Source organism: Muscardinus avellanarius (genome assembly GCF_963383645.1).
Source record: "Muscardinus avellanarius genome assembly, chromosome: 3".
Lineage (NCBI taxonomy): Eukaryota > Metazoa > Chordata > Mammalia > Rodentia > Gliridae > Muscardinus > Muscardinus avellanarius.
Genome location: NC_137788.1, coordinates 18,461,154 through 18,516,574, shown reverse-complemented (window position 1 = coordinate 18,516,574; position 55,421 = coordinate 18,461,154). Strand labels below are relative to the sequence as shown.

General features: G+C 53.4%; 1 protein-coding gene across 1 annotated transcript; it reads left to right on the top strand.

Moving 5' to 3' along the window:
• Positions 1–2,889: 2,889 nt before the first annotated feature.
• ASAP3 (ArfGAP with SH3 domain, ankyrin repeat and PH domain 3) lies at positions 2,890–51,008 on the top strand (the record flags this gene model as incomplete). The annotated part of the gene is made up of 25 exons (XM_080691345.1): positions 2,890–3,018; positions 29,959–30,031; positions 30,108–30,253; positions 32,150–32,224; positions 33,169–33,218; positions 38,136–38,247; positions 38,451–38,536; positions 38,930–39,005; positions 39,158–39,244; positions 39,393–39,496; positions 41,712–41,781; positions 42,499–42,586; positions 43,701–43,749; positions 43,837–44,027; positions 44,104–44,237; positions 44,425–44,519; positions 44,739–44,916; positions 46,211–46,296; positions 46,438–46,553; positions 47,899–47,966; positions 48,109–48,216; positions 48,332–48,527; positions 49,897–50,122; positions 50,666–50,790; positions 50,875–51,008. The coding sequence occupies 25 exons, from the start codon at positions 2,890–2,892 to the stop codon at positions 51,006–51,008; spliced, it is 2,802 nt and encodes a 933-aa protein (XP_080547471.1).
• Positions 51,009–55,421: the final 4,413 nt, after the last annotated feature.

Here is a 55,421-nt window from a genome sequence, read left to right as displayed (position 1 = left end):
CCTCTCCCTCTACGTTGATCACTATAAACATGATCTTGGGCATGACATAACACCTACAGAGTTCTTAAAAACTAGTGAAACCGTTTATCCACCTGCGCACAGCTGGGCATCAACAGAACCAAGGCTGGAATTTACGTCTATCCGTCCATCTGTAGCCGATGCTGGGCGCGGCAGATGCCTGGAATCCCACCACTGGGGAAGCTGAGAGAGGAAGATCACAGGTTCGCACTGACCGCAGCTACTTAGTGAGGCTCTCGAAACTTAGTAAGACCCTGATTCCAAATAAAGAATAAAAATAGGAGTAGGGGTGTAGCTCAGTGGTAGAAGGCTCCTGGATTCTACCCCTAGTGTCTCTCTCCTCTCTCTCTCTCTCTCTCTCTCTCTCTCTCTCTCTCACACACACACACACACACACACACACACACACACACACACACGATAGGACTGGAGGTGTGTCTTGGAGGTAGAATGCCCCTGAGTTCAGTTCCCAGTGACCCCCCTCCACGCACACACATATCCAAGCTTCCCTGGCTTTTTCCAGGAACCTCAGGCTCCAGAACTAAGCCTAAACGATTTTGGTACTGGAGCTAGAACCCAGGGGCATATTACCTCTGAGCTACACCCCCAGCCTGATTTTCTTCTTTATTTTCAAACAGGGTCTTATTAAGTTGCGGAGGGCCTCATTGAGTAGCTGAGGCTGGTCGCAAACCTGGATTCTACTGTCTCAGCCTCCCAAGTATTAGAGTTACAAGTGTGCACCACCACATCTGGTCCATTGTTTATTCTTTCTTTCTTTTCTTTTCTTTCTTTTTTTTTTTGCGGTACTGGGGATGAAATCCAGGGGCATTCTACCTCAAAGTTTACACCCTTAGCCCTATTTTTTTATTCTTTATTTTGAAATAGGGTTTCACCGAGTTGCAGAGGGCCTCACTAAGTAGGAGCTGAGGCTGGCCGTGAACCAGATCCTCCTGTCTCAGCCTCCCAAATGGTGGGATTACAAGCGTGTGCCACAACACCCGGCTATTATTTATTCTTTATTTTGAAATAGGGTCTCACTGGATTGCAAAGGGCCTCACCAAGTAGCTGAGGCTTTCTGAGAACCTGTGATACTCCTGTCTCAGTCTCCTAAATGCTGGGATTACAAGTGTGGGCTACATTGCCCAGTTTAAATGTGTTTTAATATTTATTTATTTTTGGTACTGGGGATTGAACCCAGAGGCTTTCTACTTTTTTTTTTTTTTTTTTTTGCGGGTCTGGGGATGGAACCCAGGGGCATTCCACCTCTGAGCTACATCCCCTGCCCTATTTTTTATTCTTTATTTTGAACCCTGGTCTCACTGAGTTGCAAAGGGCCTCACTAAGTAGCTGAGGCTGTCTGCAAACCGCCATCCTCCTGTCTCAGCCTCCAGAACGCTGGGATTACAAGCGTGCGCCACCACGCCCGGTTTCTTTCTACTTCTGAGTTACACTCCCCAACCCCTATTTGTTTCGAAACAGAGTCTCACTAAATTGATGAGGCTGGCCTTTAACCTTCAATCCTCCTGTCTCAGTCTCCCAAAAACTGGGGCTACAGGTGTGTGTCATCACGCCCCTGCTGGGTTTTTATCTTAAATCTCATTTCTCATTCATATTTAAGGGAGGGGTAAAAGGCACCAGAGTCCAGGAAGAACGAAGGCAAGTGAGGGCTGGGTGGAGTAAGGAGGAGCCGGCTACTAAGCACCTGTGGGGTATGCTCATGTGTATTGTGGCATTGGGGATCGAACCCAGGAGTGGTCTACCTTTAAGCTTTGTCAGCAACCCTATTTTATTTTTATTTGGAAACAGGGCCTCACTAGCTTGATGAGCGTCTCAACCACTTGCTGACACTGTCCTCGAACCTGCCATCCTCCTGCCTCAGACTCCCAAATACTGGAATTACAAGCGTGCGCCACCCGTCCAGCTTAGGCTCTTCATTTGAAACACCACAACCACTTTGGGCATCAAGCTTCCCATTTTACAGAAGTCGGTTCCTGCTAAAAGAAGTAATTTTTCCTGCAGTGCCCGGCCACGGTCTCTCGAGGCGGCCTAGGGGAGCTTGTGCAGCTCTGAGAGCGGACCCACGCGCGGATCCTGGGAGGGGGCGCCCGCGGGCGGCGGCGGGGGGCGAGGCCGAGGGGCGAGCCAGCCCCAGCCGCGGGCAGGCGGAGAGCCGAGCCAGGGGCGGGGCCCAGGAAGCGACCCCGGAGTCGGGCGAGGGGCTGGGGCGGAGCGCTGGGGGCTGCGGGCCCTTGGGCGGGGCCTAGTGGGACGGGGCGGGGTTAGTTAGTTAGGCGGAAGACTGGGGCGGGGCTGGGGAGCTGGGCGAGGGGTCGGGGGCGGAGCTCTCGGGGGCTGGGCGCCCTTGGGGCGGGGCCTACTACAATGAGGCGGGGCTAATTGGCTAGGCCACGGGCTGGGGTGGGGCCGGGGGCGGAGCTCTAGGGGGCCTGGCGCTCTGGGGCGGGTCTGCCGGGCTGGGGGCGGGGCTAACCTTTAGGCGCTAGGCCGGGGGCGGAGCTTTTCGGGGCTAGGCGCCCTAGGGGCGGGGCCTAGCGCCATGGGGCGGGGCTCGTTGGCTAGGCCACGGGTTGGGGCGGGGCTTGGGAGCGGGGAGGAGCGCTCGGGGGCCCGGCAGCCTTCGGACTCAGCCAGGGGCGGGCCGGGCGCGGGCGGGGCCGTCCGGGCTGAGGTGCGGAGCGGGCTGCGGGCCCCCGGGCGGGTGCGGGGGGCGGCGATCGGGGCGGGGCGCCGGGCCGGGGGCGGGGACGTGGAGGCGGACGGGCCCTCGGCAGGCGGTGAGGCCGGCCCGGCTGCGCGGCGAGCGCCCCCCGCGTCCCGTCCGCAGCCCCTGCGCCCCCGCCCGCGCCCGCCATGCCCGAGCAGCTCAGCGTCGCGGAGTTCCTGGCGGTCACCGCCGAAGACCTCAGCTCCCCGGCCGGGGCCGCCGCCTTCGCCGCCAAGATGCCCCGGTGCCGGGGGGCGGCGCTGGCGCGGGAGGAGGTGAGGGGCCGCGGGCGGGAGGGGGCCCCGACCTCCTCGGGCTTGGCCGGAGTGGCGATGCCCCCTGGCTGCGCCCTGGAGCCCGACTCTTGCCAGATCGGTGGGAACCGAGCGCGGCGCAGACGTCCGCGTCCCCGCGGGCGAGGCGGGCGAGCCCGGGGACTCGGCGGGGCTCGAGGTCACCTCCGCGGTGGACTCCGCATGTCGGGGCACATCCCCCACACGTGCCCCGTCGCCTGTTTGCTCAGCGCCGCATAGTTCTGTTTGCGTTTGCTCAGCGCCGTGTAGCTGTTTGTTTTCATCTTGTGAGCACCCCAAGTGTGTCCCCCCGAGTCACACCCCTTCTGAGAAGCAGGCGCCCCTCCTCGGTCCTGAACTTCTGGGCTGCAGGGAGCCCCCCCTTCTTTGCCGCTGGATCAGAGACTTGGCCCGCCTTGTGGAATGAATGCGCATGGTAGGCGCCAGGAGCCGGGGTTCACCTTGGCCGGGCTGCTGGCAAGTTTAAAGCTCCTCTCCCCTCCCCTCTCCTCTTTGTCTTTCCCCGGCAAAGCGTCCCAGGCCTTTTCTTTCGCCCTTGCGGGCTGCCCCACCCCGTTCTCATGCTCTCTGGAGTTCATTCCTCTTCTCTGAACTTGCTGCAGCTTTCCCTGGCTCCTTGGCAGGAACAGTCTGGAGCAGACACCCTGTGGCTTTGGGCCAGTGGAGGATAATGGGATTGTGCAGCTCCCTCCTGCGGGGCGGCTTCGTGGGTCTCAGCGGCGGCTCTAGCCTCCCATCCTCACCATAAGTGTGCCGGGCGTCCCCTCTGTGGGGGGTACAAAGCTCCATAGTTACAGTACTCTGAGCCAGTGTCTTGGGAAATGGCTCCTCCACCGACCTCCACCTCCCAGTCTGTCTGTCTTCCTTCGTCAGGATGAGAGAGGGCTGTACAAAGAGCATCGACTCTGGGGGAGGCAGACCAAGACTGGTGTTCAGAGTCTGGCTCTGCAGTTGGCCATCTGGGTCACCTTGGCCATGTGACCTGATCTGTCATCTGTAAAATGTGGATAATAATGTTTACCTCTCAGAACCACATGAAGCAATGTGTGTTAAACATACATCTTGATGGTGGAATGAATATGTCCAGGTTAACTGACAGACTTCTCTGACAATGATTGGGTCCGTATTTCTCTCTCACATAGCAGGAGGCTCTGTTTTAATGAGAACAGGAAACAGTCAGTGAGGTTGGGAACTCTTCCTTGGAGTCTGCTGCCCGGGCAGTGTGGGTATTTTCCTGGGAGGCTCAAAGGGAAGGTGCCAGCCGGGTGTGGTGGCACACACTTGTAATGTCAGCCTTGGGAGGCCGAGACAGGAGGATCGCACAGGTTCAAAGCCAGCCTCAGCTACTGAGTGAGGCTCTCAGCAACTTAGTGAGACCCTGTTTCCAAATAAAGTATAAAATAGGGCTGGGGGTGTAGCCTGGATGTAGAAAAGCCCCTGGGTTCCACCCCCGGTACCACAAAAAAAAAAAAAAAAAAAAGAAGAAGAAGAAGAAGGTGCCACACACACAGCCTTTACCCCGAGGAGCACTCCCCTGAGGTGTGCGACCCGGAAGAAGAGCTCAACGCCATTGGAGTCCTTGGGGCCATCACAATCATCCTCTCTCACTCGTTCATTAAAATGTTAGAGAAGAGAAGGGGCTGTACTGTGAACCCTTCCCTGGGAGAGAAATATCCATTTGTGCCCATGCATCTGGCCTTGCCTGGCGTCCTGTGTGTGAGCACTTTGTGTTGGGGGGGGGGGTCTTAGAATGGGTCTGGAAGGCCCAGAGGTCCCTTCAGTTCAGGCTGGACAAAACCCAGCCTTATTTGCCTTTAGATTTTTGGTTGGTACACGCAAGGATTCCTCTCTGCAACAGAAAGGCGTGGGTCAAAAAACAGCCTTTTTCTTCAGTCTCTCAGTTCCCCAGAAGTGAAGAGTCTGACCTTTGAATTAGATCTTCCTGAAGTTTCCTGTTTGGTTTTGCATTTACGTTTACGTGTTGTTATTGCTTACATGTCTTCTGATGCTGCAGCCCCACTGCCCACCCCTTAGGTGTGGGTGTGACTGACCCACTCCCCACGCTTGAAGTTCCATGTGGCGGAATCAAAGTGCAGCTGATTCTTAACTAAGTCTTCTGGTCCCTGCTGGTTTCCTGGAATTATCTCTGGACCCTATCCTAGGACTTCTAGCCCTTTTGGGAATCCCTTTACAGGTGTCATCCCATTGGCATTTGCAATATCATGGATTAGAACGGGCCAGGGAGATTAGAGCCATTAGTTGTCCTGTGTCTCACAGTGGGTCTGTCTGCTGCTCTCTGGTTTTCTATGCCATCTCCGTCCTAGACACCCAAGAGAAGCATAAAGATGCTGCTTTGCTTTGCTGATTGGCTGGGAACATGCAGTCAGGATTCTGTCCTGAGTGTCCCCCCAAAAAAGGTATAATCAGTAAGAGGCTAGTAAAGCCTGGCACAGTGGCGCACACTTGTGATCCCAGTACTTGAGAGGCGGAGACAGGAGGATCATAACTTTGAGGCCAGCCTCAGCAAGTAGTGAGATTCTCATCAACCTAGCAAGACCCGGTGTCCAATAAGAAATAAAATTGGGAGCCAGGCGTGGTGGCACACGCTCGTAATCCCAGTACTTGGGAGGCTAAGACTGGAGAATCACAGGTTTGTGACCAGCCTCAGCTACTTAGTGAGACCCTGTTTCAAAATACAAAATAAAAACGAGGGCTAGGAGCCAGGCGTGGTAGCGCACGCTTGTAATCCCAGCATTTGGGAGACTGAGATGGGAGGATCAGGGTTTGAGAACAACCTCAGCTACTTAGGCCCTTTGCAATTCAGTGAGACTCTGTTTCAAAATAAAGAATAAAAAAATAGGGATAGGCCGGGCGTGGTGGCGCACGCTTGTAATCCCAGCATTTGGGAGGCTGAGACAGGAGGATCGCGCAGGTTCGAAGCCAGCCTCAGCTACTTAGTGAGGCCCTTTGCAACTCGGTGAGACCCTGTTTCAAAAAATAAAGAATAAAAAATAGGGCTGGGGGTGTCGCTAGGAGGTAGAATGCCCCTGGGTTCCATCCCCAGTACCACACACATACAAAAACAAACAAACAAACAAACAAAAAACTAGGGCTAGGGGTGTAGCTCAGAGGTAGAATGCCTCTGGGTTCAATCCTCAATTTATTATAATACCTCAATTTATTATAATAAATAAACAAATAAATAAATAGGGCTAGGGGTGTAATTTGGTGGTAAAATGCCCTTAGGTTCAATCCCCAGTACCAAAAAAGGAAGAAAGAAGGAAATATAAACTCCCTCAGGCTTGTTTCAGCAGAGACAAGAGTTCTTTTAGAGAGTCAGGTGCCTCTGCAGGGCCTGGCGCTCCAGAGGACGTGTTGGAGCCAGGCCCCTGCTCCGGCACTCCTGCGCCCTTGCCTCTGCTCCTCTCTGCTCGTCTGATCAATACTTTGGCTCCGCTGTTATCACAGGCCCCCATGCTCACGTGACCTCTCTGGTCCAGTGTCTAAAGGTAACCAAGCCAGTCTCTTGTCCCACTTCCACTTCCTGGCAGAGGTTGACAGCCTGGCCCAGCTTTTGGATTTGTTCTAGAATCTGGGTCTCCACCCCTGGTTTCGTCGGCAGAGGCCACGGAGGGATAGACTCGAGGAGGGTAAACAGGCCACAGAGACCCGGCATGTGGGAGCAGAGCACTTCTCAGAGAAGAAGGGCGGGGCCTGGAGAGTCCCCCAGTGTCCACGGTGGCTCCTCTCCGTGTGGCGTACGCTCAGCTTCAGGGAGAGGCACCGTGCCCATCCCGTTTTGTACCTCCCTGGTTTAGAGCATTTACACATGTGCCAGGTGGAGATAAACTCCAGTTTGGAAAGCTCAGGTGTAGGATAATTAAAAAGATGGATTGATTGTGCCAGGTGTGGTAGCCCATGGCTGTAATCCCAGTACTTGAGAGGCTGAGACAGGATCCTAGGCCCGAGGCCAGCCTTGGCAATTTAGCCAGACCCTCAGCAACTTAGCTAGGAAAAAAAAAAAAAAAAGACCAGGCATGATGGCATATGCTTGTAATCCCAGTACTGGGAGAGCTGAGACAGGAGGATTGCAGAATTGAGGCCAGTCTCAGCAATTTAGCAAGACCCTCAGCAACTTAATGAGGCCCTATTTCAAAATAAAAAGTAAAGTAAAATAGGGCTGGGGGTGTAGCTCAGAGGTAGAATGCTCCTGGGTTCACAAAATAAAATAAATAGTAAATAAAATAGATTGCAGTGTATAGCAGGGACTCGGAGGGCCTTGAATGCCAGTGTTCAGTACCACAAAATGAAATAAGGAAATAAGATGGACTTTGGTATGTAGCAGAGACTTGGGGGGCCTTGAATGCCAATTCAGCATTTGGACTTCTTGCTTGGCAGTGGGGACCAACACATTCAGTCATGTGAACCACAGAACAGTGAGGCTGGTCCTGGGCAGACACGCTGCTCAGTAAGAGAGATGCAGTCCCTGCCTTCGGAGCTTCCAGTCTTCTCGGGGAGACAGATGGGGAGCAAGTGGCTAGGTCAGGAGCTGCACTTGTGCTGAGGGGCAGGAAGGCTAGCCCGAGGTGTGCGCCTGGGTCCTCATCTCTGGCCTGCCAGCCTCCTCCAGGCTGTCCGGTCTGCACCCCTAGCTGCAGGCACCGCCACTAGCTTCCGTCACTGGACTCGCACCTTGTACCTCTTGCCCTCCAGACTCTCCTTGCAGAGGCTTGACTTGATTTCACTTAGACCACACTCCCAACTCCACCTAGGAGTCTCCAGCATCCCCTTCCCAGCGGTGGTACCTCCCTCTCTTCTTTTATTTTTCTTTTCTTTTCTTTTCTTTCTTTCTTTCTTTCTTTCTTGCGGTACTGGTGGTGGAACCCAGGGGCATTCTACCTCCAAGCTACCACCCAGCCCTATTTTTTTATTATTTATTTTGAAACAGGGTCTCACTGAGTTGCAAAGGGCCTCACTAAGTATTAGCTGAGGCTGTCTGCGAACCGCGATCCTCTTGTCTCAGCCTCCCAAATGCTGGGATTACAAGTGTGCACCACCACGCCCGGCTAGGTATCCCCCTCTCTTCTGAGAACTACCACCAAAGGCCAGCAGCTTCACCATCTCTGCGACCTGCACGATTCTCCGCATACCTTCCCTTCCCTGGCCCACGGCCCTCACCTCTCCCCTGGAGCGGTGTCCTCCCTGCTGTCTGCTTTTACTCCAGCTCAGTCCCCCTGATAGCGTTGTACCTCTCTCCTTTGCAGCACACGTCATACATTTTATGTTTATTTGTATAATTATTGTGTTAAATATCATCTCTCAAAGCCAGGTGTGGTGGCCCACGCTTGTAATCCTTGTGCTTGGGAGGCTGAGACAGGAGGATCACACAGGTTCGAAGGCAGCCTCAGCTACTGAGTGAGGTTCTCAGCAACTTAGTGAGACCCTGTTTCCAATTAAAGTATAAAATAGGTCTGGGAGTGTAGCCCGGAGGTAGAAAAGCCCCTGGGTTCCACCCCCAGTACCGTACAATAAATAAATAAAGAAATCTCTCAGTAAACTTTTACTTCCCTGAGACTAGAATCTATTCTTACAGTGTATTTCTAATATTTATTTATTTATTTATTTATTTATTTATTTTCTTACTTATATTTGTTGCACTGGAAATTGAACCCAGAGGCATTCTATCTCCAAGCCACACTCCCAGCCCTATTTATTTTCTATTTTTTATTTTTTATTTATTTATTTATTTTTTTGCGATACTGGGAATGGAACCTTGGGGCATTCTACCTCTGAGCTACACCTCTGGCCCTATTTTTGATTCTTTATTTTGAAGCAGTGTCTCACTGAGTTGCAAAGAGCCTCAGTAAGTAGTTGAGGCTGTCCTTGAACCACGAGCCTCCTGTCCCAGCTTCCCAAATTGCTGGGATTACAAACTACACCAGGCTCCAGCCCTATTTATTTATTTATTTATTTAGGGTTTTATTGAGTTGCAGAGAACCTCACTAAATAGCTGAGGCTGGCCACGGACTTCTGATCCTCCCGTCTCAGCCTCCCAGGTATTGGGATTACAGGCCTGAGCCACCACGCCTGGCTTCTGATACTTATCTCTTCACACATGCTAAGCACGTGCTCTACCACTGAGCTGGACCTCTTGTGTTTACCATAATACCATAGTATAAGAGTTTAGAGAGTATTGGTTGAGTAATAAGTAAGAGAAAAGAGACAAAAAGGAGCATTCCTCGAGGTTAATGGTGTAGGGGTGCTCTAGGTGGAGGGAACCACTTAGCCAAAGGCCCTGAAGCAGTGTAGAACAGGAAATATGTCTGGCACCGAAAGGACACCTAAATAGGTAAATAAATAATTCTGTAGTGGTAACATGAAGTAGTCAAAGATGCTTCCCCAATATTTTTCTTTCCATGCTGGGGATCCAGCCCAGGGTCTTGCGCATGGTAACAAGCGCTTGACCAGAGCTACATTCCCATCCTGTTTCCCATTTTTTTTTTTTTTTTTTTGGTGGTACTGGGGTTCCTGGAAGCCCTTCTACCTCTGGGCTACACTCCCAGACCTATTTTTACATTTTTTTTTTGGAAACAGGGTCTCCTAAGCCAGCATGCGCGGCTGGCTTTGAACCTGCGCGATCCTCCTGTCTCTGCCTCCCAAGCGCGAGGATTCCAAGCATGCGCCACCACACCAGGCTTCTGTTTCCCATATTTCTGATGGAAAGGTGCCATGTACCACGAAGGGGAGATCTGGGAGGGGAAAAGGCTTGGGAGAAAAGTCTAGGATTCTACTTGTGCCTCTTCTGGATCTTGAGGCCACCAGCAGAGTGTCAAGAAGTCAGTGGCCATGAGTCTGGAGCCCCACGGAGTGGGCTGGAGTTACGTACCCGAGAGTGGTCAACGTGGGAACTCATCCGGCACCTTTCTGGGGAGTGTGATCCAGTAGGTGTGTCTGAGGTGTCTGCTGCCAGCCACGGAAACCAACCCCAGCTGACCAGGAGACCGCCCTGGGAGGGAATATTCAGAGCTCTCAGTTCTGGAGAACTGGGCAAGGGGGGCTGAGCAGCGGGGAGGATCTCTGCCAAAACCATGCCGCCGAGCTAGTCCGGCAGCAGGCTGCCGCCACTGCTCCAGTGCCACCGTCCCCGGACACTGGGCACCATCACTGCCGTTGCCACCCGTGTTGAAACGCCTCTTCTGTCTCTGCTTCCCATCCGGATCTGCAGTGAGGCCTCGGGACCCTGAGCCCAGGCACGCGGAGGGGAGGCTGGGAAAGCCAGACGTGGTCCTTTGGGTGTTCTAGGACTTGTACAGCAAGGGATTCCTCAGGCATGGGAAGGAAGCTTAGATGACCGGCTGGCAAAAATGGCAGTTTTTTTTTTTTCTTTTTGCAGTACAGGGCATTGAACCGAGGCGTGCTCTACTACAGAGCTAGACCCCAGCTTCCCCCCTTTTTTTGGTAAGAACTGGAGATTGAGCCTAGGGGCATTCTACTGAGCTATACCCCAGCCCTATTTTATATTTTGATTTTGAAATATGGTCTCACTAAGTTGCTAAGGCTGGCCTTGAACCTGCAATCCTCCTGCCTCGGCCTCCCACGTACTGGGATGACAGGTGTGACCTGGGATGACACGACTCAGCCTTTTTTATCTTATTTTGAGACCGGGTCTCACTATGTTGCCCAAGCTGGCCTCCAACTTGTGATCTTCTTGCCTCAGCCTCCCAAGTGTCTGGGGTGACAGGTGTGTGCCGCTGTGCCCAGTACAAATGTCGTTATGTCTGTGACAGGTTTGCCACCTTGTGGGATATCTGGAAATCTGCATTGAAAGCAGCATGACAGGAGGTTTCCAGACAGAGGCGCCACAAGCCACACTTGTACTTTGTGTTAACTGTATTTAGCTGTGGAAATGGGCAAGATGCCCTAGGGAGAAGAATGGGGAGGGCCGGGCCCAAGCTCTGGGAGCCCCAGCATGGAGAGATGGCAGGAAGACAAGTTAATGTCAGAGACCAAGAGCCAGGCGTGGTGGCTCACACCTGTCATCAAAGTTCTCCAGAAGTGAGACAGGAGGATTACAGGTTTGAGGCCACCTCAGCAACTGAGCAAGACCCTGTTTCAAGTAAAATAGGGCTAGGGCTGGGTGTGTAGCTCGGAGGTAGAATGCCCCTGGTTCAATCTCCAGGACTGCCAAAGATAAAAGTAACTTTAAAAAGCAGCAGCCCAGGCAGGTCTAAAACCAGGTGAGGTGGTGAACCCTCAGCGGCATTCCCAGCTGGGCCTCCAAAGGCCAAGTCAGCCGCATCCCCAGGGTCCGCCCTCGCGTCTCAGGAGACGCCAGGTGCCTCATGTGACTTGGCCCTAGCGCCAGCCCAGGCCAGGACCTGCCTAAGAACCAGACCAAATGGCCTTTGGGGAAGCATCTTCCTTCTGCTCTGACCCAAAGTTCCAGTTTCTGTCCCCAGCCCTGCCTGAAACAGGTTAACCTCAGGTAAGGGAGTGAACGCAGAATGCCAGGAGGTGGAGTGAAGGCCGCTTTGGGGCTCAGGGCCCCAAATACTACCAGTGGAAGTATTTCCTTCATCAACTCATTAGCCCCCTCCCCACTCCCACCAATCAACCTCTCCATCGCCCCCCTGTGCGCGTGTGTGTGCGCACGTGTGTCAGATTCTAGGGCTTGAACCCAGGGGCATTCTATCTCTGAGCTATACTCTTAGCCCAATTTTTTTTTTTTTTTTTTTTTTGGTGGTACTGGGGTTCCTGGAAACCCTTCTACCTCTGGGCTACACTCCCAGACCTATTTTTTAAAACTATTTTATTTGGAAACAGGGTCTCTTAAGCTGGTGCGGCTGGCTGGCTTCGAACCTGCGCGATTCTCCTGTCTCTGCCTCCCAAGCGCGGGGATTACAAGCGTGCGCCACCACGCCCAGCTTCAACTTTTTTCTTTTAGACAGGGTCTCACTACGTTGATGAGAGTCTCACTACTTTCTGAGGCTGTCCTTGAACCTGTGATTTTCCTGTGTCAGCTTACCAAATACTGTGATTACAAATGTATACCACAACATCCAGCTCCTCTGAGCTTTTTTTTTTTTAAACAGTCTCACCACATTGTTGAAGCTGGCCTTGAACCAGTGATCCTCCTGTCTCAACCTCCCAAATACTGGGATTATAGGCCTGTGCCACCATGCCCGACTTGACTCAGCTCTTAAGCACCTCAGATATCTCAGGCTTCATTCATCCTGCCAGTACCGAGGCAGAATCTCCTAAGGGTGCCCAGCATGGTGGTACATGCCTGTAATCCTACTACTTGGAAGGCTAAGACAGGATCACAGGTTCAAGGCCAGTCTCAGCAACATAGCAAGACTCTCAACAACCTAGTGAGACCCTGTTTCCAAACAAAAAGAGGGCCGGGGATATATCTCAGAGGGCAAGTGCCCCTGGGTTCAGTCCTCAGGACCATGGTGGTGGTGGGTCTCCCAGGGATGAGGCCTGAGCAAGTGAGTTGCTCAGAACCCCCCCCCCCCCCAGGTGAGCCGTCAGGGTGAAGGCCACGCGGAGACCTGTGCATGCCCACCGAGGTTAGTAACCCATTAAACTCCATTTACGGAACACTTGCTGGGGACCAGAGTGGCTTCAGAAGGCAGGGAGATCACCAGACAAGCTCCCCACCTGGCAGAAGGACTCTGCCAGTGACAAGATAACTCCAGCCCAGGTCAGTAGACGGACGCAGGGCTGAGCCGGGGTGAGGGGTCAGTAACTAAAATCAGGCAGGCCTGGTTTTGAATTTCTGTTGGCTGTGTGCCCTCAAGCAAATAACTTAACCTTTCTGAATCTGTTTCCCCATTGGTGAATTAGAGATGATGATAACTCTTTTATGGGTTTGTTTGAGGGTGTTACATATAAAAGAATCTATCATATATACCTGGAACTTAACAGGTGGTTGATAATTTCTAAAAAGTTCCTTTTATTAAATCATAAGGAAGCCAGGCGTGGTGGCACACGCTTGTAATCCCAGCATTCGGGAGGCGGAGACCAGAGGATCACGGTTAGCAGACAGACTCAGTTACTCAGTGAGGCCCTTTGCAACTTAGTGAGACCCTGTTTCAAAATAAAGACTAAAAAATAGGGCAGGGGGGGTGAAGCTCGGAGGTAGAACGCCGCTAGGTTTCATTCCCAGATCCGCAAAAAAAAAAAAAAAATCCTAAGTAAACCTGCGCAGAGGGTAAAGAGGTCAGAAACCACGCAGAGAAAAGGGAAGGTACTGTAACCCAGATGTGGCGGTAACTGTGAGTGAGCACTGAGATTGTCTGTGCAGTCCTGAGCACTGAGATTGTCTGTGCAGTCCTGGCACCAGCACCGCAAGAGAAATCTGTGCGCTTTGGAGGTGGGAGGTCAGGAATGCAGAGCTGAGCCTGGTTTTGAATGAAGCAGGATCTGCCCCCAGCGCTGCCCTTTGATGTCCATTTAGAGGGTAAACTGCTGGAGTGTACCTGGAGGCTCTCACACCTGGCTGCAGGTTTCAGCCCTCTGGGTTGCTTTTAGGAGCGTTTTTTGTTTTTCTGTTTTGTTTTTTTCCTGTTATAGGAGATTGAACCCAGGGACTTGTCCATGCTAAACAGGCTCTCTTCTACTGTACCACGGAGCTACCTCCTCAGCCTGTGTGTGTGTGTGTGTGTGTGTGTGTGTGTGTGTGTGTGTGTGTGTGTAGCTGGGAGTTGAACCCAGGGGCATTCTCCCTCTGAGCTACTTCCCCAGCCCTATTTTATTATATTTATTTATTTATTTATTTATTTATTTTGCAGTACTGGAGATGGAACCCAGGGACATTCTACCTCTGAGCTACCCCCAGCCCTATTTTTTATTCTTTATTTTGAAACAGGGTCTCACTGAATTGCAAAGGGCCTCACTATGTAGCTGAGGCTGTCCGCGAACCGTGATCCTCCAGTCTCAGCCTCCCAAATGCTGGGATGACAAGCGTGCGCCACCACGCCCGGCTTAGTCTTTATATTTTTTGAAACAGGGTCTCACTGAGTGGCGAGGGGCCTCGCTAAGTAGCTGAGGCTGTCTGCAAACCGCGATCCTTCTCCAGTCTCCGCCTCCTGAATGCTGGGATTGCAAGTGTGCGCCACTACACCCAGCACCACAAAATATTTTTTTAAATTTTTAATTAAGATAAGATTCACTGTCTTAACCATTTTAAAACATACAATGCAGTGTTATTACATTCCAAGTGTTGTACAAACACACTAATTCTAGAACACTTTCATCCCCAGTAAGGAACCATGGGACTGATAAGCGGTCACCCTCACCCCCCTCCCCCAGCCCTGACAACTCAATCTCTGGATTTGCCTGTGCTGGACATTTCCTATCAGTGGATTCCAATGGTACGTGGCCCTCTGGGTCTGGTTTCTTCCAGTGAAGCTTAATGCCTTCAAAGTTCATCCACGTTGTCTGGGCTGTTTAAAAGTAACAAAAATGGGTGTGGCAAACACACTGGGCAGTCCCCGAGTTTCCACACCTCAAGTCATGTGACCCACAGAAGGAAGCTTTTAAAACATCTAGAGGTGAAGTAACCCAGTACGCAGAGCTGCCAGATAGCGCAGAGTTTCCAGGCAGTATCTGGGACATGCTTACCTAAAAAGTTAATCACTGATTATCTGGGGGGAAAAATTATTTTGGTACTGGAGATTGAATCCACAGAAATTCTACCTCTGAGATACGCCCTTCCCCATGCCCTGTTTTATTTTTTATTTTGAAACAGGCTCTTGCTAAGTTGCTGAGGTTGGCCTCAAACTGATGATCCTCCTGTCTCAGCCTCCCAAATACTGGGATTACAAGTGTGTGCCACCGTTCCCAGCTCGATGATCAGAAATTCAAATACAACCTCATCTCCTACATTTATTTTTGCTGAGTCTGGCAACTCTACCAGAGTGAGTGGCCGTGCCAGGCTTTGGACTTGGGCGGCTGGCCTCAGAGCTGAGTTTCCCCACCACTCTGCCGGCGATGCCTGGCTCTGCGCCCTCCCCAGGCCTGTGACTTAGCAGATCCCCGTGAGGCCCTGGCAGCCTTCTTTTTTTTCCCGGCACTTGGGGTGATTCTTCTGGGTAGCCTGGGGATAGAGGTGTCTGCTGGGCAGGAATAGTTCCCATGGGGTCCTACGATAATTTAAGTACTACAATAGTGCTTAAATGCCAGGCCCAGCTCAGTCCTGAGATGGGTGCTGTTACTATCCTGTTCGACAGAGAGGGAGACAGAGGCCCAGGGTCACCAACTCACTCGCCTCAGGCCATACAGCTGGGAGTATTGGAAGCAGAATTTGGGCCTCAGAGCAGTGTGACATGAAGCTCTTGCTCTGTCCAGCTGACGGTCTCTGTCCCCATGGTTTTGCTAGTGTTCCTCCAGCCAGCCACTTGTCCACCCCCAAATGTTTGTGGACACCCTTGTGTTGAGCTGCGGAGACCAAGGCAGGTGAGCCTTCACTCCCCTTCTAGAGTTTTCAGCCCCATCGGGGTCAAATGTGTGGTAAATAGAGCTCCGAGTGTTCTGATAAAAGCCTGTGTGGCTGGTTGTGTGTGTGTGTGCTGGTACCCCAGTACTTGGTGGTTGAGATAGGAGGATCACAAGTTTGAGGCCAGCCTCAGCAACTTAGTGAGACCCTGTTTAAAAAAAATAAAAAAGAGCCGGGCGTGGTGGTGCACGCTTGTAATCCCAGTCCTTGGGAGGCTGAGCGAGGAGGATCGCGGGTTCACAGCCAGCCTCAGCAACTTGGTGGGACCCTCCGCAACTTAGCAAGACCCTGTTTTTTTGTTTTGTTTTGTTTTGTTTTTTGCAGGTCTGGAGATGGAACCCAGGGGCATTCAGCCTCTGAGCTACACCCCCTGCCCTATTTTTTATTCTTTATTTTAAAACAGGGTCTCACTAAGATACGGAAGGCCTCACTAAGTAGCTGAGGCTGTCCGCGAACCGCGATCCTCCAGTCTCAGCCTCCCAAATGCTGGTGAAACGGGGATTTCTTCTGAGCCCCCCAAGATAAAAAGGGGGGTTACCTGAGAAGAAACCTGGAGTTTCATCATAGATGAAACGGAGTTTCTTGAGAAGAAACTCAGCATCTCCGTACAGGGTTCTCGTCTACGGTGAGCGAAGAATGACACCCGCAGACCTCAGGAAGGGGAGTAAAAGGTTTATTGGAAGCAGCAGGGAATGGGGAAAGGTGGCTGAACACCCCCAAAGGGGCTGGAACTCGGGTCCAGCAGCTGCCTTCAGGACAATACTTGAGAGTAGCCCAAGCCTAATGCCTTCAATTGCAGGCTGCTTTCTTCCAGAGTCCACACGATCTGCCAGAAGGGAATAGGAAAAGAGGCAGAACACCACTCGGGCTGTCGGGTCTTCTGGTGTCCAGTAGTTGCCTTTAGGTCACTACCCAAGTGTCGCCCGAGCCAAGTGCCCATCAGTTGCAAACTACTTTCTCCCAGAGTCCACGCGATCTGCCAGAAAAGAGGTGCAGGTCACCCCTAGGGGCCCTGGTCAGCCTTGATGCCCAGCAGAGGCCTTCAGGTCACTACCTGAGAGCATCCCGGGCCACGTGCCATCAGTTGCACTCTGCCTTCTCTCAGGGCTAACATGACCTGCGAGAGAGAGAACAGCTCCCTAAAAGGGGAGGGGGTCCCGAGAGGGAAAAAAACCCAATTTACCGTCCGACTAAGGCAAAGGCCTGACCGTTTGCCACCTCTTATGGTTAGAGTGACTTTGGGAATTCTGGGAAGCAGCTCTCAGGATTTGCATAGGGTATTTGCAAGTCCTTGAAGAATCTCCTTTCAGCAAAAGTGAGAGACTTGCTCTTGGGTTTGGGCTCCTGGGTTTGTTGATTAGTAAACCGATGGCTTTGTGAAGCTCTGGTCCTTCTTATCTCTGAGCCTTTGAAATTTCAGGTATTCGTCGCCCCTCAGGAAACTCAGGAAATTAACTTTTTTTTACCGAGGCCTTTTCCCTGCCTATTTCCTTTCTATCTCCTCACTGGGATGACAAGCGTGTGCCACCATGCCCGGCCAAGGCCCTGTTTTAAAATAAAAAGAATAAAATAGAGCTGGACATGGTAGCTCACACTTGTCATCCCAGCATTTGGGAGGCTGAAACTGGAGGATCGTGGCTCATAGACAGCCTCAGCTACTTAGTGAGGCCCTTCACAACTCACTGAACCCCTGTTTCAAAAATAAGACTTAGCCGGGCCCTCCGCAACTTAGTGAGACCCTGTTTCAAATTAAAGAATAAAAAAAAAGAGAGAGCAGGGTGCATAGCTTGGAGGTCAAATGCCCCTGGGTTCTAACCCCAGACCCATAAAAAAAAAAAAAAAAAAAAAAAAAAAAAAAGCAGGGCGTGGTGGCGGACACTTGTAATCCCAGTGCTTGGGAGGCTGAGACAGGAGGATCGCACAGGTTCAGAGCCAGCCTCAGCTACTTAGTGAGGCTCTCAGCAACTTAGTGAGACCCTATTTCCAAATAAAGTATAAAATAGGTCTGGGAGTATAGCCTGGAGGTAGGAAAGCCTCTGGGTTCCACCCCCAGTACCACCAAAATAAAAATAAATAAATAAAATAGGGCCAGGGGCGTAGCTCAAAGGTAGAATGCCCCTGAGTTCCATCCTCAGTAACATAAAAAAATAAAAAATAACACAGGGCCAGGGGTGTCACTCAGAGGTATTCAATTTCCTGAACAACAACAACAACAACAAAAGCCTGTAGTAGGTTCAGGGTGACCGGCGACATAATCCGGGTGGGTGGGATCTGTTGTAGGGGAGGGGACACCTCAAAACTGAGTCAATAAAGATGAAGCTTCTGCTAGACGGAGGGAACAGGGCTCTCCAGGCCAAGGGAGCCGCGGGAGCAAAGGTCTGGTGAGTGGACACAGTCAGAAAGTTGCCAAGAGTCCCTGAGGCTGCTGTTGAGGGACTTATCTACCCACCGAAAGCCCTGGGGACAGTGGAGTCCATCTGGGTCCACAAGGGAGCCCCGAGGGTGGAGGCACCAGACATTTTGCTGCTCCGGCCCTGTCAGAGCAAGCAGCCTGGCCGTCCCCTGGGGCCGAGCGGAATTCAGGGCTGGAGGCCAGGGGTCAGGCGGGAATCTCCGGGAATCTTCAGCCGTCAGTCCAGCCTGCAGAGTTCTCTCTGTCTTAGGTCATCACCGCTGAGCAGTCTCCCGAGGAAACTCCCAGCCAGGAAACTTGGGGCTTGTATAGCTCCGCATAGCTGAGGGCGGGGCTCGCTTCCTGAAACCCCTCTTCCTCTCCACCTCCCACCGCCCTTCGAGGGGCAGCGGCAGGGCTGAGCTGGCCAGGCTGGCCAGGTGCCCGGGCTGGGGAGCTGCCTGAGAGGCCCACCAAGGGGCGCGCGGCCAGGCGCCGGCTCCAGCCTCGCGGGAAGGAACAGCGAGAGGCCAAGGGACCCTGAAATAATAAATGTCAGCTGGCAGGAGCCTTCCCTGTCACTGCCGGCCTCCTCATCCAGATGAGCGTCTAGAAGTTGGAGGCCTGGGGAGGAAAGGAGACAGGGCAGGCAGGGCTCGGGCCCTCCTTTCTGTGGATAGGTCGAGGGGCAGCTGGGAAGAGCCCTGCCCTTCTCCCTGCCACAGCCTGGATGCCCAGGTGCCGCGAGTGGGCGCCTATGCAGGCCAGACCATCTGCACTCTCGTTGCTGCTGGTGGCGGGGTTGCAGCAGCCGTGAAGGGTAGAATGGACCCCAACTCTGCATCCCAGAGCATTGGCCTGGAATAGTGACCGCGCGCACACGTGTGTGTGTGTGTGTGTGTGTGTGTGTGTGTGTGTGTGTGTGTGTGTGAGAGAGACTAGGGATTGAACCCAAAGGCATTCTACTTTCAAGCTACACCCTCAGCCCTTTTTATTTTGTTTATTTATTTTGAGGTACTGGGAATTGAACTTGGGAGCATTCTACCTCTGAGCTGCACTCCCAGCCCTATTTTTTATTCTTTAATTTGAAACAGGATCTCACTAAGTTGGGAAGGGCCTCACTCTAAGTAGTTGAGGTTGGCCACGAACCCACCCACAATCCTCCTGTCTCAGCCTCCCAACTACTGGGATTACGCATAACCCACCACACCCGGCTAGCTCTTTTTGTTTTGAAACAGGGTCTTGCTGGGTCACTGAGATGAGAGAGCTGGGTCGCTGAGAGTGTCTAGCACAGGCTGTCCTTGAACCTGCGATCAGAGCCTCCTGTCTCAGCCTCCCAGGTACCACCGTGCCTGGCATTGGAATAGGATTTAGACCTTATGTCCATCAGCTCCAAATTGTACAGATGGGGAAACTGGGGTGCAGAAGGAGGAAAGAACTTCCTCGGAGTCACCCCAGAGAAGCTAATAATAGCCAACACAAACAAAAACCCAGGCCCTGGCCCCACCCTCCCCAGGTCCTAGGCCATTTGTGTTAGAGCTTTGGACCAGAAGGCCTTTCCCTCAGGTGTTCCTGTGTCACCTCTGAAAAAAAGAAGACCTCAGTATCCAGGGCTCCGCGGAGAGGTGGGGCGCACCTTCCAGTTGCTGGTGTGGTGCAGTATGGAGAGGAGGCTCTGGAGGCCAGCTCTCTATACTCCCTCGGGCGTCCTGCACGACCTTGAGCTGCCTTTCTTCCCCTGGAATGGGGCTAATGACCACCTCCCAGGCTGACAAGGACAGTGAGCTGACAGCAGGTGCCCGGCCCAAGGCCAGCGCTGGGCCAGCACTGGGAAGTGGGGCAGCGCGAGCCGGTTAACTCAGTCTGGGAGCTTGGAATCTGAGTCCTTCCTGTTGGGTAGTCTGCTCGGGCTAGACACCCACCATTGTGCCCTGGGGACAAGATTGCACTCTGTCTCCTGCCTGGGCTCGGGTCTGCAGCCTGGTTCAGGGCCTTTCAGGAGCATCTTATCACTTGTAGGATAAAACCTCCAGGTCTGGATAAAGGCATGTCCCCCCCTTAGCCGGGTATGGTGGCCCAAACCTGTATCCCAGTACATGGGAGGCTGAGACAGGAGGATCACAGATTTGAGGACAGCCTCAGCAACTTTATAAGTCTGTCAGCAGCCAGGTGTGGTGGCGCACGCTTGTAATCCCAGCATTTGGGAGACTGAGACCGGAGGATATCACCGTTCTCAGACAGCCTCAGCTACTTAGTGAAGCCCTTTGCAACTTAGTGAGACCGTGTTTCAAAATAAAGAATAAAAAAATAGGGCAAGGGGTGTAGCTTGGAGGTCAAAGGCCCCTGGGTTCCATCCCTAGACCTGTCCCCCTCAAAAAAAAAAAAAGTCAGCAACTTAGTGAGATGCTGTTTCAAAACAAAAAAATAAAATAGGACTGGGGGTGTGGCTCAGAGGTAGAATGCCTCTGGATTCAGTTCCCAGTGCCACCCTCGTGTCCCCCCCCCCAAAAAAAAAAGTAGTGTGGCTTCTCACATTTGATTGGCAGGCCTAATAGGGCCCAACTTACTAGCCCTGTGAGCTTGGCACAGGCCATAGTTTCCTGGGCCTCAGTTTCCTCATCTGTAAGAACTCCTGTGTTGCTGACAGAATGGCATGGAATCCGACACAGTGCTCCGGGGCTGGGTGTAAGCTTGGCCCAGCGGGGAGCGGGAAGGGGGTTGTCTGGGATGCCACTTAGCCCTGGGCTTCCCTGCTGGCCTCTAGGTGTCAGCTTCTGTAAAGCCCTGGCTGGTGCCCACTGGACCTGAGGGCTCCTGCCCTGGGGCCCCGGCTCTGCTCCCCTGGGCCATCCCCTGCCTCCTTGACCTCAGCAAGCGTGGGTCTGTGTGGCACCTCCCCCCTGGCCTGCGGGCACCTGAGGCAGGGGTCAAACCTGACATCCCGGCACTGCCCAGGACCCAGAGGACAGCCAGGCACTCTGCGTGCTGCTCAGGATTCCTCAACTTGACCCTGTGCCTTCCTGACTTGTTAGGATGGAGGGGCAAAGTTGAGGCTCCCCAGGAGAGAGCTATGAGAGGGCCCTTGGTCCCCTGGAAGGAGTGGAGCTGAGCTGGGGCTGGCCCAAAGGCCAGCTGCTGGCCAGGACTTCCTGGCCCCACCCTCCCCCTCCTTGCTGGCCACTAGGAAGGGACGTGGGGACCCCTGCCTTCCTCTGGAGCCGGCAGTTGGGTAAGTGGGTGAGAAAAGGAGAAGTGGGAGCAGACCCAGCAGCTCAGATCTGCACAGGCACAGATGCCCGGTCTCCGTGACCCCACCTTCTGTGGGCTGTGTCTGGAGCAGTGGGGACTGTGATCCTCCCGTGCAGGTGGATTCTGCAGCCCACAGGAGCTGGGACTGGCTCAGACTCACGCCTAGGGGAGAGTGGGCAGGAGCGGAACCTGTGTCCCGCGCTCTGTGCATGCCTCCTGCAGCTGAGTTGGTGTGCAGGTATGCCCTAGCCCTGCCTGTCTCCAAGGGCATGTCCCCGCCTCGTCCTTGCCTTTCCTCCTGGGCCATGGGCCCTCCGGCCTCCCTGAGGACAGACTCTCCTCTCCCATCACACTGTTGAAAGCTGAGCCTTGCCCATTCAGTGAGAAGGAACCAGCTCATTGTACACTACTCAAGTGGCAGAGTAGTTTCAGGTAACTTAGTGCAGAAGTCCCCTGCTATTCCAGATGTAAGAACCCTTTTGCCTTCCTTTATTAAGCTGTAGAAAATTCCAAGCATATGTAAAAGTGGAATCACCCAGCTTCGGCACCTACCAGTCCGTTGCTGGTTTTATTTTTTCTTCCGGTAGAACCCACCTTGTCTAACCAAGAATTTGAAATATACACAGGAACAGAACAGGGCGGCGAGTCCCACCACTCATTGCCCGTTCCTGCCCCGTCTACACCCCAAGTCATTCCCTGACTCGCATCGTATCTATTTATTTATTAACTTACATACTGGGGATTGAACCCGGGGGCATTTTACTTCCAGTTACACCTCAGGTCCCCTTTTTTTATGAAGCAGGGTCTTGCTGCGTGGCAGAGGCTGTCCTGGAGCCTGCGGTCCTCCTGTCCCTGCCGCCCATGTCCTGGGATTACACGTGTGCCCCACCAGGCCTTCTGGCTTTTCAGTTATTTCTTAAAAGTTGGGACTCAGTCAGGCTGACGCGTTGTCACTCGCTGGTGTGTCTTTAGGTCGCTTAGGTCCCCTCCTCTGCCTGGCGCCTTGTCCTTTGTGGGTGTTTGACTCTTGGTCTTGAGTCCGCTGGTGAGACGCTGGGCGCTGGGCTCACCGCCACACCCCAGGGGTCAGGTGACAAGTTTCTCCACCTGCAGGAGTTAGTCGTAATTGGAACTAGAAATGAGAAGCCTCCTTTTTTGGTACTTCGTGTATCATTTATTAACCGTCTTAAGTGTAACTTGGTTTGCTCATTAACCACTTTTAACAGGCGCTACATATAATTTAACCTTCTCTGTGGACATCAAAGATCAAAGGAACTGGGACGCCCCCTCACAGGGGAACTCTTGAGTTTAAGCCGTTCACTTACCTGCCCACGGCATGCGCACTGTTGGGGCTGATTGATTGATTGAGAAATATGGAAATGGACAAATGCTGCTGCAACTTTTAAGAATGCTTTTTTATTATGGTACTAGGGATGGAACCCAGGGGCTTTACCATTGAGGTACATTTTATTTTGAGGTAGGGTCTTACCAAGTTGTCCAGGTTGGTCTCAAATTTGCTGACCTCCTGTTTCAGCCTCCGAAGTACTAGGATTATAGGCATGTGCCACCATGCCCTACTGTAGGGATTTTATTTATTTATTTATTTATTTATTTATTTATTTATTTATTGGTGGTACTGGGAGTGGAACCCGGGGGCTTTTCTACCTCCGGGCTTTACTCCCAGACCTATTTTATGCTTTATTTGGAAACAGGGTCTCACTAAGTTGCTGAGAGCCTCACTAAGTAGCTGAGGCTGGCTCCGAACCTGTACGATCCTCCTGTCTCAGCCTCCCAAGCACTGGGATTATAAGTGTGCACCACCATGCCCAGCTGAGACTTCCTTTTAATAACATATATAGATAAATAGATATAGTGATACTGGGGATTAAACCCAGGGCATTCTACCTCCTAGGTATACCCCAGCCTGATTTTTATCTTTTTTTTTTTTTTTTGGTGGTACTGGGGTTCCTGGAAGCCCTTCTACCTCCGGGCTACACTCCCAGACCTATTTTTTTAAATATATTTTTATTTGGAAACAGGGTCGCTTAAGCCAGCGCGGCTGGCTTCAAACCTGCACAATCTTCCTGTCTCCGCCTCCCAAGCCCGGGGATTACAAGCATGCGCCACCACTACCAGCTTTATCTTTTATTTTGAAACAGGGTCTCATTAAGTTGCTGAGACTGGTCTTCAACCTGTGATCCTCCTGTCTCAGCCTCCCAAATACCAGGATTACAAGCATTCACCACCACACCTGCTTTATTATTGTTGCAATTATTTTGTGATAAGCGAGGATTGAACCCAGGGCCTCACGCATGCTAGGCAAGCACCATACCACTGAGCTACACCCCCAGCCTCACGCATGCTAGGCAAGCACCATACCATTGAGCTACACCCCCAGCCTCACGCATGCTAGGCAAGCACCATACCACTGAGCTACACCCCCAGCCCTTTTTCTTTTGTTTTACTTTTGAGACAGGGTCTTGCTAACTTGCCCATGTTGGCTGTGAATTTGCAATCCTCCTGCCTCAGCCTCGAGTGTCTGGGATGACAGGCATCCACCAGTTGCTCAGGTTCAAGAGCGCTTTGGAAGTTCTGTTTCTAATTGACCATGACAGCTGCGTGTGGCTGGAATGTGGTCAGATGAATTGGCGAGACCCTTTCTTTTTCATTCTCTGCAGATCTTTGCCAGCTGAATGTGAGGCCTTTTTAAAAAGTTGTTCTGTGGGATTGTAGAGGGCCCTGGTAGGAACTGCCTGGACCTCCAGGGTCTGGCCACAGGCCGGCAGTGAACAGGGAGGTAGAGTCTTCACTTTGGGCCCCAGGTCTCCATCCTTGCTGTGTGAGTTCAGGTCACTTTCTTCCCCTCTCTGATCCTCACTAACTCACCAGCCAGATGGAAACAGAACTGGTGAGGGCCTCGTGGGAGCGCTGTGAGTTGTAAATGTTGGGTGCCATACTTTCTTACAGCTGTACAGCCCCCACACAGGTCTTGATGGGTACCGTTTCCCCGGTGTGCTTACATTTCCAGTGAGACCGTGGACAAAGACTCATCTGAACTTTGTTTCGCAGCTGTAAAATTCTGCAACAGGAGGAGGTTACGCTGGATCATGGCTAAAATTCCGAGATTTGGTCTCTCTAGGACATTACCAGGGTTCAAAGCAAAGATTAAAAATATTTTCATTTTGCCAGGCGTGGTGGCGCACGCTTGTCATCCCAGCATTCAGGAGGCTGAGACCAGAGGATCGCGGTTCTTGGACAGCCTCAGCTACTTAGCGAGGCCCTCCGCATCTTAGTGAGACCCTGTTTCAAAATAAAAGAATAAAAAAATAGGGCAGGGGGTGGAGCTCGGAGGTCAAATGCCCCCAGGTTCCATCCCCAGACCCACAAAAAAAAAAAAAAAAAAGAAAGAAAGAAAAGAAAAGAAAAAAAAAGTTTTCATCTCCTGTACCAATTCTAGTTTAGTTGGTAGAGGCTATCAGGAGAGCTGTCTTAGCAGAATGATGAACCAAACCCAGGGTCATTGGGAGAAATGCTGGGATTGATTGATAATGGCCATAACGGTCACGGGAGATACAAGAGCAGTGCCCGTGCCCCGTAGTATGGAGGTGATTCCAAAGGAGTGAATCTAATGGCGAACTTTATTTATTTTATGGTACTGGGGATGGACCCAGGGGCATTCTACCTCTGAGCTACACCCCCAGCCCTATTTTTATTCTTTATTTTGAAACAGGGTCTCACTGAGTTGCAAAGGGCCTCAAAAATAGCCGAGGCTGTCCGCGAACCCAGATCCTCCTGTCTCAGCCTCCCAAATGCTGGGATTATAAGCGTGCGCCACCACGCCTGGCTCTAAGGGTGAACTTTAATCTGTAGGTCTCAACACTTTAGCAGCTCTGCCTCCCCCCCCCCCCGCTACATTGCCATGGTAACCACAGCTGGCTCTGAGAAACCACAGGAATGAAGAATGGGTCCTATTGATGTGTCCTGGCCCAGGAGGGGGCATGCGGAAGGCCCTTCTACCCAGGGCAGCTGGGCATGGCCTGGTGCTGCCATCTGTGGTCTTTTGCTTGCAGGAAACACAGTCTGAGAGCGAGGGCCTGGTGTGTGAGTGTGTGTGTGTGTGTGTATGTGTGTGTGTGCACGCGTGTGCGTGTCGGTGTGGGGCGAGGAGCACAAAGGGCAGTGCCGGCAGCCAGTGTTCAGGGTCTGTCTTGCCACACAGGCCGGGCAGGGGCTTTTGACTTCCACACATTTCTCCAGTGCCAGCCCAGGCGCTTGCACAGAGCCACTGACTCGGCTTTGAAACAAACCTACATGACCATGGATTCCATGAATATCGCAAGCGGTGGGGTCTCACTCACTCCAGGGTTTTCTTCCTTGAGCGCATCCTCTGTCCCAGCTGAAACGTTTCTGTCTCCCTAACGTCTCCCTCGGACCTGGAATCCTCTCCAGAGACGGTCCAAACACACCTGTTTTCTTTTCAGTGGAGCAGCCTTTGGGGTGTTTGTAGATGGGGTTCACTCCGCTGTCAACCTTGTTTTCTTTGGACAGGCCTCCCCCGCCCTCCTCCCGCACCGAGTCGGGGCGCAGCCGGGGGATCCGGTGGAGTTGGGATCGCGGGTCAGAGGCAGACGCCATCCCGGGGTCAAGAGGCCCCCTGACCTTTGGGGCAGCTTCCCCATGTGGAAAGGGCACCTGCCCTGGGTTTGGCGACTCCTAAGATTACAGGATGACCGTGCCACTGATCTTCATGGTGTGACTAGACATCCCTCTCCTTCTGGAACGTTCTCCTGTACAGGGGGCATGGTGATGCCTACCTCAGAGCGTAGCCAGGAGCTGGGCGAGGTGGCTCACGCCTGTGATCCCAGTACTTGGGAGGCTGAGGCCCATTCTAGGCCAGCCTTAGCAATTTCGTGGGATCTCCGGCAACTTAGTGAGACGCTGTTTCAAACAGAAAATTTTAAAATAGGTCTGGAAGTGTAGCTTAGAGGTAGAACATCTCTAGGATCAATCCCCAATACCAAAAAAAAAAAAAAAAGATTATACAGCTTCAGCATAAACCTTTGAGCCTCATTATACTAGAGGGTGAGTGTCATATGTCTTTTTTCTTATGTGTCTCCAGCATTGGCACCGTGCCACCGTGCCTGGCTGAGGCAATGCCTGTTGCAGTGGACCTGTGAATGAATGGGCTGTGCTCCCCCTTGCCCAGTCCCCCTGGAGCAAGCCTCTGGCTCTGGATGCCACTGTTTACACCCCCCTCCCCAGCACAGCCTCAGGAAGGCACAGCCCACTTCCCTGATTCCCTGGCTCCAGTCCACTCTGGCCCTCATCACACCGCACTGTGAGGTCTGTGCGCTTGGCCATCTTCCCCTGGGGGACGAGGCCCTGACCGCTGACATTGTGCCTTGTTTACAGAACACTTAGCAAGACACAGCGCCTGGTCAAATTGAAGAATGAATAACTGGCAGGCACACTGGTGCATGGGAAGCTGAGAAAGGAGGGCTGCAGGTTTGAGGCCAGCCTTAGCGACGCAGAGAGGTCCTCAGGAACTTAGTGAGAATCTGTTTCAAAATGAAAAATCAAATAGGGCTGAGGTTGTCGCTCAGAGCTAGAATGCCCTTGGGTTGCTAAGAAGAGTAGGTACAGGAATGGTGTTTGCTGGGAAGCTGTTTCCTCATCAAGGGCATCAAGGGCATCAAGGAGCAGTTTGTGGGTTAATAGGGTGACTTACCTGCCTGTAGCAGTTTGAGCTGGGTTCAGCTACAGGTGACAGAGTACCTGGTAGGTATAATAGCAGCTCAAATAAGATAGACACTTATTTCTCTCATATACAAGAAATAAACATATAAGTATTCCAGGCTTGCTAGGGTGGTTCCCCATTCATTAAGGGTGAGACTTCTGTTTTATTGCCCCACCATCTACAACAAATAGCTTCTGCCTCATGATCCAAGATGGCTGTCTGAGCGCCAGACATCACAAAAGCATTGTAGCCAGAAGAAAAGGGTGGCAGAGGGTAATTCTCCATTTCTTTGTTGTTGTTGTTGTTTTGGAAAAAAAAATAGGCTTTTTTTCATAGCGTAATGAGCACAAAGTACAGAGAGTTCCTGTATATGTCCAGCCTCTCATCATCAACTCATACTTCACAAATAATCATTCATTTAGGTAAAGGTTTCTTGAGTGTCTTCTGTATGTTAGATACTTTGGTCCACCCTCCAGGGACTTCTCTAGGTCTCCGGAAATCCATATCTTTAACGTGCACTGTCTTTTGGAATGAAGTTGTTGTTCCTTAAATTAACCACCTTCTAGCTGCCCGAGTTTCAAGGTGGAGCTTGGGGATTTGGTGAGCACGTTTCCACATCTGGGTCTTTGAGAACCAGAGGTGTCCATGTTCTCTCCTCTTGTCTCTAGTAAGAAGCTTCTTCCTCCTTTCTCTAACGGAAACACAGGCCCGTTCCTCTGTCCACACGGGTCCCTCACTCACTCTCCCTTCATTTGCTCCACTGCGTCCAGATCTTATTTATCTATTTATTTTGCGGTCCTGGGGATGGAACCCAGGGGCATTCTACCTCTGAGCTACACCCCCAGTCCTATTTTTTATTCTTTATTTTAAGACAGGGTCTCACTGAGTCGTGGCTGAGGCTGGCCGCGAACCGCGATCCTCCTGTCTCAGCCTCCCAAATGCTCCCAAAAGCGTGCGCCACCGCGCCCGGCTTCCAGTCTGAAAGTCTCTTGAGTTGGTACCCAGAGGGAGGAGAATGTCGGCTTTCCAGCCCCTGTAGAGAAAGGGCGCAGAACCTGGTGGGCCCTCCAGCAGCAGCAGTGGCGGCCACAACAGTGATAGGGACTGATGGTGTGGATGCGCCCTGCGCCCAGACCCAAGTCCAGCCCTTCCCGCATCCTTGTGACCCCGAGCCCAGGCCCTTCCCGCATCCTTGTGACCCCGAGCCCAGGCCCTTCCCGCATCGTCCGTGCGTGGGCCCCCGTGACCCCGAGGGCAGCCATCATGTCCCATATTGTGCACATCAAGAAGCTCAGAGAGAACAGCAGCCTGCTGAGGTCACACGGCCTGCGGGTAGTGAGGATGGGCTTCAAAGTCAGACCCCTCCCCACGCCCCCCAGAGGCTGGCGGGGGGCCGGCGGCCTGCCTGGGCTCGTCCTCCTGGGAGGAGCACGGAGACTGTTGGGAGACGCCGTCCACCTGTGCCACCTCTTGTCACGCTGAAGTCAGCCTTCAGAAACCCACCTCCGCCCATTTCAGCCACTGGACAAACAGCTGCGCTGGGGTGGGCGTGGGGCCGTGGTGTATGGATGGGGCACTCTATGGGGCACCCCTGAATCCCAGTCTGCTGTCTCACCCTGTGACTCAGTTTCCCCTCTGGCCCTGTGGGCCTCTTCCAACTGTGACGGTCCGAGTTCGCTGTACAGCTAGCAAGGGTTTCATGAGCTCGCCAGCTTCGTGCCTGCGGAGGGAGGGGGAGCCTGCAGCCCTGGGCCCTGGGCTTGTCTGATGTCCACCGGACTTCTGAGCCTCTCTGTGCATGTGTTTTCTAACCTGTATGCCAGTAGGTCATAAACCCAGTAGGGCTCGAGCGACCCCCGCCCTCATCGCAGCCTGGGTACCAAGTGCCGCCAGCCCCCTGGCCCACACAGGCCCTCCTCCTCGTCCTCGCACGACTGTTTGCTGAGTCCGGGATTGGTGCACAGTGTCTGCTACCTCTTCTGTCTTCTGCTAAGCATCTCTTACATGGTTGTCAAATCCTGAACCCTCAGTAACTCCATGAGCCCATAGTATCAGCCCCACTTTGTAGACAAGGTGCTTGAAGTTAGCAGATTGTCTAGATGGAGCCAAGATTTAAACCCAGGCCGGAATCCTGCCTTCAATTTATTTTATTTTATTTTTAATGGTACTGGGGATTTTAGCTCTGAGACATATTTCCAGCCCCCACTTTTTTTTTCTTTTTGGTACTGGGGAGGAACCCAGGAGCATTCTACCTCCGAGCTATACTCCCAGCCCTATTTTTTATTCTTTACCTTGAAATAGGGTCTCACTGAGTTGCAAAGGGCCTCACTAAGTAGTATTTGAGGCTGTCCTCAAACCACAATCCCCCTGTCTCAGCCTCTGGAATGCTGGGATTACAAGTGTGCGCCACCACGCCCAGCCCCTATTTTATTTTTTAGTTTGTTTGTTTGCTTATTTTGGTGGTACTTGGGTTCCTGGAAACCCTTCTACCTCCGGGCTACACTCCCAGACCTATTTTTATTTTTTATTTGGAAACAGGGTCTCTTAAGCCAGCAACACTGGCTTCGAACCTGCGCGATCCTCCTGTCTCCACCTCCCAAGCGCGGGGATGACAGGCGTGCGCCACCACACCCGGCTTATTTTTTATTTTGAAATAGGGTCTCACTAAGTTGCTAAGGCTGGCCTCGAACCTATGATTTTCCTATCTCCAGCTCCCAAGGACTGGGGTTACGGGATGTGCACCGCTCTGAGCTGCCTCTGAATCTTTGAATTGCTGTTCACGTGCAGCACTGGAGTCCAGCACTGGAGTTGGGTGGGGGGGGGGGTCCCTGGTCGTCTTAAAGTGGCATGCCTGGCCTGTGGCTTCTGTGAGGTCTGGACAATCTGTATGGCCGGTTGGATACTGGGAGGCCCTAGGGAGGGCAAAGGACAGATCAGAGGGTGGGATGGTGCCTGGGGGAGGCTGAAAAAAGACCCTCTCCTGGCTCAGCACGCTGACTGTCCATCCACATCTGCTCCCAGGTCCTGGAGGGAGACCAAGCCATCCTGCAGAGAATAAAGAAGGCTGTGCGGGCGATCCACAGCTCCGGCCTCGGTGAGCCAGCCTGCGTGGCGCCCTTGGGCCCAGTCTGCCCGCCTGGAGCGGACGCTGAGCTCCCCTACCTCCGCAGGCCACGTGGAGAACGAGGAGCAGTACCGAGAGGCCGTGGAGGCCCTGGGCAACAGCCACCTGTCCCAGAACAGCCACGAGTTGTCCACGGGCTTCCTGAACTTGGCTGTGTTCACCCGCGAGGTGGCGGCGCTCTTCAAGAACCTGGTGAGGCCCCCACTCCTTCCTGGCCCGGCCCCCAGCCCAGGCTCAGGGCACACCCAGAGAGCTGAAGAGCCCGACCCCGGCAGGGCACAGCTGGTGCATCTGTAATCCCAGGACCTTGGAGGCTGAGGCAGGAGAGTCACAAGTAGGAGACCAGGCCGGGCATTGTAGGGAGACCCTGTCTCAAAATAAAAAATAAAAAGGGCTAGGGGTGTAGCTTAGTGGGTTCAATCCCAAGTACCACAAAAAAAGAAAAAGGAAGAAAGGGAGAGGAAAGAAGAAAGAAAGAAAGAAAGAAAGAAAGAAAGAAAGAAAGAAAGAAAGAAAGAGAGAGAGAAAGAAAGAAAGAAAGAAAGGGAGAACCTGCCTGGGAAAGAGGCTTTTTTCTCCCTTCTCCCTTCTGCCCTGGCCTCTGCCCCACAACCCCAGGTCCCCCTCCAGCCCTGACCCACCTTTTGTAAGTTCCTTTCTCTCTGCGTGCACACATGTGTGTTGTACTGGGGATTGAGCCCAGGAGCATTCTACCTCTGAGCTACATTCATCCTCAGCCCTTTTCATTTATCGTTTTGTAACAAGGTCTCCCTAGGTGACTGAGAGGCTCACTAAGTAGCTGAGGCTGGCCTCGAACCTGTACTCCTCCTGTCTCAGCCTCCCAAGTACCAGGATTGCTCCACACCTGGCTCTCTCTGCTTCTTGCCCAGCTCTTCTCTCCCTGTTTTCCTCTTCCCTTTGCCCAGGAGGAGCAGGGTCTTGTGTTGGGATGAGCTTCATGTGGAGGAGGGCTCCCTGGTGCCCTGGGAGAAGCGAGGGAGAGGTCCGGGCTCCCGCCCTCATCCCCACCCTCCTCCCTCGCACCCTCTGCTTTCCCAGTGCCCCATCATCAAGGCCACTGGTCTGCGCGCTCGGTGCCCAGGCCTCTCACCCTGCACGTGGCCCGGCCACCACCGTGGCAACGCTCCCCCTGGCCCTACAAATCCCCAGCTTCTTGGTGCTTCGTGGTGTGAACTCAGTTAATCCTGGCGCACAGCTCTGTGGAACAGGCTCTGTTGTCCCCTTTACAGACTAGAAAACAAGGACACCGGCCGGGTGCCTCGTCCGAGCCCTGCGCCACGTCTGACCCAGAGTCAGAGCGCAGCCTGGAGGCTGTGCCACCCCAGGAGAGCCTTCCGTCCTCCAGGCTGCCTGGCCCTGGATAGGCCGCTAGCTCCAGTCCTGCCCAGTGTCCTCCCCAGCTTGCAGGACCGTGTCGCCCCCAGAGGACGTGTGCTCATGGCTCAGTGCCTGACCTTGGGCCTCACCTCTGGCTGGGAATACTGCCCTGCTGCTCAGGAGCTTGCGGCACCCAGCCTGCCAGGGCCTGGGTCTTTCCTCTGAAACTGGGAGGGCAAGGGGGCCTACCTCGGAGCAGCAGTGAGGACCGTGTAAATTCAGGGCTCACAGCTGGGCACGGTGAGGCACACCTGGAATCCCAGTACTTGGGAAGATGAGACAGGAGGATCACAGGTTCAAAGTCAGCCTCAGCAACCTAGCAAGGCTCTCAGCAACCTGGTGAGACCCTGTTTCAAAATAAAAAATAAAAGAGGGCTAGGGGTATAGCTCAGAGGTAGAATGCCCCTGGATTCAATCCCCCTTACCGCACACACACACACACACACACAAATTGGGGGTCCACTCTACAGCGAGGGCTCAGCCGCCCATGGCCCAGGCTGCCACCGTCCTCCTCATTAAATCTCCGCAGGATGCCGGAACAGCAGGGGAGGGCCTGGCTCTGACGCCCTCGCCCTGGTCTCTCTGACTCACATCTTCTTCCCCTGCCCAGCAGTGCCTCCCTGCACCCGGAGCCCCTTGGGCTGGACGGGCAGTCACCCCAGGTGGGGTTGGGGGGTCTCTGTCTTCTAGGTCCAGAACCTGAACAACATCGTCTCTTTTCCCCTGGACAGTCTGATGAAGGGACAGCTGAGGGACGGGCGGCAGGTGAGTCGGTGGGAGGGGGTGGCTGAGGACGAGAGCACTAGACCCCCGCCCCACCCGTGCCTGGGAGGCCTGGAGGACCAGGTGGTCACTCCCCGTGTGGCGTCCTGCCTGCGTTCTGACCGTGGCCCATGACAGATTCTGGAGGTGCTGCCCCCATCGGCAGGCTCAGGGCGATGGGAGCTGCTCGTGGTTTATGCAGCTAGCTAGCTTGCATGTAGAGGAGGCAGCGTGGGAATCCAGGGCTCCTGCCCTTCCTGCTACAGCTGCTGTGTCTGGCAGCCCCCAGATCAGCGCACAGCTGAGCTCCGAGAAGGTTCGCTGGGCAGTCCGCCCCAGAGGGCTCAGGGGAGGCGCTGTCCTCCCCGCAGAGGGTCCCCTCCCTGCCCTGCGCTGGGAACCACCCAAACCAGACAGGCGGCTTTTCTTCAGGGAAGCTGGGCTGCTCAGAAGGGCGTGAGCGGCAGGCTAGACGAGGCCAGGCAAGCCAGGCCAGGGGTCAGCCAGGTCCCACTGGTTTGCTGTGAGGCCCTGGGGAGACCGCGCAGCCTCTCTGTGCAGATGTTTTTTGACCTATGTGCTTCTTGGTAAGAGGGTGGATGATGCAGTACCAGGCAGGAGATAGTGGGGAGTGGGGGGGAGTCTTACCTTCATCTTTTCATCCTCATGGCTCAGCTCCATCTAGAGGTCTCCCTGGCCCCGCCAGGGCCCACCCATTGCCTGACTCTGGGCAACTGGAAGGAGAAGGTGGTGCATGAGGGGCGAAGCCCTGGGTTGGATGGGTCTATCTGGGGGAGAGGTTTACAGTCAGGGTTGCAGGGCAGAAGTTGGAGGGGCTCTGAGGAGCACAGGGGAGCGCGGGGCAGGGTCCCTCTAAGGTAGCAGAGTGTCCTGTGTTTCTATACACAGTCTTCCTTTTGGGTAAATTGTTCACTTTTAAACCACAGGATTCCAAAAAGCAGCTGGAGAAGGCATGGAAGGACTACGAAGCCAGAGTGTAAGTGGTCATACGGGCGGGCGGGCGGGCGGTGCTGCTGCGGGAGGCTGGCTGACGGCACCGTCCTAGGCCCCGGGGACGTGACGAGCGAGTGGCGTCTTGCTCCCCAGAGGCACTCACGGGGGTGCTTTATGCCCAGGCCTGGCTGGTCCTGGAGCTGGGCCACCCTACCACCAAAGGGAAGCCATTGCCAAGGGAGCTCAGGGGGCTGCCCCCGCTGACCCACCTGCTCGGTGGTATCAGTGCGGGCAGGATGGAAAGGCGCTACCTTTACAGACAGGACACCTCCACTGCCAGCCAGCAACCTTCCCGATCGCCCAGCTCCCAGAGAAGGCAGCAGGGCCTCAGAGTCACTCGCCGAGTCCACACAGGCAGAGGCAGAGCCAGGGTTCCTGCGCCTGGCTCCTCCTTCCCCAGGATCGGACATCTGTCAACAGTTAGCTGAATGTAGAGAAGAAGAGGGAGTCGATGTTGCGCCGGGGCTTCCCCCGGGCACCTGCGGTGGTCCAGGGCTCCCTGCACCTCCTGGGAAGGCTTGGGGGCAGAGGGAGGCTCTTCTCAAGCAGAGACTCCTTGGGCTCTGATTTCTGAGGACTCTGTTCAGGGCCCAGTCAGGCTGATATCTTAGCATCGTTTATTCTTTGCAAAATCTTATTTTCTCTTGCATTTTGTCAAAGCAGTACATTTTTATTATGTATAGTTTAGAAAATATGGAGAAGTAAAAGAAGAAGAAAAAAAGTAAGTCAAAAGGAGCAACTGAGCTGGGTGTGATGGTACATGCCTGTAATCCTAGTACTTGGGAGACTGAGACAAGAGGATTGCTGGTCCAAGCCAACCTCAACAACTTAGTGAGACCCTGTTTCCAAATAAAAATAAAACTGGGCTGCTGGTGTAGCTCAGAGGTAGAATACCTCTGGGTTCAATCCTGAGTACCACGAAAAATAAATAATCTAGGTGTGGTGGTGCAAGCTTGTAATTCCAGTACTTGGAAGGCTAGCCAGGAGGATCTCAGGTTTGCAGCCAGCCTCAGCAACTTAGCAAGGCCTCCTGCAATTTAGTGAGACCCTGTTTCAATTTTTAAAAAATAGGGACTGGGGATGCAGCCCATTGTACAAGGCTCAGTGTTCAATCCCCAGCACTGCATAAAATAAAACAAAATAGGGCTGGAAGTATAGCTCAGAGGTAAGAATGCCCCTGATTTCAATTCCTAGTACCCTCCACACACACAAGAAGCTACAGAAAAATAGGAAAAATGTCCTTAGTTTCCAAAACCAAAGTACTTAGCATTTTATTTTTATATATACAATGAAATATTTTTACAAAACTAAGATCATAATGATCATACATTTTTTGTGTGGGTCTGGGGATGGATCCCAGGGGCATTTGACCTCCAAGCAACATCCCCTGCACTATTTTTTATTCTTTATTTAGAAACAGGATCTCACTGAGTTGCAAAGGTCCTCACTAAGTAGCTGAGGCTGGCTTTGAACCTGTGCGATCCTCTTGTCTCAACCTCCCAAGCGCGGGGATTACAAGCGTGCGCCACCACGCCCGGCTGATCACTGTTTTGAAATCTGCTTTCTTCATTCAAAATACACTGCAACCCAGCCAGGTGTGGTGGCATAGATCTGTAATCCCAGATTTGGGTAGGCTGAGACAGGAGAATCACAGGTTTGAGGCCAGCCTGGGCAATTTAGCAAGAACCTGTTTCAAAATTAATAAATAAATAAAATTCAAAATAAAAAAGGGAAGCCGGGCGTGGTGGCGCACGCTTGTAATCCCAGCATTCGGGAGGCTGAGACCTGGAGGATCGCGGTTCGCAGCCAGCCTCAGCTACTTAGTGAGGCCCTCTGCAACTCAGTGAGACCCAGTTTCAAAATAAAGACTAAAAAATAGGGCAGGGGGTGTAGCTCGAAGGTCAAATGCCCCTGGATTCCATCCCCAGAACTGCAAATAAATAAATAAAAATAAAAAATAAATAAATAAAAAAGGGCTGAGGTTGTACTGACGTTAGAATGCCCCTGGGTTCAAGCCCCAGGACCACACACACACACACTGTGACCTTCTTTCTGCATTGTCACGTATTCTTATACAACTTCTCTTCAATGGGTGCAGGATGGGCCCACACGTGCACAATCCATACGGTATTTTAATCTGCCCCGTCAGTGGGGAAACATCCTTGAACTAAATATTGCTCCCACTCGTAATTACTTCCACTGAATCAATTCCAAGAAGTCCATCCTGGAGCTTTTATTGTTCCTCCAGCTCCCAGAGCCACCCCCAAGGCTGAAGGAAGGCCTCGCCCTCTCCAGCCTGGCCCCAACCCGCCCCATCCCCAGCTGAGAGGCAGATGCTGTGATGAAGGGTGTGGGCGCTGCGTGGCTGTCCCCATGGCCTCGCCCTGTCTGCGATGGGCATGGTATCTGCTCTTAGAGCCCCGGGGAACGGGTGTAGGAGACGCAGGCTATGCTGTGAGACCATGTGACCCTCTTCTTCCTGTGTGCTCTTGCCTAAGCCTTTATTTATTTATTTTTGCGGGTCTGGGGATGGAACCCAGGGGCATTCGACCTCCGAGCTATACCCACTGCCCTATTTTTCATTCTTTATTTTGAAACTGGGTCTCACTGAGTTGCAGAGGGTCTCACTAAGTAGCTAAGACTGTCCGCGAACGGCGATCCTCCTGTCTCAGCCTCCCAAATGCTGGAATTACAAGCGTGCGCCACCACGCCTGGCTCTGCCTAAGCCTTTAGCATATTTATTTATTTGTTTATGTTATTTTTTGTGGTGCTGGGGATGGAACCCAGGGGTTTTCTACCTGTGAGCTATACTCCCAGACCTATTTTCTATTTTATTTGGAAACAGTTGCTGAGAGCCTAAGTAGCTGAGGCTGACTTAGAACCTGCGCAGTTCTCCTGTCTCAGCCTTCCAAGTACTGGGATTACAAGCGTGCATCACCAGGCCTGGCAACCATTAGCATTTTAGAGCCTCAGCTACCAAATAGAAAGAATACCTTTACCCTTCCCCAAGCAGGTCTGCTTTAACCAACTTCCCATATTTAGCTTCCCTATAAGATTTCATTTAAAGAAAAGATTCCATTCCTACTTAGTGAGGCCCTCCGCAACTCAGTGAGACCCGGTTTCAAAATAAAGAATAACAAAATAGGGCTGGGGGTGTAGCTTAAAGGTAGAATGCCTGGGTCCACCCCTAGTACAAAAAAAAAAAGACTCCATTCAGTTGATGGGAAAGGAGGCTTGGCTCGGGCGATTCAGTGAGTTATTGACAGGTCCTGGACTAGATCCCAGAGGGCTACCTGATCCCCTGGCTCCTGCCAGAGAGAGCAGCATTGAGTGACATGTCTGGACACATATGACTATCTATCTACCTTGCTTTCCATGGGGGCTCTAGGGATAGCCGGATACCAGAGAGCCATAAGTGCTGTGTTATTGCACCCCATTCTTGCCAAACCAGCTGGGGCAGCAGCTGGAAGGGCCCAGGGCACTGATAGCATCTGTCAGATACCTACAGAGCCTCACCCCCTGGCTATGCAGATAGGAAGAGGGTTCTCCCTCCACCTGGAACTGCTGAGAAAGGCATCCCAGGCCCTGTGCACAGCCAGGTGTATCTAGGCTGATCTATGGCAGGTCTGTTTCATCACTGTGAAGCCGGATGGCAGGGCACACGCCTGTAATCCCAGTATCTAGGAAGCTGAGACAGGGGCCTCAGCAACTTAGCGAGACCCTGTTTCAAAATTTTAAAAAAGGCTAGGGGGGTAGCTCAGATGTAAAGTGCCCGTAAGTTCAATTCCCAGTACCAGGAGAAAAGAAAAAGAAGTAGGCCACTGATATGTCCCAGGGTAACCTGGGGGTGACATGAGCACCGTGTACGCAGAGCCCCACGCGCCAGCCGAGTCGGAACTGAGACCAAACAACACAGGAAGGGTCCGAGAGGTGGGATCGCAGATTTCTGCCCCTGGTGTTTCCCATGACCACCTTGTGGGGTTTTTTGGGGGGAAAAGAGTACTGGGAGTTGATTCCATGGGCATTCTACCTCTGAGCTGCACTCTAGACCTATTTTATTTATTTAATTTTTATAGCCCTGGGGATTAAACCTAGAGGCACTCTACCTCCAAACTATACCCCCCATCCCTTTTCTTTTTTTTCCTTTTTTTTTTTTTTTGGTGGTACTGGAGGTGGAACCCAGAGGCTTTCTACCTCCAGGCTATACTCCCAGACCTATATTATATTTTATTTAGAAACAGGGTCTCACTAAGTTGCTAAGAGCCTCACTAAGTAGCTGAAGCTGGCTTTGAACCTGTGCGATCCTCCTGTCTCAGCCTCCCCTAAAGTTCTAGCATGAGGCAGACCTGGGTTCGAATCCTGGTTCCACCATGGAGGGGCTGTGTGACTGGGACACACGGCTTATCACCCTGATTGTGAAATGGGGTGAGGAGTCCTGCCCCTGGGGTTACCACCTTAGTGTGTAGATGATCAACCAGAGCACCTGGTACAAAACTAGTGCTTACAAATAGTAATTAAGTCAGGTGTGGTGGCGCACGCTTGTAATCCTAGTACTTGGGAGGCTGAGACAGGAGGGGGGGGTCAGGTTCAAAGCAAGTGCAGAGTAACTTAACGAGAGTGTGAGAGTGTTACCAAACCAAAGTCCTGATGGGGTTCTCGCCCCATTTCACTCTCCTGCCGCTCTCTGCTGTGATTTGAATCCTGTCTTTCTCCTCGGCCACCCTCTGGAGTCCCTGAGCCCGCCGTGTCCTCTGTTGTGCCAGCCCCAGCATGCGGCTAGCACAGAAGGGCTTCTGGCGCTGTGTGGCCCCCTGGCAGGGAGGAGGAGGGAGGATGGTGTCACGCAAGGGGCTGAGGGGCTGGCCAGAGCTGTTGAGGCCTCTCCTCCCTTGCGGCTTAGGGCCAGGCTGGAGAAGGAGCGGGATCGGGCCAGGGTGACAGGAGGAAGCCCCGGGGAGGTGGCCCAGGACACGCAGCGAGAGCGACGCGTCTTCCAGCTGCACATGTGTGAGGTAAGGTGTGCCCTGGGTGAGGATGAAGGCCGGGTGGGTCTTCCTGATGCCTCTCCTGAACCCCCGGGGGGCCCAGGCACAAGCTCAGCTCAGGTCCAGGCCGGACACCAAGGCCTAGTCATGAGCCCAGGGCGGGGACTGCAGCCCTGCCCCCAGGGTCCAGGCTCACACTCACGTTATATATCCTTGACCCCCCTCCCCAGTACCTGCTCAAAGCTGGGGAGAGCCAGATGAAGCAAGGGCCCGACTTCCTCCAGAGTCTCATCAAGTTCTTCAATGCCCAGCACAAGTAGGTATCACCCTGGTCCCAACCCCCACCCTGTGGGTACCTGAGCAAGGCCCTGGGTCCGCAGCCCCACGAGGCTCTGGATGTCTGGGCCTCCCTGGCAACATGTCCACAGCTCGTCTTTACTGAGTGCCCACCACGTGCCAGGCACCGAGGACTCTGCACACTGGATCTTACTCAACCCCCAGCACCCCAGAGCAGTTAGGGCTGTTGACTCCATTTCACCAAGATCTCAGTTAGTAAATGGGACCTGAGTCCAGAATCTGCCTGGGCTCCTGACCATGGACCATACTCATGCTGGTGCCCTGCGGTCTCAGAGCACCTGCTCCATTCAGCCAACTTCATCCTCTTTGTCCTCTCTCTCTGGATCCCTGTTTGGCCGCTGGCACGTCTTAGCTTTTTCCAAGATGGCTGGAAGGCTGCTCAGAGCCTGTCCCCCTTCATCGAGAAGCTGGCGGCCTCAGTACATGCGGTAGGTTGGGCCTCACCCTTGAGCCTGTGGTCAGCCCCATCCTGGAAACCTGTGGCTGCGGGCAAGCTGGCTCCTGCCCTCTGCTCGGGGCCTGGGCTCCGCACCTGCCACGTGTGCTGGCTGTCGACGGGCTCCTGTCTTCTGTCCCATAGCTGCACCAAGCCCAGGAAGAGGAGCTGCAGAAGCTGACCCAGCTCCGGGACACTCTCCGAGGGACGCTGCAGCTCGAGGGCAGAGAGGTCAGGCCCCAACCATCCCCAGAGAAATGCCTTCCAGGGCCCAGCATGGAGGAGGGAGAGAAGGAAGACCCCTTGGGTCCCCTTGAGCCCTGAGTGTCCCCTGCAGTTCTTCCCACCCAGACACCCCCTTTGCATGTCTGGGGGACAGGAGCACAGGAAGAACTCGGGTGGCGGCTACAGCATCCACCAGCACCAAGGCAACAAGCAGTTTGGGACGGAGAAGGTGGGCTTTCTGTACAAGAAGAGTGATGGGTAAGTGTCCAGGAGCTCAGCCCAAGGCCCAGCTGGGAGGTGACAGGGCTGGCAAGGCTGCCCAGAGGGACCGTTCTCATCACCTGCACAGACCCTGCGGGTTCCAGGCCCTCCACTCTGCCAGCGCAGACTCATCAAAGGGTACTGGCGTGTGGCCTGCTGAAAGTCACTGTCCTTTTCTGTTTTAAGTTTTTTGGAACTGAAGATCGGGACTCAGGGCCTCACACAGGCTAGGCAAGCACTCTTATGTCTGAGCTACATCCCCAGACCTCCCTGGGTGTTTTTAATAGCAGCAGCTTAGCCGGGTGTGGTGGCACACCCTTATAATCTCAGCATTTGGGAGGCTGAGACAGGAGGATTGTGGTTCACGGCCAGCCTCAGCTTCTTAGTGAGGCCCTTTGCAACTCAGTGAGACCCTGTTTCAAAATAAAGAATAAAAAATTGGGGCTAAGGGTGTACTTGGAAGTAGAATGCCCCTGGGTTCCATCCCCAGTACCATAAATAAATAAATAAATAAATAAATAAATAAATAGCACGCCGGGTGTGGTGGCGCACGCTTGTAATCCCCGCGCTTGGGAGGCAGAGACAGGAGGATCGCGCTGGTTCGAAGCCAGCCTCGTTGGCTTAAGAGACTCTGTTTCCACATAAAAATGTTAAAAAATAGGTCTGGGAGTGTAGCCCGTGGGAGTGTGTCCCGGAGGTAGAAGGGCTTCCAGGAACCCCAGTACCACCATAAATAAATAAATAAATAAATAAATAAATAAATAAATAGCAGCAGCTGACATTTACTGAGCACTTGCTGTGCCCTTAGACTCAACCTCTACAGTGTAATAAATGTGGCTAGAAATAAGTGTTGACCGTGCCCTATTCACTGATTCAAAACAAAGTGTGAAACGCAAAGGCACATATAGGATATACCCATGTTTCTAGTTAAGTAATCACTTTTTTTTACCTGAGAACACTTTGTTTTTGTTTTTGTTTTGTTTGTGGTGTTGGGGGTGGAACCCAGAGGCTTTCTACCCCTGGGCTATACTCCCAGCCCTATTTTATATTTTATTTTGAAACAGGATCTCACTAAGTTGCTGAGAGCCTCACTAAGTAGCTGAGGCTGGCTTCCAACCTCCGCGATCCTCCTGTCTCAGCTTCCCAAGCGTGGGGATTACAAGCATGCGCCACCACGCCGGGCGGAATCCTTATTCTAACAGAGATGACATGCCGGGCGCCAGGCGTGGTGGCGCACACTTGTAATCCCCGCGTTTGGGAGGTGGAGATAGGAGGATCACACAGGTTCGAAGCTGCGCTGGCTTAAGAGACACTGTTTCCAAATAAAAATTAAAAAATGGATCTGGTAGTGTAGCCCGGAAGTAGAAGGGCTCCAGGAACCCCAGTACCACAAAAAAAAAGAAAGAAGGAAAAAAGAATAAGGATTCCTAGCCAGGCGTGGTGGTGCACACTTTTAATCCCAGCATTTGGAAGGCTGAGACAGGAGGATCGCCGTTCATGGCCAGCCTCAGCTACTTAGTGAAGCCCTTGCAACTTATCAAAATAAAGAAGAAAAAATAGGGCAGAGGGTATAGCTCGGAGGTCAAATGCCCCTGGGTTCCATCCCCAGACCTGCCAAAAACCAAAACAAAACAATAAGGATTCCTAACTGGTGTGATGTACATGCCTACAGTCCGAGTACTTGAGAGGCTGAGACAAGAGGATCTCAGGTTCAAGGCCAGCTTTAGCAACTTAGGCCCTCTCCAACTTAGTGAGTTTTGTTTTTTTGTTTTTTTTTTTTTTACAAAATAAAAACAAAAAAATTGAGCTGGGGTGTGTTCAGAGGTAGAATGCCCCTGAGTTCCATCTCCAATACTACCCAAAAAAAAGAAAAGAAAGAAAGAAGAGGAGGAGGAGGAGGAGGAGAAGGAGGAGGAGGAGGAGGAAGAGGAGGAGGAAGAGGAGGAAGAGGAGGAGGAGGAGGAGGAGGAGGAGGAGGAGGAGGAGGAGGAGGAGGAGGAGGAGGAGGAGGAGGAGGATTCCCAGAGAGCAGAGCCCTCTTTTCCAGCACACCCAGAGCTTCCTGAGGGCGGAACTGTACCTGCTCCACCAGAAGGGGGCCCCAGAGAGCAAAGGGACAGGAGGAAGGAAGCGATAGAGCAAGAGGGGCCAGGACTCTGCTCTGCCTTGGGTGTGAGCCTTGGGCCTGTGTTTCTGCCCCTCTGGCCCTTAGGATTCGAAGAGTCTGGCAGAAGAGGAAGTGTGGGGTCAAGTATGGCTGCCTGACCATCTCACACAGCACGGTGAGCCCCTCCTGGTGTTCCAGGCACCAAATGGCAATTCCTCCTTCTAAGACCAGCCCTGAACCTGGATCCAGGGCACCGGGGACCCTAGTGGGAGGAGAGGTGGGGCTCAAAGTCCCCTCTCAGCTGCAGTCTGTACCCCACACCCTTGAGGTGCATGGAGAAGGGAGACATACTTAAACTGGGGCCGGTTATTATGTCCATTTAAGATTGAGAAGCAGCTGGGTGTGGTGGCCGCAGGTTTGCAATCCCAGCATTCAGGAGGCAGAAACCAGAGTATCACTGTGGCCGGCCTCAGCTACTTAGCAAGGCCCTTCGCAACTCAGTGAGACCCTGTTTTGAAAATAAAAAGACGCCGGGCGTGGTGGCGCACGCTTGTAATCCCAGCATTCGGGAGGCTGAGACCAGAGGATCGCAGTTCGCGGACAGCCTCAGCTATTTAGTGAGGCCCTCTGCAACTCAGTGAGACCCAGTTTCAAAATAAAGAATAAAAAATAGGGCAGGGGGTGTAGCTCGGAGGTCGAATGCCCCTGGGTTCCATCCCCAGACCCACAAAAAGAAAAAAGGAAAAAAGAAAAAGACTCAATGGGCTGAGGCTGTGGCTTGGAGGTAGAATGCCCCTGGGTTCCATCTCTGGTACTGCCAAAAAAAAAAAAAAAAAAAAGGAAGCAGAGACACAGTGGGTAAATTTCACACCTGTACCCCCAAATCCTGCAGATAAATCGGCCCCCTGTGAAGCTGACCCTGTTGACGTGTCAAGTAAGGCCAAATTCCGAGGAGAGGAAGTGCTTCGACCTGGTGACCCGTGAGTGGCCCCCGCCCCTTCCAGGACTCCCCAGGGCTTCTCCCAGAACCCTGCCTTCTCATGGAGGCCAGAGTTAAGGGGTTGTGTCTGGTCCCACTTGGTATCCAACACACTGTACAGGTTTCACCTCCGATCATACTGAATATTAAAATGGCCCACTTAGCCGGGCGTGGTGGGGCACACTTGTAATCCCAGCATTTGGGAGGCTGAGACCAGAGGATCATGATTTGTGGCCAGCCTCAGCTACTTAGTGAGGCCCTCGGCAACGTAGTGAGACCCTGTTACAAAATAAAGAATAAGAAATAGGGCAAGGGGTATAGCTTGGAGGTCAAATGCCCCTGGGTTCCATCCCCAGTATCACAAAAAAATAATTAAATAAATAAATAAAAATATAAGCCAAGTGTGGTGGCGCACACTTGTAATCTCAGCACTTGGGAGGCTGAGACAAGAAATCGCAGGTTCACAGCCAGACTCAGCAACTTAGTGAGACCCTGTTTCAAAACAGAAGAATAAATAGGACTGGGTGTGTAGCTCAAAGGTAGAATGTCACTGGGTTCAATCCCAAGTACCAAAGGGGGGGAAAAAAAATCTAGATCTGGTACTCAGGGAGCCCCCTGGGGCAGGGTGTAGGATGAGAGGGGTGTCAGCGGAGAGGTAGGTAGAGCCTGTGGAAGATTAAAGAAGAGGCAGGCCTGCCAGCCTGGGTGGGCAGAGAGGGCTGCGCACAGGAGAATGCATGTGGGCATAGCTGAAGGACTTGGAGAATATGGAATCGGGCGGCAGGCGCTGGATTGCCTGGTGAAGGCAGGAGTGTGCCGGGCGAGACTGGCTAGAAGTAGCAGGAGAGGCCTGGTCATTCCTTTCCAAGGTTGGGACCTCACTCCAGGGCAGTGGGGAGCCGGGGAGGGGTGGGGTCTCAGCAGGAGCGCAGTATGCCTCCTTTGGAGGTAACTTCAGTAAAACCGCCCCTGCCGCCAGCCTCTGGCACCGTGTCTCCCACTCCGGGCTTGGGAGGGCCCGAGGTCTCAGGAGCAAAAGCCCCATCAGCGGGGTCCGTGGGCCCAGGAAGACCGGTAGGATTTCTGGGGTCCTGATGCCCCCTCTCTCCCAACAGACAACCGGACGTACCACTTCCAGGCCGAGGACGAGCACGAGTGTGAGGCGTGAGTGCCCCCTGGGGCCCGCCCCGGGTAGAGCGGGGAGCCTCGTCCACTCCCGGCCTCCCATCCCGGCCTCCGCTCTCTGCGCAGGTGGGTGTCGGTCCTGCAGAACAGCAAGGACGAAGCCCTGAGCAGCGCCTTCCTCGGGGAGCCCAGCGGCGGCACGGGTTCCTGGGGGGGCGCGGGGCTGGACGGGGAGCCCCAGGACCTCACGAAGCTGCTCATCGCCGAGGTGAAGAGCAGGCCCGGCAACGGCCAGTGCTGCGACTGCGGGGCCGCAGGTGGGCCGGTGGGTGTGGCGGCCGGGAGGGCCCGCTGGGAGGGGGCGCCCGGCGGCTCAGCTGCGTTCCTTTGCAGACCCCACGTGGCTCAGCACCAACCTGGGCGTGCTCACCTGCATCCAGTGCTCCGGGGTCCACCGCGAGCTGGGCGTGCGCTTCTCCCGCATGCAGTCGCTCACCTTGGACCTGCTGGGCCCCGCGGAGTTGTTGGTGAGGGCGGGGCGGGGCCTGGCGAGCAGAGGGCGGCTTAGGGGCGGGGCGGGGCCCGGGGCGGAGAGGAGGGGGCGGGGCCTGGGCCGGGAGCACAGCCCAGCCGGAGACTTCCCGAGGCTCCGCCTTCCCAGGAAAGCTGTCCTAACCACTGGTTTTACCCCCACACACTTTCCCTCGACCCCAGCTGGCCTTGAACATCGGAAACACACGTTTCAATGAGGTCATGGAGGCCCAGCTTCCCTCCCACGGTGGCCCCAAACCCTGCGCTGAGAGTGACATGTAAGGAGAGTCGGGGAGGGGTGTGCGTCTTGGCTGGAAGAGTCCGCCTCCCCAGCTCCCAGGGTCTTAGAGGGATCTAGGGTGCGAAATCTGGGGAGAGCAGAACCTCAGGTCCGGAAGGCTCCAGGACAGGTGCACCTGTCTCCCCTGTGAGCGGATTCCGGGGGGCTGCGGGGTAGAAAGGGGTCCTTGCCGAGTACCTGCAATTGCTTTTGGCAGGAGCACCCGCAGGGACTACATCGTGGCCAAGTATGTGGAACACAGGTTTGCCCGCCGGTCCACGCCAGAGCCCTGGAGGCTCCGCACAGCCATTTGCAACAGGGACCTCCTGTCGGTCCTGGAGGCCTTTGCCAATGGACAGGACTTTGGTCAGCCGCTGCCAGGACCTGAGGGTCAGGTGAGAACCCCCCTCCCACGGGTCACGTGTATCTCACGTGGGCTCACTTCCTCCCAGGCTCCTCCCGTATCCTGCCCTCTGCTCTCGTCCGCCTGTCAGAGGAGTTCATGGGAAGCGCACAACCCCACAGGCCTGCAGTCTAGGACAGCTCACTTTTGAGTTTCAGTTCATGGTCTGTAAAATGGGTTAACAGTAGTAGCCACAGGAAAGAACAGCCTTGGGAATGGGTCAGGGCAGATCTGATTAAAGCAGGGAAGGCCACTTTGGCTAGTCTAGTAATACTGTGTGAGCAGGGAAAAGGGGTATCAGGGAGGGCGAAGATTAAACAGCAGGAGCTGTTGGCTGGGCATTAAAAATTAGATATTGTACTGGGTGTGGTGGTACACGCCTATAATCCCAGTACTTGGAAGGCTGACACAGGAGGGTCACAGGTTCAAGAACAGCCTCAGCAACTTTGCAAGACTCTCAGAACCTTAGCGAGACCTTGTTTCAAAATTTTAAAAATAAATGAAAAATAGGTCTGGGGGTGTGGCTCAGAGGTAGTATGCTCCTAGGTTCAATAGCCAGTACCCAAAAAAAAAAAAAAAAAAAAATATATATATATATATATATATATATATATATGTATATATTGCTAGCTGGATGTGTGTCTCAGGGATAGAGAAGGTGTTTAGCATGAGTGAGGCCCTGATTTCAATCTGAAACACTGCACAAAACAAAAAACAGCCAGGCACAGTGGCACACACCTATAATCCTAGTTCTTGGGAGGCTGAGACAGGAGGATCTCAGGTTTGAGAACAGCCTCAGCAATTTAGCAAGGCCCTCTTTCAAAATAAGGTCTTGGGTATAGCTCGGAGGTAGAATGCCTCTGGGTTCAATCCCAGTACCAATAAACAAACAAACAGACTGGATGTGTGTGAGCTGTTTGCCATCTTGGCTGGCTGTCCAGTGGGCAGTGAGGATACATCAGAGTTCGAACCAGCCTGCAGAGCTCTAGCTGGGCGCCTGAGGCTGGGAGGTGTCTGTCGGACATTGGGAGCAGAGAGGAGGCCAGGATGTGCAACCCGGCTCGGGAAATTCCTTCCTTGGGGGACCGAGGAGGAGGAATCATTGACGGAAAGGAGAGGAAAATGGGTCCTTCCCCTGTTTCTCAAACATGAGGTTCCACCCATTTGGGCTGTCTCTTGGGTTCTGGCAGCTTCTCATCTGGGTCCTGGGCAGCAAGGGTCCAGGAGGGCAGCGTGGGGTTGAGGCCGGTGGCCTGGGAAACTCAGGTGTGTGGATGTGCACTCAGGCGCCTGCCGAGCTTGCCCTGCACCTGGCTGTCAGAGTCGCCAACCAGGCCTCGCTGCCCCTGGTGGACTTCCTCATCCAGAATGGGTGAGACCTTGCCTGCCACCTGCCCCCTCCTCGCGCTGCCCTTTTTCCCTCTCCTCTCCCCTCCCTCCTTCCCCCTGACTTGCCCCCCACCTATCTGTCCCTCCCCTTGCTCCCTGACCACCACCACCACCCCTGCCCCAGCGGCCACCTGGATGCCAAGGCAGCGGACGGGAACACAGCTGTGCACTTCGCGGCTCTCCACGGCCAGCCAGACTGCCTCAAGTTGCTGCTGAGAGCCAGAGCTCCGGTGGGCACAGGTGCGGCGGGCGCCTCACTCCCCAGTCCCTGCCCCCCGCGGCTTCCTGCCTCTCTCGCAGGCAAGAGCGTCAGTAAGCATGGGTTTTGCAGGCAGACCTGGCCTGCTTCCATCACCTGAGGACTGGTCGCTCATCTTGAACCTCAGCTTCTGCATGTGAAGGGAGCATAGCACCGCAGACCTAGGAGATCTACTTAAAGGATAACGTCATTTCTGAGAGTAGCTAGCCAAATAAGTAGTAACTGAATCCCAGTGAAGTGATTATAATAGCGATTGCTTACTGGAAAGTGAATCTAGGGGCATTTTACCTCTGAGCTTCACCCCAGCCCTTTTCTCTTTTTTCTCTTTTTTTTTTTCTTTTTTTCTTTTTTTGGTACTGGAGATTGAACCCAGGGGCATTCTACCACTGAGCTACACCCCCAGTCCTATTTCATTTTTTTTTTTTTTTTGAAACAGGCTCTCATTAAGTTGTGGAAGGCCTTGCTATGTTGCTGAGGCTGGCAGGTACGGTGGCACACACCTGTGATCCCAGTACTTGGGAGGCTGAGACAGAAGGATCATAGGTTCAAGGACAGCCTCAGCAAATAATGAGACTCTCATTAACCTAGCAAGACCCTGCTTCAATAAAAGAATAAAATAAAACAAGGCTAGGGGTCTAACCTGGAGGTAGAAGTTTAAGTTTGTTTATTTATTTATTTATTTATTATTTATTTTGGTAGTACTGGGTATCCTGGAAGCCCTTCAACCTCCGGGCTACACTCCCAGACCTATTTTATATTTTTGAAACAGGGTCTCCTAACCCAGCACGGCTGGCTTCAAACCTGCGCAATCCTCCTGTCTCCGCCTCCCAAGAGCGGGGATTACAAGCGTGCGCCACCACGCTCGGCAGAAGTTTAAATTTAATTCTGAGGCTGTCCTCAAACCTGTGATCCTTCTGTCTCAGCCTCCCATGATTGGGATTATAGGCATGTGCCACCACCACACTTTATTTTGAGACAGAGTCTTGCTAAGTAGCTGTAGCTGACCTCAAACTTGTGATTCTCCTGTCTTGGCCTCCTAAGTGCTGGGATTACAGGCACGCTCTACCACACCTAACTTACTGCCTAGTAGGTAACATGTGTCTGACGCCGTGCCAAGTGATTGACACATGTTCATTTAATCCTCATAGTAACTGTCAGATACTTTCAAGTATACTCGTTTTATACATGAGACCGTTAAGGCCCAGAGAGGTTAGGTACCTTACCCAAGGCCATACAGCTAGAGAGAATCAGACATTCTGATTCCAGAGGCTCATGTTAATCTCTAAACTGTCTTGACCCTGGCGGTGGCCTCTGACCCCTTCACAGTGAATGACGCAGGAGAGACAGCAGTCGATGTAGCCAGGAGGAAGCAGCACAAGGAGTGTGAGGAGCTGGTGAGTGAGGGTGGCCCCGCCCCCGCCAGGTCTGGCCACGCCCCGCCGCGGATGACCACGCCCTCGGACCACCCACCGGAGCTGGCCCCGCCCTCGGACCCCGAGCCCCGCCTCCTGACTGGCTAGCCCTTGTGTTTGGCAGCTGGAGCAGGCGCAGGCGGGGACCCTCACCTTCCCTCTGCATTTGGACTACCCCTGGGGACTTCCTGTGGAGCCTGGCTCTGAGAGCGAGGAGGACGAGGAAGAGAAGGTGGGCCGCAGCCCCGCCGCTCAGGCCGCTAGACAGCGGTGGGGCAGAGCTAGCCCTGGCCTGGTGTAGGGAGGACAGACTGAATCAGGGAACCAGGCTGTCCTTGTCCCCGCAGCGCTGCCCTCTGAAGCCCCCAAGCCAAGCACGCTGGGCCAGCGGAAGGCTGGACATCAGCAACAAGACCTATGAGACCATCTGCAGCCTGGGCCCAGCCGTCCAGCAGAGCCAGAGCGAAGGCTGCCCCCCGCCCTTGCCGGTCAAGAGCGCCGCGCGAACCGTGCTCCACGGACGTGCGGGCCACACCAGCGCGGGTAAGCCACCCGCCACCCCCGTGTGCTGAAGGCCTAGGCGTGCTGGGCGCTGAGCTAAGAGTGCTGTTAGGTGTCCATGTCACCCTGTCACCTGCAGTTAGGGTCATCCCTACAGGCAAAGGAGCAGAGATAAGGTGCACACTTGATCCCTCAGCTAATGCGCCTGCCCAGGGTGTCTGCTCAGCCAGGACTGTCTCATTCCAAATTCCTAGGCCCTTAAGTAAGAGACAAAGAAGCCAGGTCCCTGCTACACACCTATAATCCAGTGACTAGGGAGGCTGAGGCAGGAGAATTGCAGTTTTGAAGCCAGCTTTGGAAACATACGTGATCCTATCTCAACACAAAAAAAATAAAAAGGATTGGGCATGTATCTCAGTGGTGGAACACCCCTGGGCTAGATCTCAAGTACCACACACACCAAAAAATAAAAATAAAAAAAGAGAGGGAAGAGTCTATGGAGCACCACTGCGTCCCAAGTCCTTTGGGGGCCGCCAAGACAAATCTAATGAGATAAAGACTGGAATACAGCTAGTTATAATACAAAGCTCGACTTGCTAGAAGGTGTTAATCCCCAAAGACAAGGGCTCTGTTGACTGCTCTTTCTTGGCACCTGGCTTCGGCCTGGCTGGGCTTTAAGAACTTGTTAAATGACAGGTAGGCGTGGAGGTCAGTGAGGAGCAGGTCCTGTTTGGGAAGGCTTCCTGTTTGGTGGCACACACTTGTAATCCCAGCATTTGGGAGGCTGAGACCGGAGGATCGTGGTTCACAGTCAGCCTCGGCTACTTTGTAGGCCCTTTGCAACTCAGTGAGACCCTGTTTCAAAATAAAGAATAAAAAATAGCGCCAGGCGTGGTGGCGCACGCTTGTAATCCCTGCTCTTGGGAAGCAGAGACAGGAGGATCGTGCAGGTTCGAAGCCAGCCGCACTGGCTTAAGAGACCCTGTTTCCAAATAAAAAGTATAAAAATAGGTCTGGGAGTGTAGCCCGGAGGTAGAAGGGTTTCCAGGAACCCCAGTACCACCAAAAAAAAAAAAAAAAAAAGAATAAAAAATAGGGCTGGAGGTGTAGCTTGGAGGTAGAATGCCCCTGGGTTCCATCCCCAGTACTGAAAAGAAAAAAAAAAAAAAAAAAACATGGTTTCAGCCAGGTGTGGTGGCACATGCCTGTAATCCTAGTACTTAAAAGGCTGAGACAGGAGGATTGCAGATTTGAGGACAGCCTCAACAAGTAGTAAGACTCTTAGCAGCCTAGTGAGACCAAAACAAAAAATGGGAAAATATGGCTGGGTGTAGCTCAGTGGTAGGAGGCCCCTGGAGTCAATTCCCCTTACCACAAATACATATCCAGGTCTTATGTCATCTCGTTCCAGATCATTCTGAAGTTCTCAGCCTGAATTCAGAGCCCCCTGAGGCCTCCGAGAGCCCGAGCAGTCCAGCCTCCTTTTCCTCCAGCCTCACAAGCCCCGTGGAAGCCCGGGGGCCCAGCCAGGCTCCTCCGGGCCCTGAGGAGGGCCTCCAGGAGCCCCTGAGCCCCTCCCGACCTGGCCTGACATCTGGGACCGCCCCTGCGGAGACACACCTCCCCGTCAGGTTCAGGTTGGTGAGGCCCAGCGTGGGATCTGGGCAAGGCTCCGACCTCTCTGGTCATCCATTTGTTCCCTGCCTCTAAGTAGTATGTCCCCTCAAGACCGGGCCACGGTGCAGCTCTGGCCCCGCGCCGTAGGCAGAGCGGCTGGACGTGGGGCGGCCCCTTCTCCCTTCTCCCCTCTGCTCCCAAGTCTGGGCTGGAGCTTGGGACCCTGGCTGCTGGAATTGGCAGGCTGAAGGCTCTGCCTCGACCTCGACCTCTGTGGCCTGTTCCAGAGATACTCGGTGGGATTTTCACTGTCTCCAACTCCAACCCAGGGCCCAGTCCTCTCTTCCTCCTGGAGTTCTGGGAGAATCGAACTTGGCAATATCCCCAGAGCCCTGGGGTCAGTTTTAGGTTTCTGGGGCCTGTGATGGGCCTGGCCTAGGGGCTCCCTGGACTCTCCGCCTGCCTCTTCTAAGCCCTAGCCTTGCTCTCCCTCTGAGCCCTCTCTCCTGCCTCTGTGGGCGCTGGCACTGGGGCCACAGGGTTGTCCTTTCCCTGCCTTTCAGCTCTGAGAGCACTCGTTCCTATCGGCGTGGGGGCCGGAGCCTAGAAGACGGTCCCATAGCCCGGGGGCCAGAGTCTGGAAGACGATCCCACAGCCCAGCAGCCCCTGCCCAGAAGGAGCATAGCGGTAAGAGCTGGCGGCAGTGTGCCTGGGAAGCTAAGCTGGTCACAAGCAGGAGTGGCGGGCGGGAGGCCTGACCCTCAGCCGCAGCACACATGGCCCAGGTGGCACCGTTTGGCCAGTCCCCTCCTGCTGCTTCTTCCCACTCCAGCCAGGGCTGCATGGAGCTGGGAACAGCCCAGGCCTTGAGGGATGGCAGAGGCAACGAGGCCCACGCTGAGTGAGAGGAGGAACCGCCTCCCTGCGGAAGAGGCCCAGCCTGCCTGTCTAACTGTCCCCTTGTACAGGAGGCTCCTGGCGTCCACGGGGAGTTCAGGTCCCAGGCGGAGGGATGTGACGGGGACAGAGCCAGAGCCACATCCTTCATCAGCCTTCTCCCTGCCAAATCACAGTCTCCAACAATTGCATATGTATAGTTGTACCTGCGACTGGGCATAGATCAGAGCCCATGGGAAGGTGGTCTCTGTTCCCGATCCCCTGAGGATTCCTAGGGATGGCCTCAGTTGTCTACTGGGAGTGGGGGTGGCAGAGCCAAAAGCTGGCTCCCCCGGGGAGTCATCATCTTCAGACAGCGTCGAGCACCAGGTGCAAATCTGTGCCCACGTCCTGGTTCTGATAGTGCCCTGAAGACTGAGTGTCCACCACCTGGCATTTGGCCATGGCCTCTTGAGGCCTGAGCAGTAGTAAGAGCTCAGGCTTTGGAGCGAGGAGACCTTGGGCAAGCGAAGGGGCTCCGCTTCGTTTAGTCTCAGTTTCATTGTCTGTAAAATGGGACTTATTTAATTTACCCACCACGGCACAGTCATGAAAATGAGACAGATACCTGGTGCCTAATGGTGCTTAGAAAATGGCAGTTTCGCCTTTCTCTCCCCAGGCTGGCTTCACTGAAGGCAGCAGCTCAAAAGACTGGGATTCTCCCCACAAGTTCCACACAGCTCTTGCAAGACCAGCTCCTTGCTGACCCCTGCATGGCCTGTACCGGACCCCCAACTTTCGGAGCTGGGACTTGAACCCACGGAACTGGGGAGCTGAGGCCTTGTCCCCTCGGGTCTCGCCCTCGCTCTATGGCTGGCCTTCCTCCTGCCGTGGACCATGCCCTGCCAAGGACACTGGGCGCTTCCATGTTGGGGCTGCTGGTGGCTTTCCCCATCTCATCACCTCCAGGGCAGGCAGCTCTACAGCTGGGTCTGAGTCCTAGGAGCCGGGCTCAGTCGTCATCAGACCAGGATGGGGAGCCACAGGGAGGACCTGCCCTCCTTGGTCCTTCAATTCCATTTCAGGGACTCTGCCTGAGCAGGGATTGCCATCTCAACCTGTATTACTCTAGTGTTCCTTTACTGAATTTCAACTCTGCGTCCAGGCGTGTCCTAGGCACCGTGGATGCCACAGAAGACAAGGGTTCTGCAGACCTGGTCCCTGGTGGGAAGCTGGTCTGAAGGACTGGCTGGAGGATGGGCAGGGCCAGATTCCAGAGGATGGCTCCGGGCTCACGGGCAGGACGTCAGCTGGCTTCTCATCTGACCACTGCAGCTGTCTCCAGCCCATGTCTATTCTCGCTGTCCAGTGCCTGTGCTATACTGGTTATTAAATAAATTCTCTGAATGCCGATGCTTCCAAGGGCCAGCACAGCCTTCCCTGGGATCAGTGCTGTTTTCCCCAGCAGAACGCAGTACAGCTCACCCACATTTGCCTCTCTCTGACTTGGTAGGAAGGATGGTGGCCTGGGTTGAAAGACCCCCACTTCTCTTTCTCTTGGTCAGCTCAGAAGCCTCCTCGTCTGGGGTCTGAGGGGCAGAGGAAGCAGAGCGATTGAGCAGACTTCATGGTTTTGCTTCCCGGTGCCAGAAGGGCACCATTGCTCATCCCAGACTGGGAAGTAGAGACTCCTAAGCCATCACCAACCATTGACACCTCAACTGTACAGCCCAGGGTGCTGGGATGGGCCAGGCCGAGCAGGGGAGGCCGGACTGGCCTTGGCCCCACGGACACAGGGTTGCCTTCTGAGCTCCAGTGTCGGTTCTGTTCATCTCAGACATGTTATTTTACTCAACCCTAATAAAGGATTTTGGGGGATAAAGCCCATCAATTTCATTTTTAGGATCTGAAGTAAAAGGGAAGGGGAAGGAAACATGGAGGTTGACGTTCTCCTGGACCAGGCAAGGGGACAGCCTGGTGTGGAGCAGAAACTGCAGTGCTACCAGGGGCCACTTTGCAGACTTTTATTTGTATTACACCAGAGTGGAAGGTGCTACTGGCATCTACTGATGGACAAAGTTCAGGACTGCTGCTAAGCATGTGTCTTAATCTGTTTGGTGTTGCTGTAATAAAATACCAGAGCCTGGAGACTTTCTAAAGTAAAGGGGTTTAACTGGCTTGCAAGTCTACGGCGAGGGTCCACATAGCATGCAACCAGTATCCTGGCAAAAGCCCCCTGGATGCAGGGAAATGGAAAAGGAATTGGCTGCATGGGGATGGAGCTGAGCCTTACTTTATAACAACCCACTCTCCCCAGAACTCACTCACTCTGGGAGACCAGCGTTAATCTCTTACAAGGTAGGACTCATGATCTAATCGCCTTCTACTAGGCCCCACCTCTTTTTTTTTTTTTTTTTTTTTTTTGGTGGTACTGGGACTGGAACCCAGGGGCCTTCTACCTCCGGCTACACTCTCAGACCTATTTTTATATTTAATTTGGAAACAGGGTCTCTTAAGCCAGCCTCAGCTGGCTTCGAACCTGTGTGATCCTCCTGTTTCAGCCTCCCAAGCACAGAGATTACAAGCGTGCGCCACCACGCCTGGTTTAAGCCCCACCTCTTAAGGACCCACCACAACTGCATCTCCACACGGGCCCACGCTCTCAACACATGATGGAGGCTTGGCGGGGAGGGGTCAAACCATATTGAAACCATAGTGAATGACCCAGGTTAAAATGTTAGTAATATTAATTACCCCAGTACTGGGCGGGGGTGGGGTGAGACAGGAAGATCACAGGTTCCAGGTCAGCCTTAGCAGTTTAGGACCATGTTTATTTATTTATTTATTTTTATTTATTTATTTATTTATTTATTTTTGTGGGTCTGGAGATGGAGCCCAGGGGCATTCGACCTCCGAGCTACACCCCCTGCCCTATTTTTTATTCTTTATTTTGAAACTGGGTCTCACCGAGTTGCAGAGGGCCTCACTAAGTAGCTGAGGCTGTCCGCGAACGGCGATCTTCCTGTCTCAGCCTCCCGAATGCTGGAATTACAAGCGTGCACCACAACGCCCGGTTTAGGACCATATTTTTTTTTTTTTTTTTTTGGTGGTACTGGGGTTCCTGGAAGCCCTTCTTCCTCCGGCTACACTCCCAGACCTATTTTATATATATATTTTTTGAAACAGGGTCTCTTACGTCAGCACGGCTGGCTTCGAACCTGCGCGATCCTCCTGTCTCTGCCTCCCAAGCGCGGGGATTACAAGCGTGCGCCACCACGCCCAGCTCCCCCAACTTTTTTTTTGTGGGTCTGGGGATGGAACCCAGAGGCATTCGACCTCCAAGCTACACCCCGTGCCCAATTTTTTATTCTTTATTTTTAAACCAGGTCTCACTGAGTTGCAGAGGGCCTCACTAAGTAGCTGAGGCTGTCCGCGAATCGCGATCCTCCAGTCTCAGCCTCCCGAATGCTGGGATTACAAGCCTGCGCCACCACGCCCAGCTCTTTCCCCCAACTTTCACTCCACACTTCAGCCAGTAAACTTCACTTCCTCTAACACTCCAGCTAATCCAGGCTCCCTCACACATTGTCTTTAGAGTGCCTTCCACAAGCCGAGTGTGGTGGTGCACACCTGTAATCCCGATACTTGGGAGATCCAGGACTGGAGGATTCCAAGTTGGAGACCAGCATTGGCAATTTAGTAAGAGCTTGTTTCAAATAAATTAGGTCTGGGGAGCCAGGCGTGGCAGCGCACACCTGTAATCCCAGTACTTCAAAGAAGGCTGAGAGGAGGAAGGTTGAGGTAGGAAGATCCCAGTTTTGTGGCCAGCCTCTGCTACTTAGGCCCTCTGCAATGTAAGTGAGATCCTGTTTCAAAATAAAGAATTAAAAATGGGCTGGGGTTGTATAATGCCTCTGGGTTCAATCTCCAGTACTGCCAAAAAAAAAAAAGGTAAATAAATAAATAGGAATGGGGGTGTAGCTTAGAGGTAAAATGCCCCTGGATTCCATCCCCAGTACTGGGGGGAAAAAATGCCTCTCACCTCCTGACTCCGCCCCAGCTGTGCTCAATACAGTCACTGCAGCCGGGCTTGTTGACGCTCACTTGTGACCCCAGTCCTTGGGAGGCTGAGGTGGAGGGTCTTAGTTTTGCAGCCAGCCTCACCTATTGCATCATGAGGCCCTCTGCAATTTAGTAAGACCCTGTTTCAAAATAAAGAATAAAAAAATAGGGCTGGGGGCCGGGCGTGGTGGCGCACGCTTGTAATCCCGGCGCTTGGGAGGCAGAGACAGGAGGATCTCGCTGGTTCGGAGCCAGCCTGGCTGGCTTAAGAGACCCTGTTTCCAAATAAAAATATAAAACAGGTCTGGGAGTGTAGCCTGGTGGTAGACAGGCTTCCAGGAACCCCAGTACCACCACCAAAAAAAAAAAAAAAAAAAATA